The sequence below is a fragment of the Dendrobium catenatum genome, unplaced genomic scaffold (assembly GCF_001605985.2).
Source record: "Dendrobium catenatum unplaced genomic scaffold, ASM160598v2 fragScaff_scaffold_776, whole genome shotgun sequence".
In the NCBI taxonomy this organism is placed as follows: Eukaryota; Viridiplantae; Streptophyta; class Magnoliopsida; order Asparagales; family Orchidaceae; genus Dendrobium; species Dendrobium catenatum.
The window spans coordinates 38,805-110,893 of record NW_021319238.1 but is presented as its reverse complement, the minus strand read 5'-3'; the positions used below and the strand labels follow the sequence as shown (position 1 = coordinate 110,893).

Here is a 72,089-nt window from a genome sequence, read left to right as displayed (position 1 = left end):
AGATTTTGAGATGCTTGCCTTCGTCGTTTGATGCTAAAATCACTGCAATCACTGAATCTAAAGATTTGAATACGAATTCGATTGACAACTTACTTGGCTCACTCATTGCTTACGAGCAAGGAGTGAATCAAAGAAATCTTGATGCAGGTGAGAAAAGAAAGGAGAAAACAGTGGCACTGAAGGCACACAAATCGGATTCTAATTCTTCCAGGTCTGAGAGCGATGACATTGTCTTTATCACAAGGCAATTCGAAAGCTTTCTAAGCAAGAAGCAAAAGCATCATCAAAATTGGAGAAAAGGTAAAGATAATAAATATTATAAAAGATCTTCTGATGTTGTTTTCTTTGAATGTAGGAAGACTGGACATGTCACAGCGGATTGTCCTACACTTCAAGATCACTCAAGCAAAGAAAAGAGTGAAGAGAAACCTAAGTTCAGGAAGGACAAGAAAAAAGTTCAAAAGTCGTTTTGGGCAGAATCTGCTTCTAATTCATCAAAAACTGAACCTGAAAAAGAGACAACAAACTTGTGCCTAATGGGAGAAGACCATCTTGATCAAAGTGATGAAGAAGAGGTATGTAAACCAACCTATAATCAATTGTTTGAAATTTGTAAGAAAATTCATGCATCATACAAAAAATCAAGAAGACTCATGCTAGAATGAAATAGAACTTTTAAATTTACAAAAAGAATATGAAATTATTCTCAAAGATCATTCTACGATTGATTCAAATCACATGGTTCTACTTGATAAATTTGATGATTTAAATAAAAAGCATTCGGAATTAACTGATGAGCATGATGCATTAAAAGTTTCACATACCTCACTCAATCTGATTTGAAGAAATCTAAAGAAATAGAGCGCAACTTAAGGATTGATAATAATGCTTTGGAAGAAACTAACTTGAGGCTTAAAGATGAATTGGACTCAATTAAGAGAAATTGGATGACACCTACTTATGATCTAAAGCCAAGTCCTAGGAAGAGGCATTACAATCTAAAACATTTAAGAAATCCTTTTCCTAGTGTTAGATGCTTTTCATGTGGCTTGCTAGGACACATATCACACACTTGTACTTTTCACCGTAGTACGCATTAGGTGTGGAGACCAAAATTGCATAACTAAAAGCATAGCACACATACATTACATTCTACTTTTCATGAGAAGGGACCCAAACCTATTTGGGTTCCTAAATCTGATAGTTATTAATTCTTGTAAGATTGCTCTCACCAAAGACCTCATGAGAGCATAGGATACTTGGACAAACGGAGGCTCGCAACTCATAATTGCTTAAACTTGCTGCTTAATAAATTCTTAAATTGTATTTTGATTATTGTTATGTTTTGTTTTTGTGATAGTTATTGTTTAGTTGTTCTAGTCATTTTTACTGTTGTTTTCTTTATGATGATTTTTTCTTGTTCTTAAACTTTGGAGATTTATGGCCAATGATTAGCATTTATAAATTAGTTAATGGGAGAAAACACCGTTGATGATTTCCCTCCCTCTAACCTCTTTTGGTGATATAGTTTTCTTTTCTAAACAAAAAGTCTATCTCATTTTAACAAATGGTTTTTAAAATTAAGATCTTTTTTCCTTGCTATAATAATCTATCTTATATAGATGATCTAAAGTTCTTATATATCTTTCAAGTTAATTAAAATCTTATCGTTGAACTTATCATATGATTTTGATTTTTATTTTGTGGTTTGTTCTTTCCTATGTTAGAGAGAGAGCTCATCTTCTCTAAAATCTAGAAGATATAATCACAACTAAGAACTTTTTTAAGGGTTTGTTAAAGAGGTTTTAGCTTGCAAAAAAAAGAGGCCAATAACGGCAAATTGAAAAGAAAAGTATATACACGAAAGTGTATCAAAAATCAAAGATGCTCAAAGAGCCAATCAAAGTGAAAAGAGGCATAAAATGAGCCCACTAAATGCAAGTTATCCACTCTTTTCAAAACTTTTAAAACTTAGAAGGACTCATGGGTTATTTGATGTTTTCAAAGGCTTGATTTCAAATTCTATGATAGAGAGAAATTACTTTGGCATATTATTTTATAAGATATTTTATTTGTAACCAAGTTTTGAATAGATCTTCTTTTTATCCAATTTACTCTCAGTTAGACCTCTTATTTTCAAAAGACAATTTTTATCCTTAAAGAAGTCCGAGCTAGGGTAAAAAGGATTGGATTATCTACTATTTTTTGATTGTGACATTGTTAACTGATTGATCTTTCAAATCTTTAAAATTTAATTATTTGTGAAATTTGTCATATACTTGCTTTGCTAAAAACAAAAAAAAAGAGAAAAATTAAAAACCAAAAATTTATTTCCTTTTCTTATTTTTATATGTTTTTGTTATTTTTAGTATGTGTTTATTTTTGTTTAGGGTCTTCTCTGATCATCGCCATCTTTCCTTGATTTTCAAATTCTTATCACATCGTCCTGGCCGATACCTATATCATCCTGGACGATATGATAATTTCTCTTCAAAACTCCATCTGCTGAACTTCTTTGAGCCTTTTGTAACTCATTGTCCCGGCCAATACATTATTGTCCTGGATGATCTGATCGAACTCTGTTACAATCATCTTGATTGTCTTGGCCGATACAATTTTCATCCTGAACGATGCATTTATGGTCATCGTCATGGCCGATACACCTGATCGTCCTGGATGATCCACATGTCAGTATGTTTAAATCCTTAAAACTGGCCTCGGATGATCCATTATTGGACAATCGTCCTGGCCGATCCACTTTTCATCCTGGACGATACACTTGGCACAGATTTAAAACATTTTAAATTCGGACGGTATAATCAATTATTGTGCATCATTTTGGACGATACACCTAATCGGCCCGGACGATCTGCTTTTTCAACGGTCATCCGGCTTGACTCCCCGGGACGATCGCCTGTGTCTAATCGTCCTGGCCGATATCTGATCTGCCCGAAAGATCGGGCTGAATTTTTGACCAATCGGCTTGTACGTAATAATTGAACCAAATCATCCTTGATGATTCTGCGATCTTCCTGGACGATGTGGCCATTTCTTAAAATTCAGGCCATTCTAGCCATTGTTTCCACCTCAAAGTTTCATCTTATCTCGTTGTTACTTACTAATTTCTTGCTATGGCTGGTGGGAAGCAAGTCCGACAGGCTTCTGGAAGTTCCTCGAGGGCCACTCTGGACCCTCAATTCAGGGAAGTGGAGGATCAAGCAGCTTACTGTCATTACAAAGAATGTTGCATCACCCTTTCCAGAACCATCAATCATGTCCACCATTCATATCCAGTAATGGATATCTTATCTCACACTTCTCTCTATTTAATTCTTACCCTCGCTGTCCCTTTTTCCTCAGAACTTCTGTTAGAATTTATGCAAATATTTGTATAAATTTTACTTTCACAACCCTGACCTCCTATGTGAATCGACGCCCGGTCGAGATCATATATGAGGACTGTGCTGAACTATTGCAGCTTTCCTCCATCGGGGATAAGCTGCATATAATAATCTCAGATCCTGATTTTGACTGGTCCAAGGCAAACCATTTTCTTGGCCAGACCAACACACCCTTTCATGTTGGAGAGATTAGCTCTTTAGTCAAAGATGCTAGGATAATTTAGCATGTCTTTCGCACCTCCATCTGATGAACAGGATCCCTAATTTTTTTTTTAATTTTAGTTTTTATTTTAAGTGGATTGCTCTCTTTCTCTGTATTGTGTTTTTTAGTTGCTTTAGTTTTTGTTTTTTTTTGTTTCCTTCTCCTTTTTGAGATGTCAAAAGGGGGAGTAGTATGATTGTACTTGCTCTTGTAGTATGTTTGTACTTATTCTGTTTGAAAAATTGAAATCTTATTTAATTTAGCATTACTATTTTAGAATTGATTATCGATATATTTTCCATCATCAAAAAGGAAGAGATTGTATAAAAATGTTTTTGGATTATGATTTTGATGATATAAAACAATTTTTGTTTCACTACGACTGCCTACACGATACTTGTATTGACCAGGATGATATGCTTAATACAGAAAGAATTGGCCTCCATGATTAGTTTAGGTATTTTGTATTTTTGGAAATCGGCCAGGGCGATCATGAGATCGGCCTGGATGATATCACACAATTTTGCCTAAATTGATCCAGGAATCAAGGAAGTAATTAAGTATTAATGATACGATCACATCATCCTGGATGATCAATTTAAAAACCCTTAGTTGCTTCTGGACAATGAATATCAGCCAGATCAAATTCAAAGCGATGCTCTGGATAATTGAACTGATCGGCCAGGACGATCGTGAGATCGTTTGGGACGATCAAGAAAATTTTCAATCATCTAGTTTGCATTCAGGGTGATGCTTTGGTCGATCTTATAAGATTTGTACTGATCGGCCAGGATAATTTCTATATCGTCCTAGACGATAAAGTCGGCAACTTGCAATTAATGAGCTCCTTAGAAGCTCTTCTATTTAAGAGCTCTTGTTAAACAGTTTTGAACATCCTTGGCTACAGTCTTAACCTGAGAAAACCTAAAGAAGAGAGAGAGAGAGAGAGAGAGAGAGAGAGAGAGAGAGAGAGAGAGAGAGAGAGAGAGGATCTTGTGAGGGGGAGCTTGTGAGGGGATTCACAAGGATTGCTCCAAGCATTGTTCCACTTCTTCATCCCTAGAGTCTCTTATCCTTGAAAGGGTTAGGAGAGGTAAGTTTCAGCAAGTGATCATGGTTCTCTGCCTGCTTCAGGAGGAAACAAAAGGAGTTGGGTTCTCTGCCTTTCCCGGTGTGGAAAAAAGGAGGTGTTTTTATGAGGGCTTCTCCGCCTAGCTGTGGGGGCTAAAGGAGAGTCACGTTTATAGTGTAATACTTAGAGGGCGCTTCTAGGGAGTGGACGTAGGTTGAGTTGACCGAACCACTATAAACCCTTGTGTTCTTATTTTTACTACTTCCGCATTTATTTTCTTTCGCACTTATTTTTGTGGTGATTTGGTTTGTGATGATCGTTCTTTTTGGTTAAAGAAAATTTTAAATATTAATTCACCTCCCCCCCCCCCCTCTTGGTTAGCCTCGGGCCAGTTCTATAGGGCTTAACATCCCTAACGAACTTTTAGTTCTCTGCCGACACTTGGAAAGTGTGAACTTCTACGGGTTCTCTACCCACACTAGGAGAGTGTGAAAGGACGAAGGGTTCTTTGCCCACACTAGGAGAGTGTGAAAGGACAAAGGGTTCTCTACCCACACTAGGAGAGTGTGAAAAGATGAAGAGATCTCTGCCCACATTAGGAGCGTGTAAAAGGACAGATGGTTCTCTGCCAATACTGGGGATAAGTGTAAAAGGAAGACGGTTCTCTACCGTACCAGGTAGTGGTAGAAAGAGTTTTTGTAAAGGCTTCTCCGCCTTGCTGTGGGTGATAAAGGAGAGTCACTAGTGGTATTAGTGCAATACTCGGAGGGTGCGTCCGGGGAGTGGATGTAGGTCTAGTTTTGACAAAACCACTATAAATCTTGTGTTCTTTATTTTTCCACTTTTTATTTTGTTTATCATTTACAACTTGTGGTCGAAAAATCTTTTTCTAAAAAATTCACTAACAATTAAGTTTTAATTTCAAAAGTTTAAAAAGAGGGTTCAATTTTTTTAATTACTAATTCACCCCCCTCTTGGTTAGCCACTAGGACATAAGCTTAGGTTTAACAACCTAATTCATTGTGAACGAATCTCAACAAGTGGTATCAGAGCTTTATTTCGAAATCATAAGTTTAAACTACTTTTTGATTAATGTAGATTGCTACATTTGGAAACTGAAACACACCTGAGTGTTACTCTATTACTAGACCTCCATTATTTGATAATATACCTTTTGATTTTTGGAAAACATGCATGTCTACTTTCTTACAGTCACTTGATTATCGTATGTGGATCTTAGTCCAGGAAGGATATACAAAACCAACTAGATTGGTTGATGGAGTTAGAGTTGAAACACCTTTTGCAGACTGGATAGTAGAAGAATTTGACTTAGCACAACTAAATGCCAAATACTTGAATAGTTTCTTTTGTGCTTTAAAATCAGAAGACTACATGCGGGTTTTCACTTACAAAAGTGGAAAGGATATATGGGATAGACTTTTATAACATATGAAGGGACTAATGAGATTAAACAATCTAGACTCAATATCTTGTTGCATGATTATGAATTATTTCGCATCAAACCTAATGGATTCATTTCTGATATGTACACAAGATTCATACAAATTATCACCTCTTTGTATGCACTTGGTATGGAACTAACAAATGCTGAATGGTCAATAAGATTCTTCATTGTTTACCTACTACTTATAATGCTAAAATTACTGCAATTACAGAGTCTAAGGATTTAAACATTTACTCTATTGACAATCTTCTTGGTTCACTTATTGCTTACGAGCAAGAAATTAGCCAAAGAAAGGTTGATGCAGGTGAACCACGAAGGGAGAAAAATATAGCACTGAATGTGGAAGAGTTTGAGAGTGAACACTCACAACCTAAGGATGAAGGCGACATCGTATTGATGACTAGATAGTTCAGAAGCTTTTTGAAGAGGAAGCAAAAGAGACGCAAGTAATGGAATAGAGGTAAATTCAATAGAAATGCCAAGGTTTTTAATGAAATTATTTTCTATGAGTGCAAGAAACCTGGACATATAAAGACTGAATGCCCAAAACTCAAAGCCAATCCTAGAAAGGAGAAGGTAGAGGAGAAACCAGTTGTGAAGAAAGGCAAGAAGAAGTTTCAACGAGCTTTTTGGGCGGACTTAGCTTCTGACTCATCAGAAACAGAAAAGGAAGAGGAAGTCACTAATCTATGCTTAATGGCCGACAATCTTGATCAATCAGATCAAGAAGAGGTATGTGACAACTTATGACAAACTTTTTGAAGTTTCTGAACACATGCATGAATTATATAGGAAAATAAAGAAAATGCATGCTAGCCTTAGTTTAGAATTGGAAGAACTTCAAAAGGAACATGAAATCCTTAGGAAAGATCATGCCTTAATAGATGACAACCACATAAAACTACTCGATGAGTTTGATGACTTGAATAAAAATTATGAGAATTTAAAATCATCCTATGCTGATCTTGAAAAAGAATTTTAAAATTTTAAGGATGAATCGGAGAGCAAAACATATCGAATCAATTATACGAATCGAATCTTGGATGGTATGAATTCATTTTATAAGTAGAAAATAAAATCTCTCAACGATAATAGGATATCCCCCAGACTTGAAGATTTTACTAATCCTATTTTGCATCCTAAATTTATGCAATCCCTAAATAGACAGATAAGTTGTAGAAAACTTAAGAATTATTTTCCTAATGTTAAATGTAATAATTATGGATTGCTTGGATATATAGCTCACACCTATACTTTGAAGATGAAAACTAATTTGTTGTGAAGACCTAAGATACATAAACCTAGACATATCATACATGCATATGATTATAAATTACTAAAAGGTGAACCCAAACTTGTTTGGGTTCCTAGGTATAACATTTGATAATTTTGCAGGGTCGCTCTCACACAAGACCTCGTGAGAGCATATGGTACCTGGACAGTGGATGTTCAAAGCATATGACTGGAGATACTGCTCAATTCATAATGCTGGAAGTCAGGAGTGGTGGCAAGGCTACACTTGGAGATAACACCATAAGGAAGGTGGTTGGATCAAGTATGATTAGAAATTTTAATAATTTTTTCATAGACAATGTGTTATTGGTAGAAGGCTTAAAGCAAAATTTGTTAAGTAAATCCTATTATGTGATAAAGGTTATTGTGTAAAATTATTTCCTAATAGCTGCATATTAAGCCTAAATGATAAAGATGTTTTAAATGGTAAAAGGATAAATAATATTTACATGCAAGATTTAAATTACATTAATTCTCCTACTGCTTTTTGTTTGAAAACTACATCTGATCATTCATGGCTATGGCATAAGAGACTTTGTCATTCTAGCATGAAAAATCTTAGAAGGATTACCCAAAAGAACTTAGTGAGAGGTATACCAAAACTAGACTTTACTAAGGACCGCCTTTGTGATGCATGTCAATTAGGAAAGCAGGTGAAGTCCTCTTTTCAGTCCAATAAGGATCTTAGAACTAGTAAACAATTGGAGATTTTGTATATGGATCTTTTTGGACCAGTTGGAACTGTGAGTCTAGGAGGGAAGGTATACGGATTTGTGATTGTGGATGATTACTCAAGATTCACATGGGTCAGATTTCTATTTCATAAGAGTGAATCATTTGAAGAATTTAGAAATTTTTAAACTTGGATTCAAAGGAAATTAGGGTGTGAAATTATTTCTATTCAAAGTGATCATGGAGGAGAATTTGATAATGAGAGATTTAAAGAATTTTGTAAGGAGAAAGGAATTAATCACAACTTTTCTGTACCAAGAACCTCTCAGCAGAATGGGATAGTCGAAAGGAAATATAGAACATTAATAGAAGCCACCCGAGCAATGTTCGCAGAATATTCACTTCCTAAATATTTTTGGGATGAGTCGGTTAGCACTGCATGTTATATTCTTAATAGGGTGAATTTGAGATCTAAGTTAAATAAAACACCCTATGAGTTGCTAAAAGGAGGAACACCTAATTTGTCTCATTTGCATGTTTTTGGTTGCAAGGTGTTCATTCATAACAATGAAAAATCTGCCTTAGGAAAATTTGATCCAAAATCAGATGAAGGAATTTTTGTTGGATACTCAAGTGTTGGAAAATCTTATAGAGTATTCAATAGAAGAACTTTGGTAATTGAGGAGACCACACATGTTGTATTTTATGAATCTGGTAATATGGAAGATCCAAATGTTGTAGAAGATGAGATTAAGATTAACTCTCAAAAGATTGATAAATTAAATTTGAAAAAAAATGTGGAAGAAAATTTGGAGGTAGAAAACTCATTGCCTAGAGATTTGAGATTTTCTAAAAACCACACAAGGGAATTGATTATAGGTGAACCAAGTGAGGGTGTAAGGACTAGGCGTGGATTAAATAAGGAAGTCAATAGTTCAGCCTTCATTTCAACAATAGAACCCACTAATATTGATCAAGCACTTTCTGATGAATTTTGGATTTTGGCCATGCAAGAAGAGTTGAATCAATTTGTAAGAAATAAAGTTTGGGAATTAACTACAAGGCCTTTAGTTGGAACTAAGGGGGTATTCAAAAACAAAATGAATGACTCAGGAGTAGTCATTAGAAATAAGGCTAGATTAGTTGCTAAGGGGTATAATCAGATTGAAGGGATTAATTTTAAGGAAACTTTTGCCCCTGTAGCTAGACTTGAAGCAATTAGGGTTTTTCTAGCTTTTGCCTGTTTTAGAGGATTTAAATTATATCAAATGGATGTCAAAAGTATCTTTTTAAATGAGGTAATCCAATAGGATGTTTTTGTAGAACAGCCTCCAGATTTTGAAAATTCTAAATACCCAAATCATGTTTTCAAGTTGCAAAAGGCATTATATAGATTGAAACATGCACCTGGGGCTTGGTATGAGAGGTCTAGAACCTTCCTACTTGAAAGATCATTTGAAAAAGGAAGTGTGGATACAACTCTCTTTTTGAAAAGATGTAGAAAGGATATACTCATTGCTCAAATTTATATGGATTATATCATTTTTGGCTCTTTAAATAAAAATCTTTGTGATAATTTTTTTAAAATAATGAGTAGTGAATTTGAGATGAGTCTAATGGGAGACTTAAGATACTTTCTAGGCTTTAGCATTAAGCAAATTGAGGAAGGTACATTTTTAAGTAAGTCAAAAAATGTTAAGAACATCCTCAAAAAGTATGAAATGGATAATACTAAACCTGTTAGTACTCCAATGAGTTCCTCTATTCAGTTGAATAAGGACCCTAAAGGAAAATCTGTGATCAAAAGAAATTTAGAAGAATAATTGGATCCTTACTTTACTTAATTTCTAGCTGGCCCGATATCATGTTTAGTGTTTGCTTGTGTGCTAGATTTCAATCAAATCCAAAAGAATCACATTTGACAGCAGTGAAAAGGATTTTAAGACATCTGTTAGGAACTCAGAACTTAGGAATATGGTATCCTAAGTTTAGCTCATCATTTGAAATTATTGGTTATTCAGATTCTAACTTTGTAGATTGTAGGGTGGATAGAAAAAGCACTTCTAGAACATGTCAGTTCATTGGAAATTCATTAGTTTCATGGTTCAGTAGAAAACAAAATTTAGTAGCATTATCTACTGCTGAAGCTGAATACATTGCATTAAGAAGTTGCGTGACACAAGTACTTTGGTTGAAACAACAGTTGATTGATTTAGGATTGACTATAGGCACTATTCTAATTTATTGTGATAATACTAGTGTTATTTGTATTTCTAAAGATTCTATTCAACATTCAAGAACCAAACACATTGATATAAGGCATCATTTCATAAGGGATCATGTTTCCAAGGGAGAAATTGAACTCATTCATGTTACAACTGAAAATCAACTTGCAGACATTTTTACAAAACCTTTAGCCTTTAATACTTTCAATGAATTAAGAACAAGGCTTGGTGTGATTGATTTAAATGCTTAAATAAAAACTGTTCTTGCAACATTGATGTTTGTTTATTAATTAAATGTTTTTATGTGTTTATGATTTTGTTTGTGTGATTTTTTCCTTTAGATTTTATGTTTCATCGAAGTTTTTGATATTTATTTTATTTTGTTTTGTTTTTGAATTGTAGTTTTTTGTTTGAGTGCAAAATTTTTTTAAGTCATCATCGTCCAGGACGAAATTTTTTCGTACCGGACGATTTGTGTAATGTGTCAAAGTGTCATATTTTAAACCTTTTACATGTAGTTTTTCAGTGTTTAATGGTCACTTCATCTGGACGATTATTATGATCGTCCGGGACATTTGTTTTTTAATCGATGGGACGAATGAATTAAGCGGTTGAATGGATAAGGTATTTTTTAATACGAACATCGTACGTACGAAACTTTGGTTTGTCGGGACGAACACATGTCAGTTCAATGTAGGGGACAGTTTCAACTGCCATTAAAATGATATAAGTTCTGATCATCCCGAGACGAACACATGTTCGTCTGTATGATCAGACTGGTCAAAAGACTATACTAAAGGACATTTCGTAAGTCACATTGATTACAAATAGCCATTTCATTCTGGTCGTATTAGATCGTCTGCACAAATTATTTTCGTACGAGACGAACAAAAATGTCGTACGGGATGAAAATGTTTTGTCTGGTATGAACATGACATTTTTTAATAAATAGGCGGGCTTTTTAGATCAATAAGTCACACGCTAAACATGACTTTCAACTCATTTCTTACTCTAGATCATTTTCAAATGGTCAGTTCAAGTAAGCGTCAAAAGGTCTTAGCGAAGAAGCCACATAGGAATTTGTCCGAAAACTTTCTGTCCAAAGCAAATGAGGATTCTTTTCCTAGATTTGCTTCTGCCAAAATCACTCCTTCCCGAATTTTAATTTAAGAAGATATTTCCTTTCAGGTAATGTACTTATTTGCTTCGACTCAGTTTCACTTTATCCTTACTCTGGTCCACCTCTATAACAAAGAAACCTTCCACTACTTTCTAGCCAATATGTCCTTTAATTTTGACCACTCTGTGATTCGCTCTTTTATTTTTGAACAAAAAGTTGAAATTACTAAACACGGCTTAGGAGCTTTTCTAGATTTAAGGACTGTGGGGAGTAGAGCCCATACCTTAATCACCAATGATACATATAAATGGTATGAAATCAATAGGGTGATTAGAGGAAATGGTTTAACTGAGCATGTGGCTAAGGTATCCGGTCTTGTCCAGAATGCATGCATCATCCAGCATGTTCTTAGAACTTCAATCATTACAAAAGTTGGTGATAGAGTCAATATTATCCCCCTTCTCTCTATGGTAACCTTTCTAGTCATGTCAAATGAGCCTATAGATGAAGCCCAACTTATCCTTGATTATCTTTATGGGCTTTCTAAAATTAGCTATGCTGAACAGAAAAGAAAAAGGAATATTGCCTTAGGACACTTAGTTACCTTTATTCTGGAGAAGAAATATAACTTGGTTCATCAAGAAAAAGAATATGAAGAACCGCTCTACTACAATGACGGATCATTTAGAGTGATCTTTAAGGAGGAATCAGGTAAATCACATGTCATAAGTCATACAGAAGAAGAGCTTGAAGGTGCACCTGCTCCTGCAAATGAACCAAATTATCAGAATTTGGTTCAAAGATTTGATCAGCTAGAGACTCATTTTGATCAATGCTTTGATCAAATTGAGACTCATCTTCAACAGCAGGTTGCTCAATATCAACATGACATGGGTTATTTGAGGTGACAAATGAATGATATTAGTACCAATGTACTTATGTTGAATACATATTTTAATCTCTTTGGTACTGCTCCTCCTCCTCCTCCTCCAGATCAGGGACCGTCTGAGTGATTTTTGTACTTGATGTTTTGTGTTTGTATTGTTATTATTTATGTGTTAGTTGTTATTTGCTTTTAGTAATTTGATGTATTTCTTCTTTATTTTAGATGTTGTATTGATATCTTTAAGAATCCTTGTAATATTTAAAATGATATCAATATAAGTTCTTATGTTTTGATTTGAATTTACTTTTGAAATGTTTATTAGACTTTATGTAAATCATCAGATTTTTAATCTTAATTGTGCTACAACCTAAATTGTAAGAAAAATTAAATTCATTAGAAAATCTAATTATTCAAAGTTTAAGTTTTGCTTATAACTTGATATTATCAAAATTTTCAATTTCATGTCTCTCTTTTAGATTGCCTTATTGTTAATATTATTATTGCAAGTGCGATGTTTTCTTATTTTATATTTCACTTATCAATCATTATTTATGCACTTAGAAAGATTTGAAATTTTAGATTATTGTTTTTGGAAAGAATAAAAATACTCTTGCAGATTGTGTAAAAGTACAATAAAAAATTAAAAGGAATGCCCAAATGTTCGCAATGTGAAAAAGAGGCACAAAATAAGCCCAAAGTAAAAATGATGCACAAAAATGTGCCTCAAATGAGAAAATATGCGCAAAGCACCACATGTGGTAGTTATTTCTTTCCAAACTCTTTTAATCTCTTAATTCAAATTGATCTTATGTTCATTTATAATTGATATTGAAATTTGAAATATACAATTTTTTATTCATCCTTATTGCAATGATTTTCTCTATCTTAGTGTCTAAACTGACTCATGTCTTTGATAAATTCTTTTTATTATCTATGTTATATCACTTCTTAAATTATATGAATTTCTATGATTTGACTAATGTTTTAATTTTATTTGCATACTTATTTCAATCAAATGATTTTCATATCTCTGCTTACATTTCAAGTATTTTTTTCTTTTTTTCTTCACTTTTTACTGTTGTCAAAAAGGGGAAGAAATTGTTTGTTGAATTGTGTCATGTGAATCTTGCATCTTGTGTTAGTATTTGTGTTTATTTTGTTTTTGTGATTATGTTGTTGTTTTATTTTGTATAAAATATTTGAAAAACAAAAATAATTTTAAGAATCAATGCCTCCTTATTTTCATGCATTCATCAATTCAGGGGGAGTTTAGGAGAGCCTTAGAATTTGAAATCCTACAAACAATAATTGTTTTTTTGTCATAAAAAAGAGGAGATTATTAAGAGAGTTGCTACTAGCATGTTTTACATTCTTGCAACTTATATAGTTTTGATGATTTCAAATATTATTGTTTTATGTGTAGTTATCTCCTAACACTTTTTGAAAGATTTGTTTTTGCTCTTGTGTGTACTAACATTACAAGAAAATTGAACTCCAAACTATGAATACTTCAAATCGAATTCAACATACAATCTTTTGAAAATTGAAGCTTTAATTTTTTTTTTTAATTGAGAGGGAGTGATTATAATTGAGTGAATAAAAACACACACACTTAAGGAGATCTTACAAAATTTGTACTGATCGTACGGGACGAACCTAGTTCGTACAGGACGATCAGGTTAGTTATCTCCTCGTAGGAGCAATGGAATGAACAGGAGTTGAGGAAATTTTTCTAAGTCCTGATCGTCTAGGACGAAATTATTTTCGTCCCAGGATGAGTTAGGCTCTATAAAAATTTTGTTCAGATGAAATATATAATCGTGCCAGGATGACTTAGGCTCTGTAAAAATTTCGTCCAAACGAAATCCAAATCGTCTTAGGAGAAATTCTTCTCTGTAAAAATTTTGTTCATACAAAATTCATTATCGTGCCAGGACGAGTTGTCCTCTGTAAAAATTTCGTTTAGACGAAGTCCAGTTCGTCCAAGAACGATGTGAACTGACTTACCACAGATGGCTACGTTCTATAATTATTAGGGATCGACCTATGGTATAACTGATTGTACCGTACGAACCTAGTTAGTACGGGATGATGATTGTGTACGAACATAATTCGTACCAATATATGTAAGGATCATTTTTGACACTTTAAGTAAAATCGTCCAGGACGATCTACGATCCTACGGGACGATCCATTTTGTGTTGACTTGAATATTTGCAATTTTTTGACGATTTTTCTTGTCTCTCCTATATAAGGTCCAATTTTTACTGCCACCCAATCTTTTTGCCATTTGATCTTCGTGCCTATTGAAAGAAGAGTCAAGGAGAGAGTGTGAGAGAGAATTCAAAGGAGGATTCCTACCACTGGAGCGTGAAGGCTTCACTTGGTGTTCAAAGGTAAGAATCTCTACTTATAATTTGGGATTACTTCTCTCTTTTCTTTCTTCCTTCTAGAATTCTTGTAAGAAGATCTATTAAGGAGATCCAATTCTCTGCCAACACTTGGAGAGTGTGAACAGCCATGGGTTCTCTGCCCACACTAGGAGAGTGTGAAAGGACTAAGGGTTCTCTGCCCACACTAGGAGAGTGTGAAAGGTTCTCTGCCCACACTAGGAGAGTGTGAAAGGATGAAGGGTTCTCTGCCCACTTTAGAAGAGTGTAAAAGGAAGGATAGTTCTCTGCCAATACTGGGGATAAGTGTAAAAGGAAGACGGTTCTCTGCCGCACCGGGTAGTGGTGGAAAGAGTGGAAGGCTTCTCCGCCTTGCTGTGGGTGCTAAAGGAGAGTCACTAGTGGTATTAGTGCAATACTCGGAGGGTGCCTCCGAGGAGTAGATGTAGGTCTAGTTTTGACCGAACCACTATAAATCTTGTGTTCTTTACCTTTTCGCTTTTTATTTTATTTATCATTTACAAATTGTAGTTGAAAAATATTTTTCTAAAAAATTCACTAACAATTAAGTTTTAATTTCCAAAGTTTAAATAGAGGGTTCAAATTTTTTAATTACCAATTCCCCCCCCCCCCCTCTTGGTTAGCCACTGGGACATAAGCTTAGGTTTAACAACCTAATTCATTGTGAATGAATCTCAAAATGCTTAACTTAATTTGTTCCTTCATAAGTAGCACATGTTAAAACACACATATAATCTTCCAATTTCAAAGCATAAAAAAATAGTTTAAACATTTTGCATTCAGTTGTGCTAAATCTCTATCATCAAAAGTCCATTCAATAAAAGGAAAATCATGTTTTAAAGCCATTAATTTCATGAGATGGAGGTGAATAACCATCCTTAACAAGCATCCATATGTGGTAGTCAATTGATTGTAAAAATGTAGACATATAAGTTTTCCAAAAATCAAAAGGAATATTATCAAATAAAGGTGGTTCAGTAATAAAGTTCCCTTCCGCAATATTACAAATACCAAAGTTAGTCATTGATCAAAATTCAAAAGTTTTCAAAAATGCATTTTAATGAATCTCGCTTTGATACCACTTAAAAGTTCATCATGAATGTTAAGCCCTTATGAACTAGTCCCGAGACTAACTAAGAGGGGGGGGGGGGTGAATTGGTATTTAAAAAAATTTCTCCAAAAAAAAAAACATAAACACAATTAAACCAAGATTCACCATAAGAAATGAAGTGCATAAATTAAATGCGAAAGAATATTAAGAAAGAACACACCAAATTTTATAGTGGTTCGGTCAACTAGACCTATTTCCACTCCCCGGAGTCTCTCCTCCGAGTATTGCACTAAACAAAGTATCTCTACTTTTTTCCCCATAACAAGGCGGAGAAGCCCGTACAAAAACTCCTTTCCATTGACCCTGGTGAGAAAAAGAACCTAACTCCTTTTGCTTCCTACTGAAGCAAGCTGAGAACTCAACTCCTTTTGCTTCCTCTTGAAGTAGGCAGAGAACTTTGATCAGTTGTTAAAGTTGACCTCTCTAGAACCTCCAAGGAACTAGTGATGATGACTGGAGAAGATGACTCAGAATCTTTCTTAGAACAACCTTTTTGAAACACCTCACTAACTCCCTCTCATAAGATCCTCTCTCCCTCCCTTGCTCTCCCTCTCCTCTTAGATCTCTCAGGTCAAGACAACGACAAAAGATATCCTCTTGAGAAAATAAGAAATCTTTTAAACAAGGGATCCAAATTAGCCCTAATTCATAACTAATTATCAAATATCATCCAGGACGATCAGTTTAGTCAGCTAGGATGATTTGGAAGAGCTTGGACGATTAGGAGGTTATTTTATTTAGATCATCTAGGTATCATCCTATACGAATAGTTCAAGTCATTGAATATCGTCTTGACCATTTCCTTAAATTGATGTCTGGACATTAGAAAAATAACTTGATCGTTCTAGCCGATCTCATGATTGTCCTAGATGATTAGTTCAATTCAGTACATATCGTCCAGAACATTTCCTTAAATGGATGTCTGGATGATAAAAAATTAACTTGATCATCCAGGATGATCTAATGATCGTCCTAGAGAATTTGTTCAATTAAATACATATCGACTAGAGCATCGCCCTTAATGGATCCATGCCTATTATTGATTATCCAGAAATAACTAAGGTTTGTGAACTAATAGTCCCAGATGATCCTGCGATCGTCTAGGAAGATATGATCGAGTAATCAAACTTTAATTGCTTTCCTTAATTACTAGATTAATTTAGTTATATTTGACGTTAAAGATTATGTCTTAGATGATGTCAAAAAATAAAACATTACTAAATAGATCTGGTGGTTGATTCTTTCTGATTTAAGCCTATAGTCTTGGACATTGCTAATATCATCCAAGATGATTCGTTTAATTGCGGCTGCCTTAACTAGCATGCCCTAATTAGGGTTTTGTTTTTAATTGATTGTCAAGGATGATTTTGTGATCGTCCTAGATAATATGATCAAAGTAGAAAACACTAACAAGTAGACATAATGTTTTCTCCCAAGTGTGTGTGTGTGCAAGGTTACTTAGCATCAGGACTCACAATGTTATAAAGGACTCATGAAAAGGTAAAAAACACTTAACGTACATTACAAGTAGACTTAATAGTACTCTACCTAATCTTGAGTTGGTTCGATTTATAATTTGATCTTGTAGACCTAAAATGTTAGTAGGCAAGGCAGTCGTAGTAAAATAGAAATGTTTTCTATCATACAAATTATATTCACTAAAATCAGATTCGCAACAATGGAATTGATCTTTCTATAAACTTCACCTTCACTAAGCGTAGGTTTCTTTTACTATCTTTTTTCTATTTCTATCTGCGTACTTTTTCTAATAATATTCAGGGGTAAAAAAACAAGAAAAAATTAAATCGCACCATCTCTATAATAGGTAAATGCCATTTTTTAAAGTTGTCATAAATATACTTAATAAGATATTAGCTTCAATCAAAGAGGTCATATCAAAAAAATTTACATTTATTTGAGATCTAGGCATAATTAGCGATTTATTCTATAATTTTACTCATCCACCTTCGAGGAAAATGATCCCACAAAAGATGAAATGTGTAGTACAATATAACATAAAAACAAACTCATTGGAAAAAAATGTGGTGTCCCTTTTTTGGACAAAAATCAAAAGAAATAGTTGAATCATATTAGATTTAATTCAAGATTTATAGTATACAAATGACTTTTACTATTTCAATCTAAGTTGAATAAACAAGTTTATTATGGATTTTGATAACTTGTGAAGTTTTTATTTGGTTTTGATCCAAAGAAGGATGGAATAATCATTCCATGATAAAATCAAATTCAAATAAACATCATTATTGTTTGCAAAATGTGTATGTGACACACCATACAATTGAACTAGAAATAATCATCAGATGATTCATGAATTCCATGGGTTAGTAGATGAAAGAAGTAATTGTTGATAACTATGAAATTTGAATAGAAATTTATTATTATAGAATCATCGGGCTATTATACTTGTACTACAATTAAGATGAAACAAGATAATTTTTAATCAGAGTTTTCGATCTTTCTTTATCCTTCGTAGTAATAATATATAAAGGTTTCCAAGGAGAACCTGGTAAATCCACTCTACGACCATTAAGTAAAATGTGTCTATGGTTAACTAATTGTCTGGCTCTAGGAATGGTCATAGCCATACCTAATCAAAAAAGGATGTTATCAAAATGCAACTCAAATAGTTGTAGTAAAACCTGGCATGTTGACCCTTTAGCTTTTCTAGCAATATGCATATATTTAAGTAATTGTCTCATTGTCATACCATAATGAAAACACAATTTCTATTTCTCTTCTAAACGAAGACAATATTTTTATCTTTTTCCATAATGAAAAAATAATTTGTAAATCACTTATGGATCTGGGTCTTTTACTAATTAGTCCTGGTAAAGCCCCAAGATGATGTATTTTTTTATAATGAGGTCCTCGATAATGAGACAAATAAAGGCTCCTTTTTATTCACTTTTGTTTGACAAAAAGATATAAATTCAGACTAAACTAAGGGATTAGCAAAGCAAAACTAAATTTACTAAAGTCCTACAAAATAGAATCAAAGAAATCTTATCAATATTTGGATTTTTGTATATCTAGAAAATTCAAGCGAAGGATAAGTTTTACATATTCTTCTATAGAGTTCTAATTATTCTAGTCAACTTTTTTATTCACAGCTAAAGGTGCAAGTTACCATGTTATAAAAGATTTGTGACCCGACATTTAGAGAAAGAGAGTAGAGATTTTCAATCATGGAAATAAAAAATTTGATAAAGATAAATGGCCGGCTATTGGAATGGAATTGATGACCATTGCATTACAAATGAGATGCTCTATGCTCTGAGCTAAGTAGGCGGATATAATAGCAATAGTGTATATAAAAACATGAAACTATCAAATCTTAGTTATTACCTAGTGATTCTTCTTATTTTTTTTATTTCATTTATTGATTATTTCAATTTCTTTTATTTCTTAGTTATTTGTTATATATTTTCTATTCTCTTTATAAAATAGATCTATTTCTTAAATAGAAAAGAAAATAATTTAGATATAGATAAATTAGATATCTAAATAGAAATTAAATTCTATATTCATATATATATATATGGATATATCTATCCATATTTTATTATGGATTCATCAATGATAAAATCAATTTGTATTGAAACAAATAGGGTTCATCCAATAGAGTTGAAATGATAGAATAGAGGGTGGACAAAAAAAAAGAAAAGAATAGCATACGCTTTTTCGATATATAAATCATTACCTAATAAATTCAATAGTGTCAAGAAAAATGAAAGAGGTGTATGGTAAGGGGTATGTGGCAAAATTTGTAGATGCTACATAAATGAATGGATTGAGCCATGGTATGGAACCTTGCTAGGCGGTAACTTTAAAATTCAGAGAAACCCTGGAACTAAAAATGGGCAATCCTGAGCCAAATTTATGTTTTGAGAGAAAAAATGATGGAAAATGAGACGAAAAAGGGATATATGCAGAGACTCAATGGAAGCTGTTATAATGAATGAAATTTTACTACTAGGAAAATCTGTCAAATTTTAAATCGTGAGGGTTCAAGTCCCTCTATCCCCAATAAAAAGCCCATTTTACTTCCTCGCTCTTTATTTATCCTCATCCTCTTTCTTTCTTTTTTTTTTTTTCATCAGTGGCTCAGTTTAAACAAAATGAAATATATTTATCATTTCATTCACTCTTTTCTTTCTCAAATTGATCCGAATAGAAAGACTTGTATCTTCTTCCAATCCAATCACAATTGTTTTGTATAGTGTGATATGGACATATATGAAGGAATCTCCATTATGGAGTCATTCGTAGTCCAGATCTATCACCTAATATTGACAAAGAAAGTCTTCTTTTGGAAGATCTATGAAATTCATAGACTATGTCGATTTTGTTAAGATTTTTATTCAGTGTTTTTTACAAGTCAAAAATAAGGATGATGCGCAAAAAATGGTTGGGATAGCTCAGTTAGTAGAGCAGAGGACTACAAATCAATGTGTCACCAAATGGAGTACCATATGAGATGCGAGCATAACATCATTATAAAATATAAGTACTAGAGTTGGAGGGTCTCAGAATAAACTAGCCAACCTCACTCAGATTAAATATGTTAGCTTCCTAAAATTCTTGCCATGCAAATGCATTATCCTTATTTTGTTTCGGATTCTAATCCATAGTTATGAATTATGTTAGAAAGATCCATCCGTGAAGAAGTTTGCTTTTTTTAGTAGTTCCCACCCCTTGTGAGGTACCAAATACATTAAGTTACTACTTGAATCGAGCTTTTGAGCATAAAGCTTATTCTTAGTCATGAAAGAAAGCAAACTTATAATAACAAGGGAAAACTAGAAGCGGAAAGACTTTAAAGAACTAACATCGCAGTAAAGAGGAAATCCCCAATTTTTTTAAGAACCTTATCTGAGTTTGAGTGAATGAATTTATCCAAGCCCAAGGGCTTCAATTCCACTAGAGTAAGTTGACAAGCGAAAGAAAAGGTTAGGTGAGTGTTGAATGTAGTATAGTATAAGTATGAAGGATCTAGTGAGCGTACTTTCTAACATGTTCGCACAAGGCATTGCAAGCAAATGGTTTTTAAAAAGTGTTAGAAACTATGGTCGACATATTTATATTTCTTTAATGGGGTTTGAATTTTATTTGGTATACTGAAATTGATGTCGTATAGCCAAGTAAAAAAGTAGCGAAGCAAAAATTTCTCTTATCTCACTTCTTTTTATATTAGATTTTCCTTTCATCAAATCATTCAATCTTAACTCTTTGGTAGACATAGATATCATTCATTATTATAAATACTCTCTCCTTACACATCCAATTCTGGTTCATCTACTTCTTCTTCTTTGGATTCATGTGCTATATTATGAAAATAGGGAAGTATGATAATCCATTCCATTCACAGTCTAAGTAAAATGCTTCGCACCTTTATTTATTCTGGAGCTGAAATAGAAAGTGAGAAAAAGAGAAGGACGGAGAGAGGTTTGGTAAGCTTTGGTTTTGTTGTTAGCATAGTTTTTACAAAAAAGACCCAACATTCCTTAGGCCATATGCAAGAGTAGCAACAAGAGGGAATTACCAAGGAGTCTTATAGTTATTGTTAGTGTGTGTCGATGGATAATGATACAGTACAGGAAAATCAAGTATTACTAGCTGATTTTTCGGCGGACAATTTCTTCATTTACTGGCAGATTTGAATATTTTTAGATCGATTTCTGATGAATTTTTTTTTTTGCAGATTCAACAGGCATCAGAAAATTTTTCTCGCGGAAAACATTCTTTAGAAATTATTTTTCGATGGATTGTATTCGCCGAAAAAATTTAATGGCCAAATTTTCCAGCCTGAAAAAAAGTTCAAAAAAATTTAAAAGAAAAAAACTCTTAAAGCTGGCTGCCACCGCCCTGCCCGCAACCCCATACTCGAGCTGGAGATCTCTGCCCACCATCCTAGCTGGCCGGACTGGCCACGTTGCTGCCTCCCGCATGCCCGTGACCCAGGCGCGTAGAGCTAGGTTTGAACCCCGCACCTCCCACCTCCTTACGCGTGCATGCGTTACTATTAAGCCATCCTGCCAAAACTAAACTATTTGATGAATTTTATTATTTATCTAATAACTAACAAAATATTATAATTAATACTAATTATTTAAAATTTATTATTTTAATAATAATAATCAAAATAAGTTAATAACGTAAGAAGTTATTAAATTTATAATTAATTAAAATAAACTATAAAATTATTAATTAATTAAATTTCAAATAAATGATATTTTTAGAAATTTTTAAAATTCATCAAAAAAGTCATCAAAAAATCCACCAGTAAGAAATCTGCAGGAAAAATTGTCAGAAATTTTACTAAAAACACTATTGGAAATATTTTGAAGAAATCCGCCAGAAAGTCTGCCATAAATTCTGCCAGCAATGGGCTATTTTACTGTATTGACAGTTAGTTTACTATATCGAATAGACCCTAGTCAATCTGTAAGATAATCTTATTATAATAGGTTAGTGGTTAAGGGGTATAAAAGAAAGGGAAAGTCTCATGGAAAAACAAGATGGCCGGATCCAGCTACCTTCCCGTTACTAGCTCTAATAAAGATCTAACCTCCAAGGCTCACTTCACTCTGAAGTTAAGGTTTTGGTAGCTTAATTTTTTTTTAAGTACGGACCTAAGTTAGGCACTAATCACATTTTTAGGGCCTAAGAGGCATACAATTAAAGATGAGTTATTTTTGGCTCTACCTAGATCCCTTTCTGGAGTCGCACAACTTTCATTTCTTTTGAAAGATGAAATTCAGCAAATTTGAGGCGCTAGAGGTGCGTCAGCAAGAATTGTTTGAGATCTCAAATCTTGTCTCAAAACTCTCGATCGAGAGACGTTCTTTCCGTAGCAAAGATCTGCCCGTAGGCGAGTTCCGTGGTCTACACGTGCAGGAGGTTCTCACGAACTAAGTCGTGGAATCCTTTCGGCCCCTTAAGAAACTAGTTTTTTTTTTTCTTTGCATCTATTTATACCACCTATCATCTTCAATATTCTTAATCCTAAGAAGCAAAAATGAAGAAGTATTGAAGAGTGCATCTACAGGATTTGGTTGTGGTTTTCTGTCACATCAGGAATCAATAATACATTTTGGTAGTCTTCAATCTTGGCAGAAGACTCAATCCTCATCTTTCTTATCTTATCTTGAAAGCAGTTTTTGAATCTAAGAGTCATCATTTTTTTGAAAAGGACATCGAGGTATGTGTCAACCAAAAAAACCCAAATTTGCTGCTCTAAACTTTTGATTAGGGTTGAAGCCTTTTTTTTTCCTAATAGATTAGGTTCCAAGTGCCTCGGTGACTAGCATTGAAAATGCAGTAAAAAAACTTCAAGAAGTTGAAGATAAGGTTTGTGGGACAACAACACTGGTAAATCTATACAAAATAGAAGTTTGCAAAGACAAGGTGCATAATAAGTTGGCCTTCCTTATATGGCTAGAGATGCAAAAGCTCAAGAAGAAAGGGGCTGATCGAGAATCCGATTGATGTGTCTATTAGGTGATTACGTGATGGAGGTCATGAACCAATCACAAGATGGCATGGAGCACCAAGGAGGGAGAACGTTTTTTTGTATTTTGTGCAATCATCTCATATAATGAAGCATATAGCTAAATCATTTCTTTAGATATTATCTTTTCTGTTCTAAATAACTCTTGCTTTCAGATCATCACTCTTGCATTCAGCTTGAACATATCGTGATCTTTCTCTTTTATTTTTTTCTGCCTAAGAAAGTTAGTCTTTAAGTAAGCGTATATAAGCAGCTATTTAGTTTAGAATCAATTCTTTTGTGCTATACACCCATTAATGTAAATGGCGGTGGAGGTTGGTTGAATAAGATGATGTTACATGTGTTTCAGAACTAGCCGTCAAAGTGAATGAATTCGAAAGAATGAAGAAATAAGGTAAGGAAATGAGACAAATCTTTCTTTCACTATTTCATAAGCAGATCTTTTTCGGAACACCAATAATGAGTTTTTTTTATTCTTACCATATATCGTTGTCACACCCTTAATGGTAGGTTTTGAAAAAGACTTTTAATGTCATTCCCATTTAGGTCTGATTCGGATCCCTCTGTTGTTTCCCTTTTCTCCCTAACCTTTTTTTCAAAATGAGAAAGAAGATGGTGCACTCAAATTGTCTTTTTTAAGTGCTTATTGATTGCCAAAGATCTAACTTCTATAATTTATAGGTTACCAGGTTATTCAAATAAGTCATCTTTTATGTGGTTTTGCCAAGTTACAACTTTCAAACAAATTCTGTTGATCCAGAATAGATCGGTTAAACTTTTCACTAGGGAGCCCAGTCTTAAATCTTCTGTGTGGTATTCATTCTCGTTTTGCTCTTGGAATCACAATAAGTAGAACAACTTGAAAAATCCAACCACTTCACCTACTTCATTGCCAAACCATTTCCTGTACCTCTATTAAAAAAAATGGTTTTATGTTCTTTCATCGATTGGTTATTCCTCCCCATTCATTTCTTATTATTCCATTTTAGTCTCTACTAGTTTACAAGATTGAAGGGTCAGGTCATTGAAAAGCCTAGATTCAATTATTTTCAAAGAATATTGTTTGAGCCGGAACCGGGTATGTAAGTGAAGTTAAGCCATGTATATAGGAGAAACTTTTTAAAAGAACTTTCCGTTCTTTGGGCCCAATTTTGATGTAGTATCTATATTTCAATTCATCCTTTTTGTTTCATTATTAGACATTGAACGCATTTATTATTATGGTAGTTCTTGGATTCTTAGGCGCTGCTACTTCTTGTCAGGAAGAAGGCAAGAAGAGTGTATCCTTACCCACACTGAATAGATCTTGGGAAGGCATCTCTATATATTTAGTAGTTGAACTACCGAAGACCCAATGAAATCTTGATAGCTGGGGGTAGTTGGTTGATTCACCAAGATAGCAGGCTTCAATTTGCAGAGGATCATGAGAGATACAACGGAGCTGGACTTTTTTTTTTATGCCAAACCTACCCTACCATAGTCGGTTTTTAAATATGGAATAAGATGGTTTCAATGACATTTTCTAAAATTGAGGAATTCTCTCCTGGAATAAAGGTGGTATATCTTTGTGGGGCGAATAGGCTTAGTCATCTTCTTATTCGCTTGAATTCTGTGACAAAATAGCATGCTACATTTCATTAATCAAACCACAACACTTGATTTAGTCTTCTTGCACCGTTCAACTATGTTAACTCACTCCTTCGAGTTGGATTCTTTTATAAAGATTGAGGAGGTCAGAGCCCTATTAAACATACATTTTGCATACTAGTGAAAAATAGAATATAATCCTTACATTATCAACTACAAGTACAATAATGATGTAAAGGATTATATCCTCTTTTAATGCAATCCTTAAGGTCTTATTCTTAGAGTAATTCAACAAGAAGATAAATAGAGGAACCTAAAAGGCCTATCCAAGAGGCAAGGAATGGTATTCCCCTATCCTCCACTCTTGGATATCATCCAGGCTTCCTTAGTTAGCTATATCCCTCAGAGAGAAACATCTAGAAAGTCATACAGTTAAATAAAACTATCAACAAAGAAGCTTAGAAGTCCTTTTTCCTCTCCCAGTGCATGACTTAAAGGCTCGAGAGAATATATAAAGGGAAGACTTTCTAACTCTATCATCATCTCCTCTTCTATAAGCCACATTTAATCCTAGCTTATCTATTCTTTCTTCCTCTATTACTGCCCGCAATCCCTACTACAAAGAGAAAAAAGTTATCTACCCTAATTAATTAGTTCATATATATCCTAACAGTAAAAAACTCACTGCATCTAGCTTTTAGAGGATGCAATGACTTAGGTAGCTACCTATGTTGTGAATCTAAGATTATGGATTAGACTTTTGATGATAACAAACATTCATGTTTTTCAATGGCTGCCTTGCCTACTAACTTTTTAAGTCTACAAAATCGAATGCAACTCAAGACCAGCTCAAGATTTGGGAGATTTAGTTTGATTCAGTCTGTAATGTTTTTCTTTTTCTTAAGTCTATTATAAAAGTGGTTCATGAAGCTAAGTAATCTTGTACACACGCACACTTGAGGGATTTTTTGTGTTTTTCTATTTTGAGTACATCGGCTTGGACGATGTTCATATCAGCCAGGACGATCCGATTAAAAATAAAAACCCTAATTAGGGCATCCTGGTTAAGGCAGCTGTCATTAAGTATATCGTCCTGGATAATCCTTGTATTGGCCAGGATGATAGGCTCAAATTAAAAAGAATCAGCAACCATGATCAATTTAGGTATTCTTTATTTTAGGACATCGGTCAGGATGATCTCTACATCGGCCTAGACGATGCAACACAATTATGCCTAAATTAATTTGGTAATTATGGAAAGTAATTAATGTTGATTGATATAATCAAATTGGCTAGGCTGATCGAAGGATCGGTTGGGATGATGTCCTAGATGATTGACATCAGCTAAACTCTACTCAAGGCGATGTTCAGGACGATCGTACTCATATTTGAACTAATTGGCTAGGATAATATATTATCGGCCTGGTTGATGTAACTAATTTTTTTTTTATTATCCCAAATTGTCCCAACTGATTGAGCTTATTTTGTACTGATCGGTCGGGACGATATTCCTATCAGCCTGGATGATAATGTCGGTTCTTGAAATTCTATTTAAAGGACCCAAATTTTCTCATGCAAAAAGACATTTAACTGCTATCTTGACCTGAGAGATCCAAGAGGAGAGGGAGAGAGGGGGAGAGAGAGGGAGGAACTTGTGAGGGGGAGTTTGTGAGGGGGTTCACAAAGGTTGCTCTAATCAAGGTTCCAAGGCGTCTTCTCAAGTCTTCGTCCTTCGTCTTTGGGGTTCAAGGGAGGTAAGCTTTAGTAATTGGTCGAGGTCCTCTGCCTACTTCAGGAGGAAGTAAAAGGAGTTGGGTTCTCTGCCTGCTTCAAGAGGAAGCAAAAGGAGTTGGGTTCTCTGTCTGCTTCAGGAGGAAGCAAAAGGAGTTGAGTTCTCTGCCTCGTCGGGGTTGACTGAATAGAATTTTTGTGAGGGCTTCTCCACCTTACTATGGGAGAAAAAGGAGACTCACTTTTGTAGTGCATTACTCGAAGGATGCCTCTAGGGAGTGGACGTAGGTCGAGTTGACTGAACCACTATAAATCCAATGTGATCTTTCTTTGTTTTGATATCCGCTTTTATTTTTCTGCACTTTGATTTCTGTGGTGATTTTGGTTTGTGATTGTGCTTTAATTATAAGAAGATTTTTTTAAAATACCAATTCACCCCCCTCTTGGATATCCTCGGGCTAGTTCTTAAGGTCTTAACATCTCTAACGAACTTTTAAGTGATATCAGAGCGGGATTCAAAAAAATTAAGTTTGAAATTTTTTGGAATTTTTATCCATGGCTAACAACAGTAATTGTAATACAACGAAAAAATATTCTATAATATGACCACCTTTATTTGATAATGTTCTTTTATATTTTTGGAAAACTCGCATGTCTACTTTTTTATAATCGATTGACTATCATGTGTGGATGTTTATTAAAGAAGGATATTCTCCACCTTCTCGTGAACTTAATGGAATTAAAATTGAAGTAACTCTTACTGAATAGACTTTTGATGAAAGAGATTTAGCACAACTTAATGCAAAGTGTTTGAACTATTTTTTCTGTGCTTTAAAATATGAAGATTACATGTGTGTTTCTTCTTTCTCTACTGGAAAAGATATTTGGGATAAATTGTGTATCACTTATGAAGGCACAAATGAAGTTAAGCAACCTCGATTGAACATTCTTTTGCATGATTATGAACTTTTTCGTATGAAATCTCATGAATCAATTTTTGATATGTCTACGAGATTTACTCAGTTTGTTACTTCTTTGCATGCCTTAGGAAGAGAACTCACTAATTATGAAAAAGTCAACAAAATTTTGAGATGCTTGCCTTCCGCTTTTGATGCTAAAATCACTGCAATTTCTAAATCCAAATATTTAAATGCTTATTCAATTGATAACTTGCTTGGATCACTCATTTCTTATGAGTAAGGAGTGAATTAAAGAAATTTTGATGCAGATGAGAAAAACAAGGAGAAAACTATAACACTAAAGGCCAATGAAACAAATTCAAATTCTTCTGGGTTTTGAAAGCGATAAAGTTTCCTTCATTACTAGACAATTCAAAAACTTTCTAACAAAGAGTCACAAGCATCATCAGAATTGGAGAAAAGGTAAGGATAACAAAAATTTTAAAAGTTCTTCTGATGTTGTTTGTTTTGAATGTAGGAAGCCTGGACATGTCAGAGCTGATTGTCCTACACTTCAGGATCACTCAAGCAAAGAAAAGAATGAAGAGAAACCTAAGTTCAAAAAGGATAAGAAGCGAGCCCAAAAGGCTTTCTGGGCGGAGTCTACATCTAACACATCTGAGACTGAACCTGAAGAGGAGACAACAAACTTATGCTTAATGGCTGATGATTTTGAACAAACTGACCAAGAAGAGGTATTCCAACCAACCTATGACCAATTGCTTGAAATATGTGAGAAAATTCATGCATCATATAAAAAACTCAAGAAAACTCACGCTAGTTTGAAATTGGAGTTTTTGAACTTACAAAAAGATCATGAAATTCTGAGTAAAGATCACTTTCAAATTGATAGTACTACTTGATGAATTTGATGATTTAAATAAAAATCATTCTGAATTAATAATTGAGCATGATTCTTTGAAAGCTTCCTACACCTCGCTTGAAACTAATTTTAAAGCTTCTACTTAAGAATATGAGCATAAAACCCACTATTTGGAGATTGATTTAGAAAATTCTCACTTGAGGTTTAAAGGAAAATTTAATACACTTGAGAGAAATTGGAATACATCAATATCTGATTTAAAGCCAAAAACTAGGAAGAGGCATTATAACCCGAAACGATTAAGAAATTATTTTCCTGGAGTTAGATGTTTTTCATGTGGCATGTTAGGATACATAGCACATACTTGCACCATTCACCTTAGTACAAATTTGGTGTGGAGACCCAAATTGCAAAATTCACTGCATAACACTCATGCATCCCATTCTTCTTTTCATAAGAAGGAACCCAAACCTATTTGGGTTCCTAAATCTGACATTTAATGATTTTATAGGTGTGCTCTCACAAAGGCCTCGTGAGAGCATATGATACTTGGACTGCGGAGGCTCACGAATCTTAATTGCTTACTTCTACTGATTAATCAAATCTGAGTTACATGATTTTCTCATCAATTGCTTGTTGTTAATTTCTTTTCTTTTCTTTTTAATTAGATGGTTTCCTTCACTTTTTTGTCTTTTTAATTTTGTTGATTTAGCATGTTTCTTTTTGGATAATCGCTGAATTGATATCTTATGCCTTGTTTTTATTTTTTGAAAATTTGTAGTAAATGGTTTACATCTCTTCAATCTGTTAAAGTGTAAAAAACACCACTGATTGTGTCTCTTTCTCTAACCTATTTTGGTGTTGAAAATTTTCTTTTCTAAACAAAAGTCTACCTTAAATTAACAATTGGATTTTGCAATTGAGATCTTTTCTACCTTACTACAGTAATCTAGCTTATTTTTATAATAATCAAAGTTTTTATGTTACTTCAAGATATCCAATTATGTTGTCAATGTATCTCTCATATGATTTTTTATTCTATTTTGTGATTCGTTCTTCCCTATATTAGAGAGTGAGTTTTTCTTCTATAATATATGGAAGATATACTCATAACTAAGAATAGTTAAGAGTTTCTGGAAAAGAATCTTGCTTGCAAAAATAATAAAAAAAGTTGCCAATGATGTTAAAAGCAAAAGATGCGCAATGACGCCAATTTTTTTTTTAAAATAATAACACCCAAAGTGTATTAAAAATCAAAAGATGCACAAAGTGCGCCATTCAATGGACAAGAGGCATAAAATGAGCCCATCAAAAAGCAAGATATCTTCCTTTCTTCTAACTCTTAAAACTTAGAAGATTTCATGTATCACTTGAGATTTTCAAGGACTTGATTTCAAATTTAGCGAGTGTAATAAACTAATTTGATATACTATTCTATAAGATATTTTTCTGAAACCAAGTCTTGATCGGATCTCTTTTTCTTATCTAATTGATTTTTTCTAAGTTAGACCTTTTGATTTCAAAAGATGATTTTACCCTAAAAGAAGTCCGAACTTAGGGTTAACATGATCGAATATTTTACCATTTTTTGGATTTTTAATGTTGTTAACTCATTAACTTACAAATTTTTAAAATCAATCACATGGAAGACAATATCATGTTCATGCCTTGATTTAAAAAAGAAAAAAAAAACTTTGTTTCTTTGCTAGTTTTTATGTAGCTTGTTATTTTAGTTTCTATTCAATTTTTTATTTTTATTTTGTTTTTTTTTTCCTCCTTTTTTTTCTGATGTCAAAAGGGGGAGTAGTCTGATGTATCATGTAATTTGATTCTGGAACTTAAGTGAACTTTTTTTTTTCGTCACACTGTTTTAATTAAACTGCCAAAAACTACTTGAACTTTTTTAATTATGTTTGCCATCATCAAAAAGGGGGTGATTGTTGTGAATCTAAGAATATGGATTAGACTTTTGATGATAGCAAACATTCATGTTTTTGTACAAATGCCTTGCCTACTAAATTTTCAGGTCCACAAGATCGAACGCAATTCAAGACCAGTTCAAGTTTGGGTAGATTTAGTTTGAGTCAGTCTATAATGATTTTCTTTTTCTTGAGTTTATTATAAAAGTGTTTGCTGACACTATTTAACCTTGTATACACACACTTGAGGGATTTTCAGTGTTTTTCTATTTTGATTAAATCAGCCTGGACGATGTTCATATCGGCCAGAACAATCCTACTAAAAATAAAAATCTTAATTAGAGCATCCTGGTTAAGGCAGCCGTCATTAAGCACATCATCCTGGACGATTCTCATATCAGTCAGAACGATAGGCTCATATAAGAAAAAATCAACCGTTATGATCAATTTAAGTATTATTTTTTTAGGACATCAGCCAGGATGTTCTCTACATCGACTTGGATGATATGATCACATCGGTTAGGCCGATCGTAGGATCGGTCGGGATGATGTCCTGGATGATTTCCATCAACCAGATTCTATTTAGGGCGATGTTCTGGGCAATCATACTTGAATTTAACCTAATCGGCGAGGACAATAAGGTTATAGGTGTGCTCTCACAAAAGGCCTCGTGAGAGCATATAGTACTTGGACTGCGGAGGCTCACGACTCTTAATTGCTTATTTCTGCTACTTAATAAAATCCGAGTTACATGATTTCTGATCAATTGCTTGTTGTTAATTTCTTTTCTTTCCTTTTTAATTAGATGGTTTCTTTCACTTTTTTTTTTCATTTTTACTTTTGTTTATTTAGCCCGTTTCTTTTTGGATCATCGCTGAATTGATATCTTATGCCTTATTTTTTTATTTTTTGAAAATTTGTAGTCAATGGTTTATATCTCTTCAATCTGTTTTTTTTTTTTTTGGAGAACTTCATGGGTTTTGAAAGGGGATGAATTTTTTTAGTTCTTTCTTTGAGTTGCATTTATTGGATGTATTAAGTTTAAAGGTGAAAAAAGAACTTTGTAACATTTTCTTTAAATAAAATGGGTGTTTTTGAAAGGTTAAGTATTTTGAAAAGAGTGTATGTTGAGTAGTGAAATGTTTGGACTTTGAATAGTAAAAGTATATATTTAGGAAAGGTGATAGACTTTGAAAGATAAAATGTGTAAACTTTAGATGGTGAGTTGTCTATATTTTGGAAAAGTAAAGCATATATGTATTTTGAAAGTGTGTGTGTGTGTGTGTATTTGATGGATCATGATTGGTGGAAATTGGTATATATAGTCATGTTTCATCCTATACATGGACGTTTTCTTCTTATGATTTCGAAATATGAAATGTATGAAAAAGTTGAAAAGGTGAAAGTGTGCGAGTTTTAGAGAAGGGGTTGTGTAGATGTTTGGGAGTAAAAGGGTTTGAGTGATTTTTGGAAAGTAAAATTTTAAAGAAGGGTAAAAGTTCTCTTCCTTTTTCTACCCCTCTCTCTTTCCACTTTCTTATGCTTCGAAATAAATATGAAATATGTGTTCAAAAGTGAAAGGTTTCAAAAGCCAAGTCAACAAAACCAGTGATCAAGCACAAAGAAAGGTACGTCTTTATTTTCAGTAAATTTCAATTATTTTATTATTAATTATTAAATGTGCTTTCTAATTCCTTGTTTTCTTCTCTTTATTTTCATAAACTATGAGGAACGGTACTAATTTAGTGGACAAAAGTACAAGTAGCTAATGACGTCAGTCGCCTCTATCCAGCTGGGTAGAGGTGCTACGGGCGGAACCACCGGGTCGTAGCCCCCGGTGACTGTGAGTATTCTAAACTTAGAAAACCTTTAGGGGCATCTTGATGTGATTTATGCGAATCCTTATCAATTAGGTCCTTGTAGTAACTTCTTTTTTTTATTACATACAACAGTAGTGACATTTAAGGACAATAATTAAGGACCGAGTCTTAAAAAATCTAGACTTATGATGCATGCACACTTTAGGATAGAAATATATAATATAAAAAATTTAGTGACATCTCACATTAGATTAGTGAATATCTTTAAACTAAAATTCAATCAATTAGAACACTTTAGCCAATAATTGATCTAGGACATATCATAACCTCATAGCTTAGTACACACACTTTGATTTGTTTGCTAGGACAACCGACTTTAGCTTTAGGTTAGGCCGGTGTTTACTTTCTTGCTGCTGTGTGACAAACTCTTTCTCGATTTTCACTGCATGCTGGTTGTAAAATTGTTGGTGTGTTTGTTTATTTATTTTTACTGCACTCCGTGATATGATTTGATTGACGATTAGATTACCCATAGGTTAGGAGCGATCTGATTGTTAACAAAATTTTCTGCATGTGGCCACACTCGTGCAGGGCAGTAAAGGGGGCTAATTAATAAATAATCATATAAATGCTACAAGTGGTTCAGCTGCTTAGCCCCCAAATAAAAAGGAGTGTGTCCAAGTGTGGCTAGTGGATTTAATTCAAAATGCAAACATATAACTATTTGGGATGATTTTTATTATAAATTGCTTAGGATAACCCTGCAGGTGGTCTATATTTTTTTTTATATGAAATGTAATGTAAATGTAAATGTATTTGAAAAGTATTATAAATGTGAAAGTGATTTTGAAAATTGGATATTACATCCAATTTGGAATCTAAAGAAAGGAGAATATACCTTAAAGGATTATTCTCTTTTATTTAGAAAATCAAATTAGGATGATTTTAATTGAATGCATTTTGAGGAGAAAATGCATCAATGCATTAGAACAAGAAAAAATAAGAAAATTATTACAAACTATTTAAAATCATCCATCCTTCAAAATGTACAAGAATGAAGGAGGAATTTCAATACTAGAAAGATCATGCCAAATACAGCTTTTCCTCAAAGCAAAATTAGCGCAACAATCTGCTAACTTATTACCGTTTCTAGTAGTAAAACTAAAAGCAACTTGATTAAAATCACTTACAAAGGATAAGTCATCCTCAATAGGTTCTTTATTCTTGAATCTTTTCAAAGCTTGTTGAAGAAATTTGATGATGTTGAAGTTATCTCCTTCAATAATGACTCCTTGAGCTTCCACCATCCAATCTTGTAAGAAATTCTTTAACATATAAACCGCCTGTAATTCCAAATGGCCAATATCCCAATGAACATGTTGGGTACCAAATGCAAGTAACAGTCTACCTTTATCATCTCTACAAATTCCAGCAGTACCGGCCTTGTAGTTACTACTTAAGTCTGCATCTATATTGATCTTAAACCATCCGGGAGGAGGAGGACGCCAAGAAGAAAACATCTTGTACTGGTTGACATCCTAGTTTTCCTAATGGATGTTGATTGAAGGAACTATAACAACCATAGAGATAGATTTTGCTGCGATGAGAGTATCTGTATCTTCCCTCCCTTCATGAATTACAGGTTTCTACTCTTCCAAGTCAGAAAAACAAAATTGCAATAAATCTTTACAATGATTGGATTTCTATTAGACCAAATTTGCAAAGCTTCTTTACACTATTCAAAACTATAAAATTGAGGAACTTGAAATCCCCATTTAATAAGACAAGATATAGCCTTTTTTAACTTCCCACAACCTGCAGCAATATGATCGTTATTTTCTTCACTATCACAGCCTCTCGGGCATCCTGTAACCAGAGAAATTTTCCTATGAAAAAGGAAAGAGTTACTAGGAATTGTTTTAAGAAGTCTCCACCAAAATAATTCAACCTTTGGTCTTAGTTTAACTATCTTCATCCATCTCCAGAATTTACAGTCAGCATCATTCCTCTAGATTGATTCCTATGAGATAGTAGCAATAGACCGTCTCTAATACTTCCATTTAAGCTCAATCTGATCTTCTCCTTGATCCGCATATATTGATATATTTGAAATGACTCTAACGACCTCTTCACCAAAAAACATCATGAGACGTTCCTGTAACCAGTTGCCATCTGAAATGAAGAAGTAAGGCTATAGTTTTCAATCTCCTTATTACTTATAAACATTGGCCATTTAGAGATACTTTTGTCCAGCATCCAAGTATTATGCATCCAGTCAATAGAATTTTCATTACAGATTTTCCATCTTACTATATTAGTAAGATATTTAGCACCACTGCAAAGAATTTTCCATGTTGAAGAGCTCCCTACCTTCCTTTGATTCTTCCATAAATCATCTCCATATATATCTAGCTCTAAGAATACAATTAAGCAAGGAGTCTTGTTTAGTGTAGAATTCCAAAGAAAATTTGTCCCTTAGATGACCAACTTTAGCAGCAGTCGAAAAAATCCCTCTACCTCCTTTTTGTTTAGATTGGCAAAGCTTCTTATAAGAAACATAATGAATCCCCACATTGTCGTTCTTCTTATTCCACAAGAAAGTTCTACACAATATATCAAAATCTTTTAAGATACCCAAAGGCACCAAAGAAAGAGTAGAAAAGAAAATTGGAATAGATAAGAAGGCAGATTTGATCAATACCATTTAACCTTCCAATGAGATAAATTTCTTACCCCAAATGTTTAGCTTATTCAATGCAATTTACATCAAATTATTAAAATTTGATTTCACCAATCCTTTAAGAGTGAGCTTAATTCCAAGGTAGTTCATTTCCTTAACTGATTTGAACTTCAAAACATCTTCTATTTCAGCCTTCCTTCTTCTATTGACTGTTTTTCCAAACATCACCAAGGATTTATTGTGATTAACCTTTTGACCAGTCCAATTGTCATATTCTTTCAAAACATTCTTCACCTTTTTTTATCTTTTTCAAGTTTGCTTCAGAAAAGACTAGAATATCATCGGCATATTACAAATGTGATACTCTAGGAGCTTTGGAATCAATTTGAATACCAATCTTCTTACCACTTTGAAAAAAAGCATCGGAAAGAATTTGGGAATAGAAGATAAAAAGAAATGGAGATAGGGGACATCCTTGTCTAAACCCACTCCTAGCATCAATCCAATTTGATTTTTCCCCATTGATTAAAATACAAAATTTCGGATTTGATATACAACTCATGATCCAATCAAAAAATTTGATAGGGAAATTAAAGTGGATAAGAACTTGCCTCAAAGCTTGCCAACCCATGCTGTCATAAGCCTGCTTCATGTCTACTTTGATGGACAAAAACCCTTTCCTTGCTTTAGAATGTCGTATTTTATTTATAACCTCTTGAGCCAAGAGAACATGATCCGACAAAGATATCCCATTTAGAAAATCCACTTGATATCTAGAAATAACTTTGTGAATAACCATCTCCAATCTATTAAGCAACATTCGTGCTACAAATCTGTACGCGGTCAAACATAGGCTAATTGGACGAAAATTTGCTGGATAACGAGGATTCTATAATTTAGGAATTAAAACTATCAAAGTTTCCTTCCAATTTTGATTCATACATCCAGACTTGAAGAAATTTTCAATTGCATTCCATACATCTTGATGAATGATCTTCCAATAGTATTTATTAAATGAGAATGTAATCCCATCGAGGCCAGGGGAGACATTTAAACACAAGCTGTCCACAACCATCTGGAGTTCATCCTTTGTGAAATCCGCTTCCAGTTTTAATTGATCGCTTGCATCCAAAATAGCAAAAGGATTCGGCCACCTTTTCAACAGACATTATCTGTGTTTCCATTTAGAATTGAAAATTTTAGAGAAAACATTTTCCACCTCTGGCTAATCCGTCAGTATTCCATTAGCATTTGTAATATGTTTGATCCAGTTGGAACTTCTTATAGCATTAGCAAAAGAGTTAAGAAAAGTAGAATTTGAATCTCCCTCCTCCATCCACCTCTCCTTGGCTCTTCGTCTCCATTAAATATTAAGCCTAGCCAAAGTAAAATTCAGCTCACTGATTTTAGATCTAAGAATCAACAATTTAGTATCATTAAGCATATCTTCAGCCTCTTTCAATTGAAGATTAAAGATCAATTTTTTCAAAGAGTCTCTTAAAGTATTCAAACTTTTGAATTTAGCCTTGCTCCAATAAAAAAGAGCCTTCAAAGTTCTCTTAAACTTCAAATCCAAAGAGGAAGATGGATAACATCCTCCAATTTTCTTCCAAGATTTTTCTACAATGGCAGTAGCTCCATGATAAGAATCCCATAGATCTTCAAAACGAATGTCTTTGTGATTAACATTGATAGGTTTGAACACCTCCAAGATGATAGGGCAATGATCCGATGCAATTCGTGATAAATGCTTCACCAAAGCTAACTGGATAGAATCCATTGCATAAGAATTCATAAGACATCTATCAAGTCTTTCTAGAATGCACCCTCCTCCTGATTTGTTGTTGCACAATGTAAATTTGGGTCCAATAAACCCAATTTCATGAAAGTCATTATTGCTCATAAACATCTTCTTATCCTTGGCTCCTTGAGAAAAGAAAAATTTCTTTCCTCCTCTCTTTTCCTCCTGGGATAAAATACTGTTGAAGTCTCCCCCTATAATAGCTGGTTTATTGACAGCATCAATTTTCTCCAACTTCTCCCATAAAACTTTTCTGTCCACCATATTCCTGCTCCCATAAACAGTGGAGACCAACCAACCTTCCCTATTAAAATCCTCCAGATTTCCTGTAATAACTTGAGATAAAACATCCAAAATAGTAAACGTTGCCAAATCCTTCCTCCAAAGAACTAAGATACCTCCTGAAAGCCCTTCTGAAGGAACCATATAAGAGTCCCAATTCTCTCCCAGATAATGCAAAATCTGTACATTCTCCATAGAGCAAACTTTAGTTTCAACTAACCCCACAAAAAGAACATTATTATCTCTAACAAATTCCTTTAGATATAGAGCATCCTCTCTCTTCTTGGCTCCTCTACAATTCCAAAAAGCTAGAGAATTCATTGTTTGAACAAGGGGGGAAGTACCCCCACCATTTTTGATTTTGCCAATCTCCATCTTTCTATTGTGACTAAAAATGTTACCTGGTCCCAATGATTTCAATTCTTTAAGTAGTTTCACTTTCTTGCTAGAAGAAGAATTCACCTCACGGGAAGCAGGTTTAATTTTATCCTCAATGTTGTTCTGTAGCTTTTGAGCTATAAGAGTTTTGCTATCATTTCTCTCCAGCTCTATTATTTCACCATCTTCAACATCTCTACTAATATTATCATCCGCCAGCTCCTTCAGGATATCTTCTTCCAGCTCTGATAATATATCAAAACTGTTTAAAGTAGGAAAAGGTGCAATAGAAGCTTCAACCTGAGATAAAATAGGTTGATTTGTAAAAATTCCTTCACTGATCAAGTCATCACTATGATGTTCCTGCACTTCTTCACTTTGCAAAGCTCCTTCCATATTAGGAATCAACTCCTTATCTGATAATTTGACAGCTTCCTCAACCACCTTAGAGTTTTGTTTAGGAACAAAAACTATTTTAGTGATCTGCTTCTGCCTTTGAACAACATCAAATTTCTTCCCCTTCCTTTTATAATTCTCTTGAAGCCACGGCCCGTAACTCGCCTCTTCACCTGCCTGTTTTGTATTTTCTGCTGCCACTGAATTGTTCAAAATCTCAACCATTCCTGATGCAACAGAATCAATGTTGCTCTTCATATCTTTCTTCTTGGACTCTTTGCAAACAGCTACTGTATGACCCATCCTTCCACATTCATAACATAGTTTTACAATACCTTCATATTCAAATTTCTGTTAAAATTTTCCTGATATACCCTCCACCCAAACTCCCAAAGGAAGTTTCTCATTCAAGGGACTCGAACACAAACTCTAGCATATTCTCTCCTTCCCCATTGAAATAAATTCCCATCTAGTAAGTTAGGCTTACATACTATTGAAGCAATTCTACAGATGTTAATGTCATCCCAACGATGCAATGATAAATTTGGTAATCTTAACCATATTGGAGCTGAAATACCATTCAATGAGGTTGGGGAAAAGGATGTAGACCATTTATCCAAGCCCACCACATGGCCTCTAACATACCATAGTCCACCTGATATGACTTCTTCCATGGCTCCATGATTTTCAAAACAACAAAGCACCAAACCAGTTCCTAAACCAGTGATATGTAATTTGCCGATATTGCTCCACTGCCTTCTCAAATCATTGCAAATAGTTGAGAACATAATGTTGTCCTCAAAAACCTTCACCACTAAAGCACATTTTAGCTTCTTAGTAATATTAATTTCATTATCAAAATGTAATAGAACATAATTACCATCCTCAGTAAGAAAGGAATCGATATCCAATTTATCCACTTTGATGTTCTATTTTTTCTTCCATACAGAGGATTCATCCCTTTTTTCATCTAAGGGAATACCGAAAACATTAACATTATTCTTCTTATTTTCAACAATAGCCATGACCAGAAGGGGAAATTCTTCATTCACATTGTCAACGTGAAACTTATCTCTTTCAAAAATAACTTTCTTTACAGAATTGCAAACAATTGAAGATGATGGAAGAGAAATTGATTTCAACCCAATATTAGAGTTCTTCCATCCCGCTGACGATGAAGTTTCAAAGTTAAGAAAATTCTTCCCTTCATTCTGATAGAAGATGAAAAAATCGTTTTCGGGCTAAGAAATTCATCTTCCCTGAAAACTTCTTTACCTTTTCCCAAAACAACTAGTTTAACAATGTTGTTCAACAAGCCACCTTCCTTAATAACCAAAGGTTTATGCTTAGGATGGATATTAAAAACATATGTAGAAATCTGCCCTCCTATAAACACCTCAGATGAAGCTCTCACATGAGCATTAAAACCTCTTCTGATGTTCGCCCAGGCTTTAGAAGACTCCAGACGCCTTCCCTCCATTACCGTCTTCCCAGACCTTCGGCGAGACGGCAGAGAATTACCAAAACAAACCAGCCGAAAAAACAATTGAATAGAAAAATTTTGAAAAGATCTCTTCAATAGGTTAAAGTGTAAAAACATCATTGATTGTGTCTCTTTCTCTAACCTATTTTGGTGGTGAAATTCTTTTTTTCAAAACAAAAGTCTACCTTAAATTAACAACTGAATTTGGAAATTGAGATCTTTTCTACCTTGCTACAGTAATCTAGATTATATTTATAATAATCAAAGTTTTTATGTTACTTCAAGATTTCTCATTATCTTGTCAATATATCTCTCATATGATTTTTTATTCTATTTTGTGGTTTGTTCTTCCCTATATTAGAGAGTGAGTTTTTCTTCTCTAATATCTGGAAGATATACTCACAACTAAGAATACTTAAGAGTTTTTGGAAAAGAATATAGCTAGCAAAAATAATAAAAAAGTGGCCAATGATGTCAAAAGAAAAAGATGCACAATGATGCCAAATTTAAAAAAAAATACACAAAGTATATCAAAAATCAAAAGATGCATAAAGTGCTCCATTCAATGGAGAAGAGATATAAAATGAGCCCATAAAAAACAAGCTATCTTCCTTTCTTCCAACTCTTAAAACTTAGAGATTTCTTGTATAACTTGAGATTTTCAAGGACTAATTTCAAATTTCGTGAGTGTAGTAAACTACTTTGATATACTATTTTATAAGATATTTTTCTGAAACTAAGTCTTGATCGGATCTCTTTTTCTTATCCAATTGATTCTTTCTGTGTTAGGCCTTTTGATTTCAAAAGATGATTTTACCCTAAAAGAAGTCCGAGCTTAGTGTTAACATGATCGGATATTTTACCATTTTTTGGATTTTTGATTTTGTTAACTCATTAACTTACAAATTTTTAAAATCTATCACATGGAGACTATATCATGTTCATGCCTTGATTTTTAAAAAAAAACTTTGTTTCTTTGCTAGTTTTTCTGTAGCTTGTTATTTTAGTTTTTGTTATATTTTTTGTTTTTTTTTTCCTCCTCCTTTTTGTGATGTTAAAAGGGGGAGTAGTCTTATGTATCTTGTAATTTGATTCGGGAGCTTAAGTGAACTTTTTTGTTCATCACAATGTTTTATTAAACTGCCATAAACTGCTTGAACTTTTCGGATTATATTTGCCATCATAAAAAAGGGGGAGATTGTTACGAATCTAAGATTATGGATTAGACTTTTGATGATAGCAAACATTCATACTTTTCTACGACTGCCTTGCCTACTAACTTTTCAGATCCATAAGATCTAACGCAACTCAAGACCAGCTTAAGATTGGGTAGAATTAGTTTAAGTCAGTCTGTAATGTTTTTTGTTTTTCTTCAGTCTATTCCAAAAGTGGTTCCTGATGCTAAGTAACATTGCACACACACAGTTGATGGATTTTTTGTGTTTTTCTATTTTGAGTACATCGTCCTGGATGATGTTCATATCGGCTAGGACGATCCGACTAAAAAAAACCATAATTAGGGAATCCTGGTTAAGGTAGCCATCATTAAGCACATTGTCCTGGATGATCCTTGTATCGGCCAGGGCAATAGGCTCAAAAATAAAAAAGAATCAGCCTCTATGATCAATTTAGGTATTCATTATTTTAGGACATCAGCCAGGTTGATCTCTACATCGGCCTGGATGATGTAACATAATTATGCCTAAATTAATTCGTTAATTATGAAAAGTAATTAAGGCTGATTGATACAATCACATCAGCAGGGCTGATTGCAGGATCGGTCGGGATGATGTCCTGGATGATTAACATCGGATAGACTCTATTCAGGGAAATGTTCAGGATGACCTTACTCAGATTTAAACTAATCGATCATGATGATATGGTATCAGCCTGGACTATATAACTAATTTTCTTCTGATCGTCGCAAATTGTTCCGGCTGATTGAGCTTATTTTGTACTGATCGACTAGGATGATATTCCTATTGGCCTAGACGATAATGTCAGTTCTTGAAATTCTATTTAAAGGACCCAAATTTTCTCATGTAAAGAGACCTTTAGCTGTTGTCTTAACCTGAGAGAGTCAAGAGAAGAGGGAGAGAGAGGGAGAGAGAGGGAGAGAGTGGGAGGAACTTGTAAGGGGGAGTTTGTGAGGGGAATTTACAAAGGTTGCTCCAAGCAAGGTTCCAAGGCGTCTTCTCTAGTCTTCATCCCTCTTCTTTGGGGGTTCAAGGGAGGTATGCTTCAGCAATTGGTCGAGGCTCTCTGCCTGCTTCAGGAGGAAGCAAAAGGAGTTATTTTCTCTGCCTACTTCAGAAGGAAGCAAAGGGAGTTGGGTTCTCTTCCTGCTTTAGGAGGAAGCAAAAGGAGTTAGGTTTTCTTCCTTCTTTAGGATGAAGCAAAAGGAGTTGGGTTCTCTACCTCGCCGGGATTGGCGGAAAGGAGTTTTTGTGAGGGCTTCTCCGCCTTGCTGTGGGAGCAAAAGGAGAGTCACTTTTGTAGTGCAATACTCATAGGGCACCTGTGGGGAGTGGATTTAGGTCAAGTCGACTGAACCACTATAAATCCAGTGTGATCTTTCTTTGGTTTAATTTCCGCATTTATTTTTCCACACTTTGATTTCTGTGGTGATTTTGGTTTTTGATTGTAAGAAGATTTTTTTAAAATACCAATTCACCCTCCCTCCTTCTTGGTTAGCCTCGGGCTAGTTCTTAAGGGCTTAACATCCCTAATGAACTTTCAACCTACACCTTTCCTTTCTATATGATGGAGGAAGATAAGAGCAAGAAGGATACGCCTCAGCTTCTTCAACTATAAATAGTTGCATCTCTTAAGGCTTAATGCCAGTAGTGATAAAAATCTTTCTTATCTATCTTAAGAAAGAGGATAGATAACAAGATCAATGTCTTCATCTACTATCAGCTTCTTCAACTATAAATGGCCGTGTCTCTTAAGGCTTAATGCCAGTAGTGATAAAAATCTTTCTTATCTATCTTAAGAAAGAGGATAGATAACAAGATCAATGTCTTCATCTACTATAACTGAAGATAAGAGGAACATGCAAAAAAGCAAGACAGATAATAAGACGATGCATCTTTGCGCCTTCTCATCTTGATCTGTTTATAGGGGCACCTTAGAACTCCTTATACTTCTATCTAGCACTCTCATGCTGAGGTAACTCAAAGCTTTGAATGGCTTCTTCTTAGCTTCCTTCTTTCTCATGATGAAAATCTTCTCTTTGCAATTTTGAATCTTGGTATGAGTGACTTTTCCCTTCAAGCCATATAATTGTGCTATAAGGGAGGCACCCTTTCTTCTAATGCTTCCTACTTACTCTATCTCTTCTAGTGTTAATTTTAGGTCATATTTCACTCAATAATAATTCCTAGCACAAGTTTTCTTTTTCTTCCCTCTTACGGTTATATCCTCTTTAATATGTCGGTAAGGGGGAGTGAGAAGGTTTGAATTTTTTCCTTTCAATGGTTCATCCTTATCTCTTTTACTGTAATATGTGGGATAGATGTAAGAGGAAGAATTCTTATTCTAAGTCCTATTACAGATATAAGATAAATAGGGAGGTAAATTCATTCCTCTCCTCTGCTTTACTTAACATTGTTCTTCTTTCGCTACAGCTCTTGTTTCCTTTCCACTTTTTGAGTGAACTTTTTATTCTTAACCTCTCTCCCTACTCACCACTCTGATTCTTCTCTTTGATCCTTTCACCGCTTCTCAAGGAGGGGACTTTATCTCTGGGTAGAAGTAGGCGAACTACTACTTCCCCTTGCCCTTATCCGGGGTAGGCTCTATCAAAAGCTTCCTCATCCGCATAGTAATAATGCCTTTAACACATTCCTTTTTATTTATATGGGTTAACAATGATCAAGGAACCATTCCTTTTGCAGTAGTGATGTGTACGGGTTCACTACTTTCAATGGTACTCACCTTCTCTCATCTCCCATCGTATAAAGGGAAAAAATCCTAATTAAAAGTGGATAAGGGCATTAGGTTCCCCATCCGGGAGGTAATTTGTCCATGACATTGGTCATGCGGATCCATGGTTTATATGTAGTCAGTTGTGTCCTCCCTCATGGTCTATTCTTTGTACTAAGCATTAAAGGTGGGGAAGAAGGAAGAAAGAGCAAGGTGCAACTTCATAGAGCATTTGTGGAATCAGAGCTTATGGTAGAGTTCAAACCTGCTTTCCTTCTTGTTAATACTTACTAAGAGATTGGCGTAGAGGCATTTTTCACATTCCTTAGTGAAGAAGCTGTGATTCATGTGGTTTTTCCTTCTTTCCATGCTCCCCCAATAGGTCAGTGACCATGAGGTTATGTGTTGAATAAATACCTGATGTTATTTCAACTCTTGGGGGAATCACTATACTTGGTGTTTGAGTAGGGGCATTCAGTTTTTGTTTCGAATTTGAGTGAACAAGGAGCTAGCCTATCTTTTCTTAAGCATGATTCGCAAAGTTATAGATTTAAATAATAGATTCCTTCTTTCTTTGCAACATGGCCAAATTAGCCACACCTATGGATGGGTGAAAGCACACATTCGATTTAAGAGAAGAAACAGAGTCAACATTCTCCCTATCATTGGAGAAAGAAGCCCTTCTATTGAATCTCTTGGATGAAAGACTACTAATGGGTTATGGTGAGGTATCGCTTGTTAGTTCGTGTCAATGCCGGTAGATGTAAACTCTTCTTTCTTGATGGGAATAATAGACCTATCCTAGCCCAGTCCATTGACTTGGCTTTCTTGCGAGAAGAAACATTACAAACTTATTCTTTCTCATTGACTATTGGAAGAACTTTCCAATGGAGGGTGGGTGAAGAGGGAAAACCTTCTATGATAAAAAATAAAATGTATTGAATATAAATCAGAAAAGCAGTCGACTCATGCCCAGGCACAATAGAAGAAAAGGTGTGTAGCAATGGGTTGTTAAGAAAAAGAAAAGGTTATTCTACCATTGCATAAGACCAATACTAGCACCGAGTCTTTTTTCCTTTGGCTTTGTATTTGGGTTTGTATCAAGCTTCATTTGCATCCCGCTCAGCATAGCAATCCCCTACATTTTTCTTTTTTTCTAACTATGAACGGAATGGAAGAAAGAAATGATTGACTGTCAATTTGTCATTCTTATTATTTTACTAATTATTTCAAAGTTTCAATATGTTTGTTATCTGTGTCAGGGAGAGTCTAATTAAAAAGAAGTCAAAAAGGTCATGAAGATTCAATCAGAGATAATACAAAAAAGAATCATTCAGCACGTAGTGAACTTTAATATCCATAACAACACTTGAATAGATGCATCCCCAGTTCAATTCTCTTCATAGAAACACAAAAGGAATGACTGAGACCAAAGAACTTCATATAAAGAAAAAAAATAAGAAGAAAAGGTGTGTAGCATTACACTATTTATTTTTCTCACATCAATAATTATGTCGGTATAGTATTAGATTTGTTTTCCGAGCCTTTTCTCTGAGCTATCTAAAAACCGATCAAATTTCTTCTCTAGAGATCTAGTGCTTTCAACTTTTAGAGTCAGGTCAGGCTCCCACCTAATCTCATATGTAAGTTGAGTTCTACCTCTTTTCTTTTTCTTCTATCCTCTAAGTGTGTGGCGCCTATTTAAAAAAATGAGATGAAAGAAAACACACATCCCATAAAAAGTCCTAATTCTACAATTCTCCTTGTTGATTTTTCTTCTTCTATCTTGGTCCCACTCTAGTGTAAGAAAAAGAAAAGAATTCGATGAAAATCCTCGCCCAATTAAGAGCCAAAACATTTTTAAAAATCTCACATCATAAGTGAGATATTGTCGACAATAATTAATATATAGGCTTGAAAAGAGTAATAGCTTGATAATGTACTACTTAACAAATCTACTCGCCTAAGAGACTAAAGAAATCAAATGGGATATGTCATTCATAGCCCCCGCTTCAGATTAGCACGATTGGCCTTGCTTACTTCAAATTGTCCTGCTATAAAGGTTATCAAACTAACTAGAAGAAAAAAACAACTATACTACTCTATATCTACTAGGGAATAACCATCATTCACACGCATTTCTGACTTTATTGTGCTCTGAAACTCACTGAAAATTCTCTGAAATAAGCTAAAAAGCCAAGCTAAACTAAAAAAAATAAGCCACCTTCCCCTCGTACGGTTACCTTCTTTTGCCATCTAGATCGAATCACTACCCTTTGTTGCATTAGACTTTCAATCATTTTAAGAATATCTTTATAATTATAGCATAGGGCATCTATCGCATTATTATAGCGGCTCCTCCTTCCCTTTTTGATTGAGCAAGCTCATAATCTAGGCTAGCTTGTCTCTCAAGACACTTTTGTCCCCTCTCATTTCTTCTTGCATCTGAACCATCCATGATCCTTTCCTATGCAACATTTCTAGTATGAATGGAGTGGGTGGTAGATGGAGATATTGAGTATAGTCTATTTAGAGAGATTCAATCCTTGCTTCTTCTCCCACGGGGTGGTAATTTATTGCTTATTCAAAGAGTCCAAAGACTTATAAGATGAACTAGTGTCAAAACTTGTTTCAGGAGTGAGGATCCCTACCATTTCTCCATGGAAGATTTATAGAGGGGTACAGGCACATGGTTAGGAATGAGCACCAGAGTGAAGATTAATCAGTTGTTCGATATATATTGTAGCGTTAACAAAAGGTACTCTTTTTTTATAGGGGGTAGGCAAGCGGCTCCCCGTAAACAATGTAAAATGCTCATTTTTTTTTCCTTAAAGTCACACTATAAGTTTCACCCAAGATGTAATACCTTAAGAACCCCTCTTTGTAACAGACTATTACTCAATTTTCAGGAAGTAATAACAATAATTTTAAGGGGTAAGGTCATTTGCCACTAGGTTCATGATTAAGTAACAAATGTCTAAACCAATGATGGATATTTTGGACCCTAGACATGCTATAAAGCTCCCCTTCAGGTAATATAACTCGCATTGATGTCTCATGCCCAAATATTTAAGGAATTGAGAGCCTATAATATTCATAACTAATCGAATTACCTTTAGTGAGAGAGCTGCGTACTGATGGAAAGTTCCATCGGTGATCAATGGACTTAGAATTTCCATTAACAAATCATGGAAATGTCATAAAAGCACCTGCCAGATTGGGTTGCCTATGGAAAACACATGTACTTTCACACTACCCTATTGTTTGGTCACAGACCGACCACACTGTTGTCTTTTCAAACAACTATCTCACCAGATTTCATGAGCGGGAAGTATAAGATTATTGATTAACCAGACTAAGCCTAATGTTCCTCTTCTATTTGGGTTCTAATGGATCATCATAACCACTTTTCATAAAGATTGTGCAGTTAGAAAACCAAAGAATCCTAATATTAGACAATGTCTCAGGAGGAATTTTGGTCATTAATATAGTGACTTCCACTGATAAAGTGTGCCACACACTAAGTTTCTGTGACAACTCCGACAAGTCCACCCCTCAAGAGGATTCATGTAGGTGTTTAGAGTGGAGGTCCAAACCGATTGAAATTAAACTGAGTTGAAGCCTTAGTCATTAATTCAACATTGGTCTCCCTACATGCTTCACTAGGATTGTAACTTGGTATCAAGATCGTGGTTGGGTAGACTTTACTTTGCACATTTGTTCAGACTTTTCTAACCATAAATAAAGAGCACAAGCTCAGTATCAATTTGATAATTCTATGTTTAGTTATCTTTCTTAGGATCTTTTGATAATAAGGAGGAACTAACACGATATGCCATCTACTGTCAAAGAGATATAAGTTTTTTTCATTAGTTACTTTAAAGAGGAAAGCTTTAGCTTCCCAATACCAAATAATGTGCAGTCCTACATATTTCAGTTAGGTATTATCCCTTAAAAAGGGTTCATGAAGCCAAATGAATATGAAGAATATCTTGCACTATATGATGCACTACAAGGCAATGTATGTTAGACAACTTACCAAAGATTGAGTACCTTCTAAGGTACTCGTTCCATGTACCTAAACTCTCTTTAAGTTGAAATAGTTAATCATAGGTGTTCTTGTCTTCACTTTCATTAAAGATTGATAAATAGTGGAGCTCACCTGGACCCGAAGCTTTGAAAGAGCTTTAGCTTTTTGAAAAGGAGGAACCTGAGCTTGAATCAGGTAGTTCACTGACATGAAAGAGTCTATATTATGTAGACTCTAATGAAATTAATTAAAGTAAGGTGCATAGCAATAAGACATTTCTGCCTATTTAGCTGCCTCGTGGAACATTCCATTTTCACGATAGCTAATTTCTTAGCTTCAGACTCATATATGCTGGAGAGTGATGAACTCTCCATCTAGGGTAGCATGATATATTTGGATTATAAATGCTAACTTACAAATACACTACTAAGAGGGGGGTGAATTAGTATTTTAAAAAAAATCTTTTAATCAAAAACATAATCTTAAAACAAAAACCAAGATTCACCATAGAAATCAAAGTGCGAAAATTAAATACGGAAGCATTATTAAAGAAAGAACACACCAGATTTATAGTAATTTGGTCAAACCTTGACCTATGTCCATTCCTCGGAGTCACCCTCAAATAATTAAACCTAGTGTCTCTCCTTTAGCCCCCACTGCTAGGAGGAGAAGCCCTTACAAAATCACTTTCACCTTCCCCGGTGCGGCGGAGTAGTCGGGCCCTTTGACACCAAAGAGATCTTCTTCTTCCCAAAACTTCTCTCAAGACAAGCCTTGAATCCGATGGTACTAAGATGCAAGCTTGTCAGAGCAACCATGTGGAACCCCCTCCACACTGCCTTGAAACCCCCTCTAAGGATCTTCTCCCTCTCTTAAACTCCACCCTTTCCTCTCTCCCTTTTAAGATCTCTCTTTAAGTTTCCTTCAAAAGATCGAAGCTTCAATGGCTACCAAAGACACTTACAAAGTCCCTTATCAATGTTTAAATAGAAGAGCTCCAAAGTAGCTCTTAATTAAATTTAACCAACATTATCATCCATAATGATTTAAATATCATCCAGGATGATATAAATATTATCATGGATGATATAAATTTCATCATTTATGATCAGTACAATTTAAACTCAATAAGCTAGGACGATTTGGGACAATCAGAAGGTTTTTGTTCATATCATCCAGGATAATACAATATCATCCTGTACGATTCATACAAATCATTTGAATAAAGTCCAAAATATCGCCCTGAATAGGAGATGTTCGATGTTGATCGTCTATGAGCAATTAAGGTTTTTTGAACTGATCATCCTGGCCGATGTTGTGATTGTCAAGGACTAATTGATCGAGTAATTAAACCATAATTACTTTCCTTAATTACCAGATTAATTTAGGTACAATCGTATTTCAATATCCAGGATGATGTCCAAAAATAAATAATACCTAAATAGTTCTATCAGCTGATTCTTTCAGATTTAAGACTATCGTCCTGACCGATAAAAAAATCGTCTAGGACGATGTGCTTAATGAAGGCTACCTTAACCTGGATTCCCTAATTAGAGTTTCTATTTTAAACTGATCGTTCATGATAATTTGTGGATCGTTCCAGACGATGTGACCAAAAATAGAGAACTCTAAAATAGAAATAAGTGAGCAAGGTTACAAGCAAGCATACACCCTTACAGAACAAGGGAAAATTTAATGAAAATTATAAATAGAATATGTTCTGCCAAAACTTGAGCTTTGTAAGGTGCGCTGTAATCTTAAAATTTTAGTAAACACAGAAAAAAAAAATATATTACAAATACTTGTAGACAACAGAAAGTGAGCCACAATATTTATTAATATCAGAATCATAAACTCGTAGGCTCGAGTTGCAACAATCTCCCCCTTTTTTCTGATGACAAATATTACAGGTTGGATTTGCAAAAAAGGAAAAAATATTTTCTCCTAACCTCCCCCTTACTATAATAAAACTTAAAAAATAGGGGAAATCAAAATTTTTGTTGTTTTTATTTTTTGAAAAAAAAAGTTATAAAAAAACATGCAAATACAACTGTATGTTTTTCCCCCTTTGACATTATCAAAAAGACCAGGGGCAAAAAAAATGAAATCTGATGAAAAAGTTGTTAAAAATGAGAAAGTTACCTCTTAATTTTATTCAAAAACTTAATAAAGAATGGATAGACAACGCATAATCTAGAAAATGTTAAAAATTTAGAAATAATTACTCCAGGCTCAAGTTCTTTTAAAGGCTAAAAAAACTTTTTAATCCAATATCTAAATTAAGGAACAAATTAGAAAAAGAAACACTATTTTTTTTTCAAAATTTCTTTCATAAAATATATCTAATAGAAGATCAATGAAAAAATTGGTGAATAAGAAATCATGATTTTCAAGCTGAAGTATCAAAAATATCAAGGGTTTTTTTAAGCTTTAAGTAATACAACAAAAGTAAGCATTCTTTTTGTGGGCTTATTTTAAGCCTCTTGTTAGTTGTTTGGCGCACTTTGTGTATCTTTTAATATTTGATACACTTTGTGTATCTTTTTTAGTTTGGCGTCATTGCGCATCTTTTGATTTGGCTTCATTTGCCACTTTTTTTTATTTTCAACCAAAATATGCTTCTTTTTTATATTTTAAAAACATAAGCAAACCCATATTATTGACAAAACAAATTACTTGATTAAGAAAATTATGAGGTGGATTCAACAACTTGTAAAAGATTCTGATGTGATAGATAAAATATAGGGAGATGAAAAAGTTCAGTATCAAAATCCAATTTAAAATATGATGAAGATTTTGAATCAAAAGTAGAACAACCTCTTTTAGAAAATAGAGATTGAGAGTCAAAATCTTTAGTTTCCTTCCTTTGTCTATTTTTATAGAATTTAACCGCAACTTGCAAAAGAATTCAAGAAAAAAATAGGAGGTAGACTTTTCATTCATTTTTTTAAAAAATGAACTTTAAAAATGGTTTTGTTTTTTTTTTTAAATGATGTTATGTGTGTGTTGATCAGAGAAAACATCACAGAAAAAGAAAAAGTAAAGACAAAATTAAAATTTTTAAAAAGAAAAAGGAAAAAGAATAAAAAAGAATAAATCCAAAAATAATAGAAAATACACAAAAATTAACAAAACATGCATACACAAATAATGGTTTAAGCATCGTCTTTCTCCAGGTTTGATGATTCAGAAGCTAGGTCGGCAAAAGAGATTTTTTGCTTTTATTATTTACCCTTTTTATAATTTGCTTAGCTTTACCCTTTTCTTTTGCAGGAAAAGTTCTCAAATTAGGACACTAATTTTTCACGTGTCCAGGTTTCCGACGTTCAAAGCAAAAAACGTTAAAAGAAATCTTAACATTCTTATAATTTTTACCTTTATTCCACTTTTATTGGTGCTTATGATTTAGTGAGTTTTCCAATTTGCTTGATATATCATCGCTTTTGTCAAAAACTAAGCCACTTTTCAGTATTTAGTACTATCATTTCTCCTGCACCCAAAAGTTATTGGCCTAAGCATTGCTCATAGGCAATGAGTGAGCCAATCAGATTTTTAATAGAATGTTCATTCAAAATTTTCAATTCACAAATAGTAACTACTTTGGCATCAAACTTATCATCAAACTTATCAAGTAGACAACATAGAATTTTATTAACTTTTTTAAAGTTTGAAATTTTTTTACCTAAAGCATGTAATGATATCACAATTTGAATAAACATAGTATACATGTCTAAGATCATCTCATAAGGTTTCATGTAAAATAGTTCATATTCATGCATTAAAATATTCAATCTAGATTGCTTGATTTCACTAGTGCCTTCTATATAGTGTGAAATTTATCCCAAATTCCTTGCCAGTAGAGCATGTGGATACAAACATAAAATCATCAGATTTAAGGAATAGAAAAAACAGTTTAATGATTTAGAATTCAATTGAGCATTGATTTATTGTTCTCTACTACATTGATTAAAAGGAATATCAGTTTTAATTCCATCTAAAATATGTGATGGTAAAGATTAACAAGTTAAAATCATTCGCCACATTTGGAAATCAATTGTTTGCAAGAAAGTAGACATGCGAGTTTTAAAAATCAAAAGTAATATTTTCAAATAAAGATGGTCTGGTGATTGAATAACCTTCTGCAATATTACATTTACAAAAATTATCCATGGATCAAAATTCAAAAGTTTTCAAAAACTCAATTTTATGAATTTGGAACTTGAAAGTTCATTAAGGATGTTAAGCTCTTATGAACTAGTCCCAAGGCTAACTAAGAGGGGGTGAATTGGTATTTTTAAAAAAACTTTTGATCAAAAACACAATCTTAAAACCAAAACTAAGATTCACCAAAGAAAACAAAGTGCAAAAATAAAATGCGGAAGCAGTAATAAAGAAAGAACAAATCAAATTTATAGTGGTTCGGCCAAACCTTGACCTATGTCCACTCCTCGGAGGCACCCTTCGAGTATTGCATTAAAGTTAATGTCTCTCCTTTTTCCCCCAAAGCTAGGCGGAGAATCCCTTACAAAATCACTTCCAACTTCCTCAGTGCAGTGGGGTAGCCGTGCCCTTTGACATCAAAGAGATCTTCTTCTTTCCAAAACTTCCCTCAAGACATGCCTTTAATCCGATGGTACTTAGATGCAAGCTTTCCAGAGCAATCGTGTGGAACCCCCTGAACACTACATTGAAACCCCTTCTAAGGATCTTCTCCCTCTCAAAAACTCCACCTTTTCTTCTCTCCCTTTCAAGCTATCTCTTCGAGTTTTCTCCAAAAAATGAAGCTTCAATGGCTTCCAAAGACACTTACAAAGTCCCATATCAAAGATTAAATAGAAGAGCTCCAATCTATCTCTTAATTATAACAAATCGACATTATCATTCAGGATGATATAAATATCATCCTATACGATCAGTACAAATTAAGCTCAATCAGCCAGGATGATTTGGGATGATCACAAGATTTTTGTTCATATCATCCAAGGCGATAGAATATCATCATGTACGATTAGTACAAATCGTTTGAATATTGTCTAGAACATCGCCCTGAATAGGAAGTATCAGATGTTGATCGTCTAGGAGAAACTAAACTTTTTTGAACTGATCGTCCCGGCCAATCCTACGATCGTCCAGGACGAATTGATCGAGCAATCAATTCTTAATTTATTTTCTTAATTACTATATTAATGTAGGCATAATTATGTTTCATCATCCTGGATGATGTCCTGGATGATATCTAAAAATAAATAATACCTAAATAGTTCTGGCGGCTGATTCTTTCTGATTTAAGCATATCATCCATGCTGATACAAATATCAGCCAGGATGATGTGCTTAATGATGGTTTCCTTAACCAGGATGCCCTAATTATGGTTTATGTTTTAAACTGATCGCCTAGATTGATTTATGGATCATCCTGGACGATGTGACCAAAAATAGATAACTCTAAAATAGAATTAAGTGAGTAAGGTAACAAGAAAGCATACACCCTTACAGAACAAAAAAAAAAACATTAATTAAAATTACAAATAGAATATGTTCTACCAAAACTTGAGCCTTGTAAGTTGCACTGTAATCCAAAAATCTTAGTAAACACAGAAAGAAAAAATATACTGCAAATACAGGTAGATAATAGAATGTGACCCACAATATTTGTTATTATCAAAAACATGAACTCATAGGCTTGAGTTGCAAGAATAAGGATGCGACACTACCGTAACCAACTGAGTAGGATAATAACCACAGAAAATCATTGATACGGGAATCACAGCGGATTATGAGATGATGGAAATTTTTTTCTTTCATTAAAGCTTTGTACTAACAAATGAAGGAAACCAATGATGGGTCCACCCTTTTATTCATAATTAGCTTATTCAGACATATATCTAAAAAATAGGGATTAATAGCATCATTATAGGCTAAGGAAGGACTAGTTTTCTAGCTTAGTTTAAAGTCTTTCCCACAGACTTGCTTGACCAGACTCTTGTCAACTGAAGATACGGGACAAGCTAATAAGCTATATTGTATCATTTTTGAACACCTCTTGAATTCTCTTCTTCCTCCCTAAGATCAACTTTAGTATGAGACTAATCCTTAAAGATGTGAGAGAAGAGACAACAATGGAAAAGAATAGAGTTGAATGGTACCAACTACAAGGAGCTACCTTTTCTTTAGTAGTGAGTTATTGATTGGACAAAAAGAGTGTCCAACAAAGGACCTATCTGTTGCGACCCATGACCTTGAGTTTGAGATTTTGATGATGAAAAATAATGTCGCCTGAACTACTTTTCATTGAATATCATTTACTGTTTGCTATTGTCCGTGAGTACTAACATTTCAGGAAGATCACAAGCTACTCAGGACAACAGGAAGACTTAAGACTAGTTAGATTAGAGTATGAGTCTGACAATGTAATTTGTTATTTATTTTATTTTTTATTTTCTTGAGTCTGGCCACAAACTGCATGTAAGTCTGAGCAACCAAGCATACACACATGGGTAGAGGGTTTTAAAAGTAAAAAATATAGATTTTCTTTCTCTGGTGATCATATTGTATGACTTTATTTCGTACTCTACGATCTGAGCTTGTAAAATGATTTCTGTGAATAGATCGTACCATACGAATATAGTGTATAATTTATCCCAAATTTCCTTGCAAGTAGAGCATGTGGATACAAACATAAAATCATCAGATTTAAGGAATAGAAAAAATAGTTTAATGATTTAGCATTCAATTGAGCATTGATTTATTGTTCTCTACTACATTGATTAAAAGGAATATCAATTTTAATTCCATCTAAATTATGTGACGGTAACTAATAACAAGTTAAAATCATTTGCCACATTTAGAAATCAATTGTTTGCAAGAAAGTAGACATGCGAGTTCTAAAAATCAAAAGTAATATTTTCAAATAAAGATGGTCTAGTTATTGAATAACCTTCTGTAATATTATGTTTACAAAAATTATCCATGGATCAAAATTCAAAAGTTTTCAAAAACTCAATTTTTTGAATTTGGCTTTAATACTACTTGAAAGTTCATTAGGGATGTTAAGCTCTTATGAACTAATCCCAAGGCTAACTAAGAGGGGGTGAATTGGTATTTTTAAAAAAGCTTTTGATCAAAAACACATTCTTAAAACAAAAACCAAGATTCACCAAAGAAATTAAAGTGCAAGAATTAAATGCGAAAGAAGTAATAAAGAAAGAACAAATCAAATTTATAGTGGTTCGGCCAAACTTTGACCTATGTCCACTCCTCGGAAGCACCCTTCGAGTTTTCCATTAAAGTTAATGTCTCTCTTTTATCCCCCAAAGCTAGGTGAAGAATCCCATACAAAATCACTTCCAGCTTCCTCGGTGCAGTGGAGTAGCCGTGCCCTTTGACACCAAAGAGATCTTCTTCTTTCCAAAACTTCCCTCAAGACAAGCCTTGAATCCGATGGTACTTAGATGAAAGCTTTCCAGAGCAATCGTGTGGAACCCCCTGAACACTACTTTGAAACCCCTTCCAAGGATCTTCTCCCTCTCTAAAACTACACCCTTTCTTCTCTCCCCTTCAAGCTCTATCTTCGAGTTTTCTCCAAAAGAATGAAGCTTCAATGGCTGCCAAAGACACTTACAAAGTCCCATATCAAAGATTTAATAGAAGAGCTCCAATCTAGATCTTAATTACAACAAACTAACATTATCATTCAGGATAATATAAATATCATCCTATACGATCAGTACAAATTAAGCTCAATCAGTTAGGATGAATTGAGATGATCACAAGGTTTTTGTTCATATCATCCAAGGCGATAGAATATCATCATGTACGATTAGTACAAATCATTTGAATATTGTCTAGAACATCGCCCTAAATAGGAACTATCAGATGTTGATCGTCTAGGAGAAACTAAACATATTTGAACTGATCGTCCCGGCTGATCCTGTGATCGTCCAGTACGAATTGATGGAGCAATCAATCCTTAATTTCTTTTATTAATTACTAGATTAATATAGGCATAATTATGTTTCATCATCCTGGATGATGTCCTGGATGATATCCAAAAATAAATAATACCTAAATAGTTTTGGCGGCTGATTCTTTCTGATTTAAGCATATCATCCCTGTCGATACAAAGATCATCCAGGATGATGTACTTAATGATGGTTTCCTTAACCAGGATGCCCTAATTAGGGTTTAAGTTTTAAACTGATAACCTAGATTGATTTATGGATCGTCCTGGATGATGTGACCAAAAATAGATAACTCTAAAATAGAATTAAGTGAGCAAGGTTACAAGTAAGCATACACCCTTACAGAACAAAACAAACATTAATTAAAATTAAAAATATAATATGTTCTACCAAAACATGAGCCTTATAAGGTGCACTATAATCCAAAAAATTTAGTAAACACAAAAGAAAAAAAATATTGCAAATACAGGTAGACAACAGAACGTGAGCCACAATATTTGTTATTATCAAAAACATGAACTCATAGGCTTGAGTTGCAAGAATAAGGACGCGACACTACCGTAACCAACAGAGTAGGATAATAACCACAACAAATCATTGATACGGGAATCACAGCGGATTATGAGATGATGGAAATTTTTTTCTTTCATTAAAGCTTTGTACCAACAAATGAAGGAAACCAATGATGGGTCCCCCCTTTTATTCATAAGTAGCTTATTCAGACATATATCTAAAAAATAGGGATTAATAGCATCATTATAGGCTAAGGAAGGACTAGTTTTCTAGCTTAGTTTATAGTCTTTTCCACAAACTTGCTTGACCAGACTCTTGTCTACTGAAGATACGGGACAAGCTAATAAGCTATATTGTATCATTTTTGAACACCTATTGAATTCTCTTCTTCCTCCCTAAGATCAACTTTAGTATGTGACTGATCCTTAAAGATGTGAGAGAAGAGACAACAATGACAAAGAATAGAGTTGAATGGTACCAACTACAAGGAGCTACTTTTTCTTTAGTAGTGAGTTATTGATTGGACAAAAAGAGTGTCCAACAAAGGACCTATCTGTTGCGACCCATGACCTCGAGTTTGAGATTTTGATGATGACAAATAATGTTGCATGAACTAATTTTCATTGAATATCATTTACTGTTTGCTATTGTCCTTGAGTACTAACATTTCAGGAAGATCACAAGCTACTCAGGACAACAGGAAGACTCAAGACTAGTTAGATTAGAAGTATGAGTCTGACAATGTAATTTATTATTTATTTTATTTTTATTTTCTTGAGTCTGGCCACAAACTGCATGTAAGTCTGAGCAACCAAGCACACACACAGGGGGAGAGGGTTTTAAAAGTAAAAAATATAGATTTTCATTCTCTGGTGATCATATTGTACGACTTTATTTCGTACTCTACGATCTGAGCTTGTAAAATGATTTCTGTGAATAGATCGTACCATATGAATATTATCGTACTATATGATGTGTTCCAAATCCAAAATCCTAGCCGTCAAATTAACTTAAGTAAGTTTTTCTCATACTTTCATACTGTACGAAGGACTTCGTACTGTACGAGTTATTTTAAATTCATACATAAATTAATATGTGATTAGTGGAATAAATCAAGGCTTAATTACTAATTGAAAATTATACTGTATCAACACATTCGTACTATACGATGAATAGAGACAAATTCTGATCGTCCTGGAGATTATCCTGGACGATCTCTTATTTTTGTATCATCATACTGTAAGATGTATATCATACCATATGATGAATAGAGATGACATTTGATCATCCCAAAATTCATCCTAGATGATGCCTTGATTTTGACCATTCATACGGTGTGATGTTGATTGAACCATACGATGAATAGAGATGACATTTGCTCATCCCAGCTATCATCATGTACAAGCAGTAGTGTTGAGGATCATATCGTGCAATTTATTATCATACTGTACGATTAGATTTTGAACTATTCGTACACCTTTGTACCAGGATGAAGCCTGTTTATACATGTCATACTATACGATGTGAAATCGTATCGTACGATTGTAACGGCTACTTTGAAAATTTCAGGAAATTTGGAGCTTGCTTTATGTATCAAATTAGCAATCTTTCCGAGAGAGACAAGAAAGAGGGGAACATGATTTGAGAGGGAATCCTTATGAGAGAGATCTTGAGAAGTTTTTAAGGTTTGAGAGAGGAAGGACAAGGTGAGCTTTGCGAGGGAGAAGAGGTGTGAGGGAGATCACACGGTTGCTCCGTTCTTGCTGCATCTTGCTCCTCCAGTGGCCCAGAAAGAACTTGTAGGAGGCTCTCTAAGTAGGAGACTCTTCTACATCTATGACCTCGAAGGTACTCTGCCTTCTCCAGGAGAGAGAAAAATAAGAAGGTTCTCTTCCATCACCAGGAGGGTGAAAATAGCGCTTGGCACTTTGCCACGCCGGGTTAGTGAAAGGGAGTATTGTAAGGGATTCTCCGCCTTGCCGAGGGGGACAAAAGGAGAGCTATAGTTTCTTGTGAAATTCCTGTAGCAGAGGACTTTGGGGAGTGGACGTAGAACATAGTTTGACCGAACCACTACAAAATTCTGATGTGCTTTTTTCTTATCACTTTCTATTCTTGCGTGCATTTTTATTTTCATAATATTTGCTTAGTGAAAATTTATGAAAGAAAAAGGTTTTTATCGTTGCATGTTGAGTTCAAGTATTTTCCTTCAAAGTAGTTAAATTTTCTTGTTAAAAATTTAAAAACACCAAAATATTAGAACTCTTGCTTAAGTCTTTTATTATTACTACAAAGTTTTTGTAATTCACCCCCACCCCTCTTGTTAATCTAGTTATTTCAATTGGTATCAGAGCCTATTTTCAAAAATAGTGTTTTAGAAAACTTTTAAAACAAATGATCATGTCACATTTTGGAAATTGTAACATCGCGGAGGGTTATTCAATAACCCGTCCACCTCTTTTTGATAACATCCTGTTTGATTTCTGGAAAATTAGAATGTCTATTTTTTTGCAATATATTGATTACCTCATGTGGATGTTAGTCGATGGATATATTCCACCTTTTAAAACTGTGAATGGAGTAAAAACTCTAGTACCTTTTAATGAATGGAGCAATGAGGATAGGGATTTAACCCAATTGAATGCTAAGTGTTTATATTGCTTTTTCTGTGCATTAAAGTCTGAGGATTATATGCGAGTTTCTACCTGTTCTACTGGTAAGGAGATTTGGGATAGACTTTGCATTACATATGAAGGAACAAGTGAAGTAAAACAGTGTAGGCTTAAAATTTTATTGCATGATTATGAACTCTTCCGTATGAAAACTACCATAACAATATATGACATGTACACTAGGTTCATCCAAATCGTGACATCCTTGCATGTAATAGGTAGAGTGATTTCAAATTCTGAGAAAGTTAATAAGATTATAAGATGCTTACCTAGTTCCTATGAGGCTAAGATAACTGCTATCACTAAATCTAAAGACCTTAACATTTATTCTATTGATAATCTCCTTGGGTCACTCATTGTGTATGAGCAAGGAGTGAGTAAAAGACAAAGTGATGCAAATGAAAATAAGGAGCTAACAGTGGCATTAAAAGCAAACAATTCAGAAAGCAATAGCTCTATAGGGGAGGAAGAAAATGATATAGCCTTGATGACTCAACAGTTCAAGAACTTCTTAAAGAGAAAACAAAGGCATCATCAGAACAGCTAGAATATAGGTAAAAGCTCTAAGTTTGACAAAGTTTCATCTGACATAATCTATTTTGAGTGCAGGAAGCCAGGTCACCTTCAAGCAGATTGCCCCACCTTAAAGAGACAACCTGCTAAGGAAAAGAGCGAGGATAAAGCCAAGTATAAGAAAGGAAAAATAAAGACACAAAAAGCTTTTTGGGCCGACTTTGCCCTAGAATCGTCAGAAGAAGAAGCAGAGGAGGAGGTAACAAATCTCTGTCTAATGGCTAACGATAATATTGATCAATCAGATCAAGATGAGGTAGGTCAGCTTTCATATGAAGATTTATTTCTTATTTCTAAAAAAATCTATGACTCGTATAGGAAATTAAAAAAGATGCATGCTATTCTTAATATTGAATTTAGTGGTTTAAAAACTAAGCATGCTAACTTAATCAAAGAAAATTCTGATTTAGATAGAGATCATATGCTACTTCTTGATGAGTATGATGCATTACATAAGAATTATATGAAACTAACTAAAATGCATGAAATCTTGAAAGCCACTCATGTTGAACTAGAAGAGGCTTTTCATAGACTAGACAAACTTGCATTAGAAGTAGATCGCGATGAGCAATTATTAAATATAGAAGTTCATGGATTGACTTATCAAAATAACACTTTTAAAAAAAATTAAAGATCTAGAAAAAGATATTGCATCACTCACATTAGCCCAACCTAGTTAACCCCCAATACAACATGCATCACACAACTTTAGGAAGAGGCATCACCACCCACATAGGTTAGTGAATCCATTTCCTGGAGTTAGGTGCTTCTCTTATGGTATGCTAGGTCACCTAGCCTGCACTTGCACAATTCACCGTATGACACACATAGTATGAAGACCTAAAGTGCATCCATCACAGCATAGCATGCATACATTTCATTCATGCAAGCATAAGGAGGAACCCAAACCCACTTCGGTTTCCAAATCTAATCCTTGAATGAAATTGTAGGGATGCTTTCACAAAAGACCTAGTGAGAGCATGTGGTACCTGGATAGTGGCTGCTCGCAACACATGACTGGAGATATGAAGAAGTTCATCTTACTGGAGACCAAAACCGGAGGAAAAGTAACATTGGGAGACAACACTACCATGAAAGTGATAGGCTCTGGTATTGTTGGTAATGCTAAGAATTTTCTAATTAAAAATGTCTTCTTAGTTGATGGTTTAAAGCATAACTTACTTAGCATTAGTCAATTGTGTGACAAAGGTTTTGATATTAAATTTATGTCTGACAAATGCCTGATTAGTTTAAATGATAAACTAGTTTTAGAAGGAAAATAAATGAACAATGTTTACATGTTAGACCTTGATTTCATTGATAGTTCAAAGTCATTTTGTTTGAAAATAATAGTTGATGACTCGTGGCTATGTCATAAGAGACTATGCCATGTTAGGATGAAAATACATAGAAATATTACTCAAAAAAACCTAGTTAGAGGCGTACCTAAGTTAGACTTTACTAACGATCACTTATGTGATGCTTGTCAACTAGGAAAATAAGTAAAATCATCCTTTCATACAATTAGAGATGTGATCACCTCTAGGCCATTAGAAATCCTACATATGGACTTATTTGGACCCATTAGCATAGCTAGCCTAGGAGGGAAAAACTATGGATTTGTGATTATAGATGACTTCACTAGATTCACTTGGATAATATTCCTAGCACATAAGAATGAGTCTTTTAAGGAATTTAAGGTATTCTCCACTTGGATTCAATGAAAAATAGGATGTGAAATCTCAACAATCCATAGTGATCATGGTGGAGAGTTTCAAAATGAAAAGTTTGAATCATTCTGTCAAGAGATAGGAATAGAATATAATTTCTCATCCCCTAGAACACCTCAACAAAATGGTATAGTAGAAAGGAAGAATAGAACCTTAGTAGAAGCCGCTAGGGAAATATTAGCAGAGTATACACTTCCTAGATACTTTTGGGCCGAAGCAGTCAACACTGCGTGTTATGTTTTAAATAGGGTAAACATTAGATCTAAGCTGAATAAAACTCCTTATGAACTCCTTAAGGGTAGGAAATTGAATCTTTCACACTTACATGTCTTTAGGTGCAAGTGTTTCATATTGATTAATGACAAACTTCCCTTAGGAAAATTTGATCCCAAGTCTGATGAAGGTGTCTTCTTAGGTTATTCATCTGTAGGTAAGGCCTATAGAATTTTTAATAAGAGAACCCTAGTAGTAGAAGAGTCCACCCATATAGTATTCGATGAATCAGATAAGCCCTCTGAAAATAAAATTGAAGATTATAAAATAGAGGCAATTCAAGGAGTAGAGACTATAACCTTAGGAGAAAGGGTATAACCTTAGGATGATTTGCCTAGAGAATAGAGATATTCTTCTAGTCATCCTAAAGATTTAATTTTAGTAGACCGTTCATAAGGTGTAAGAACTAGGTATGGACTTAGGAAAGATGTTAGTCATTCAGCATTCATCTCTATGATAGAACCTACAAGTATAGATCAAGCTTTAGGAGATGAATTATGGATTCTAGCAATGCAAGAAGCACTGAACCAATTCACCAGAAATGATGTTTGGGAGTTACTTAAGAGTCCTAAAGATTAAAGTGTTATTGGAACAAAATGGGTCTTCAAAAATAAAGTGAATGATTCAGAAACAATAATAAGAAATAAATCCAGATTAGTAGCTAAAGGGTACAACTAAATAGAGGGAATAGATTTTGAAGAAACTTTTGCCCCTGTTTCTAGACTAGAAGCCATAAGAGTGCTCTTAGCTTTTGCTTGCTTCAAGAACTTCAAACTATATCAAAGGAATGTGAAGAGTGCTTTTCTGAACGGGGTAATTAAGGAAGATGTCTATGTTGAGCAACGCCCCGGATTTGAAAGTTCATAATTTCCAAACCATGTATTCAAATTAAAAAAGACACTTTATGGATTAAAGCAAGTACAAAGAGCATGGTACGAAAGACTTATCTCATTCCTATTAGATAGAGGATTTGAAAAGGGTAGTATAGATACTACACTCTTTTTACAAAAGATCAAAAATGAAATTTTCATTATTCAAATTTATGTGGATGATATCTTATTTGGATCTTCAGATAAAAACTTATATGATGAATTCTAAAAAACAATGAATAATGAGTTTGAAATGAGCATGATGGGAGAACTTAATTACTTTCTTGGCTTTAGTGTAAAACAAATGGATAAAAGAACTTTTCTTAGCCAAATATAGTATAATAAGGATATTTTGAAAAAATACGAAATGGATAGTGCTAAACCCATGAACACTCCAATGAGCTCGATAATTCAATTAGGCAAAAATCCTAGTGGAAAATCAGGAGATTAGAAAAATTATAGAGGAATGATTGGATCCCTTCTTTACCTAACTACCAGTAGACCAGACATAATGTTTAGTGTGTGCCTCTGTTCCCATTTTCAAGCTGATCCTAAAGAGTCTCACATAATTGTGGTCAAGAGAATCCTTAGATATCTACTAGGCACCCCAAAGTTAGGAATTTGTTATCCTAGGCACAACATTTCCTTTGAAATCTTAGGGTACTCAAACTCTGATTTTGCAGGATATAGGATAGATAGAAAAAGTACCTCTTGTACCTGCCAATTCATAGGACAATCTTTAGTTTCTAGGTCCAGTAGGAAGCAAAACTCTGTAGCCCTTTCCATGACCGAGGCAGAATATATTGCAGTAGGAAGTTGCGTTGCATAAGTATTATGGTTAAAATAATAAATTCTTGATCTTGGCCTACCTATAGGAACCATCTCAATCATGTGTAACAATACAAGTGCAATTTGCATCTCTAAGAACCCAATTCAGTACTCTCGAACGAAACACATAGACATTAGACACCATTTCATAAGAGATCATGTTGCTAAGGGAGATATAGAATTGCATCATATCGCTATAGGAGATCAATTGACAGACATATTCACATAGCTACTAGCATTCAACACCTTTAGCACCTTGAGGACTATATTAGGTTTCATAGACATTAATGCATAAAACACAAAAAAAAAAAAAATCTCTTCTAAGGTTGTTCCTGAACATCACACACTCACTACACAAAATCACAAAATTTGACATTTCATTATCGTACTGTACGATCCTCTATCGTACTGTATGATATATCTAAATATACACAAAACATAACCATAGGCAAATTTCACCTCTGTTGATCGTACGATATGATATAGATGGGTGGCATTCAATATGTCTGCTACGACATTATTGCTCATCGTACGATACAATATATCCTCTTCGTACTCTACATTCCATGTTACCAAATGGATTGGGATGAATTAACTCAGTTTGGTATGATATAATTGGTGTTCGTATTGTACGATGCCTTCACTTCTTAGTGTATGATCCACCTCAGCAAAACAGATGAGATTGAAGTAATGGTGTCTAGTATGACATAATTGTAGTTCATATGGTACGATACACCTATTCGTACAGTACGAAACTTTTCATCAAAGGTCGTACCGACGACCCTCGGGACGATTGAAATCTTTCTGATCGTTTTGGACGATACCCATCATACTGTACGATTTGACCACCTTTTCCCTAAATAACCCGTCAGAATATTTATTACCAATCGTACTGTACGAAACAAGATTGTACTGTATGATGTTGGAAAAATTCTATAAATTGCCTTGCATGGCAGATCTCTTCCCTCCAAACTCTTCACTCACATCTCTTCTACTTGCTTTCCTGATCATGTCGAGTTACAGCAAGAGGGGTCATTTGGCAGCTGGAAATTCATCTTCCTCTAGCCACCACAGTGCTTGCTTTTTAAATGCTAAGTGTGAAGAGGCCTATCATAAGTATAAAGCCTGCAAGATTATGCCATCCAAAATGCTAAATCAGGCTGCTCTGAATTCCGAGGTATTGAACCTCTTTGCTTCCACCACCTTTCAGTTCCTCCTCACCCTTGCCTTCCTCTACAACTCTGAACTTCTTTTGGAATTTCTTAAAAATCTAACCTACACTGTTGACAACCTAACTTTCCACTTCTTTGTCGATCGCCAATCAAAATTACGAAAGCCGACATCACCCAATACATTGGGCTATCTACTAAAGGGCCTAGGGTTCGTTCCTTTCTCATAAATGAATTTGACTGGAGTGATGTTAATCGTGTCCTTAGAAATGCCACCTTCTTTCAACACCAACCACTCGTCCATTCACTCAATTGAAATGCCAGAATTATTCAACATGTCCATAGAACCTCTATAATATCCAAAGTTGGCGACCGGATCTACATGACCTCGACTTTATCTGTCGCTACCTATCTTATCATGTCCAAAACCAAAATCAATGAGGAAAATTTGATTATTTACTACATTCATCATATGACTTTCGTTCGCCTCCCTACAACTCGCTGGAAACAAAATTTTGCTCTTGGTCACCTTATAGGATACATCCTCCAAAATAAATACCAACTAACCTATCCGGGTGAACCCAATAATCTTCCAATCTTTTATATGAATGCCTCTTTCTGTATTCTTTTCCATCGGGGACAAGAGCCAGAAGAACCCATCTTTGATGAAGAAGAAGGAGAAAATTCCCCCATAGCAGCTCTAGCTCGACTACAACGACATGCAGCAGTCCGAGCACCTGCAGCAGCTTATCCTCACGATGATTTAGTCTAACATTTTAACAAAATTTAGACTCATCTCAATACGCACATACAAGAGCAACATCAGCAACACGAGACTGACATACAATGGTTTGGAGAACACTTCACCGTGATTGATCAACAATTTGACACAATCCTTCACTATTTTCATCCAAACCCACCTCCACCTCCAAGTGATCAGGATCCTTCCCATTTGAAGTGTATGTGTTGTATTTTTCTTTCTTAGTGTTGTTTGCTCATCTTTTTAGTGATGTTAAAAGGGGGAGAAGGTTGTTGTAGTTTGCATATGTTGTAGTTTTCTTTTGTGTTTTAATAGAATGCATTTAATCTCTTTTCTTGTCTTATATATTTCGTATTTTCTTTTTCTATTAACAATATAAAATAAAATAAAAAATATATGCCTTTCAAACTTGCTACAACAAATATTATTTGACATCATCAAAAAGGGGGAGATTGTTGTGACCCATGAACCCGAGTTTGAAATTTTGATGATGATAAATAATGTCACCTGAATTACTATTCATTTAATATCATTTATTGTTTGCTATTGTCTGTGAGCATTAATATTTCAGGAAGATCTCAAGATACTTAGAACAACAAGAAGACTCAAAAGTGGTTAGATTAGGAGTATGAGTCTGACAATGTAATTTGTTATTTATTTTATTTTCTTGAGTCTGGCCACAAATTGTTTGTAAGTCTGAGCAACCATGCACACACACAGGGGGAGAGAGTTTCAAAAGTAAAAAATGTAGATTTTCTTTCTTTGTTAATCATACTGTATGACTTTATTTTTTACTGTACGATCTGAGCTTGTAAAAAGATTTCTGTGAATAGATTGTACCGTACGAATACTAGCATACTTTATGATGTGTTCCAAATCCAAAACCCTAGCCGTCAAATTAACTTAACTAAGTTTTTCTCAGTGGTTCGTACTGTACGAAGGACTTTGAACTGTATAAGTTATTTTAAATACTTACTTAAATTAACCCATGATTAGTGGAATAAATTAAGGCTTAATTACTAATTGAAAATCATATTATATGCACACATTCGTACTATACGATGAACAGAGACAAATTCTCACCGTCTCGAAGTTCGTCTTGGATGACCCTTATTTTTGTCTCATTGTACTGTACGATATCTATCGTACCATATGATGAACAGAGACGACATTTGATTATACCAAAATTCATCCTGGATGATACCTTTATTTTGACCATTCGTACGGTACGATGTTGATCTTACCATACGATGAATAGAGATAACATTTGTTCGTCCCACTATAGTCCTGTACGAGCAATAGTGTTAAGGATCATACTGTATGATTTATTATCGTACTGTATGATTAGATTTTGAACTGTTCGTACACCTTTGTACCAGGATGAAGCCTGTTTATACATGTCATACTATATAATGTGAAATCATACTATATGATTGTAACGACTACTTTGAAAATTTCAGGAAGTTTGGAGCCTACTTTAGGTATCAAATTAGTAATCTTTTTGAGAGAGATAAGAAAGAGCGGAATGTTATTAGAGAGGGAATCCTTGGGAGAGAGCTCTTGAGAAGTTTTTAGGGTTTGAGAGAGGAAGGAGAAGGTGAGCTTGGTGAGGGAGAAGTGGTGTGAGGGAGATCATACGGTTGCTCCGTTCCTGCTACATCTTGATCCTCCTGTGGCCCATGAAAATCTTATGGGAGGCTCTCTAAGGAGGAGACTCTTCTACATCCGTGACCTCGAAGGTACTCTACCTTCTCTAAGAGGGAGAAAAATGAGAAGGTTCTATTATAGTGAAAATAGTGCTTGGCACTCCGCTACGCCGGGTTGGTGAAAGGGATTTTTGTAAGGGCTTCTCCATCTTGCCTAAGGGGGGAAAAAGAGAGCTATAGTTTGTAGTGAAATTCCCTGAGTGGAGGCCTCCGGGGAGTGGACGTAGGTCATGATTTGACCGAACCATTATAAAATTTTGGTGTGCTTTTTCCTTATCAATTTTTATTCTTGCGTGCATTTTTATTCTCATAATATTTGCTTAGTGAAAAATTGTGAAAGAAAAAGGATTTTATCATTGCTTGTTGAGTTCAAAAATTTGCCTTCGTAGTAGTTAAATTTTCTCTTTAAAAATTAAAAAAAAAACAAAATATTAGAACTCTTGCTTTGGTCTTTTGTTATTGCTACAAAGTTTTCACAATTCACCGCTCTTGTCAATCTAGTTATTTCACTATCTATTTCCTTTCCAGTACAATAAACTATGGTATAATAGAACTGTTTTGCACCTTATCTCAATAAGGCTTTCATTCAAGAGCCAGTTGCTAGTCTTATTCATCAAGCAAGAACTCTAATTAACAATGAAAGGAAAAGGGATAGACTTCAAGACAAAAAACTAATTCATGAATGAAACTTTTTTTGGTATCGAGGCGACAAATATTGATTCATAAAAAAAACTCTCTAACAAGGGAAATCCTTGTTGACCCCACCATCTACAGATTTTCTAACAAATCTCAGCACTTTGAAATTGCCTCCTCTTCTAAATCTCAGGCACCAGCTACCTTCAGTAAGAGAGTATTGAAAGAAATTTGCAATGATGTAGCAACTATCTGAAGCTATATTGTCAATGAAGGGTAACATCTCCTTTAGCTTAACACCATAAAACCACCTATCAAACAAATTCTTCCTTATAACTCCAAGACTAAAATCTAACCCGACCGGATAATACTTATAGCATGTAAGATGCTTCTCTAGAAAAAAGAAATGTTAGAGCGGGTCCTTGGGGTAAAGTCGTATACTCTCTCTCTCTCCTATAGTACTTCTACTGGATAACATTTCTCTATAGTCCCTCCTGTTGAGCCGCAAGCATCTATAGACACTTACATTGTAAGGCCAAGTTGAAATCACTTTAGTTTTCATAAAGTAGGATGGAAAAAATAAACAAACTTAATCTTAAGAAAATATTGTACTTGCTTTGCATGAAAAAAACCATGAAGTCACATCTGAGTTAGGGATGAATATAGATATGATGGTTGATGATGTGGATCAAGCTTTGTTATTATTATGCTCTTTACCTCCCTCTTTTATGCACTTTCATGACACCACGTTGTATTGTAAGTATACCATTAGCTTTGAGCATTTTCAAAATTCACTTCTTTGATGTGATTGAAAAGCTTGAGGTTGTAGGAGATTATGAGCAGGCTGAGGGATTATTGGTTAGGTTGAGACCAATTATAAAGGTATCTAACTCTAAGCATGGAAGAAGAAAATCCAGGTATAAGGACGTTGCTTTCTTCTTTTGCAAGAAGAAAGGGGATAATTTGAAAGAAAAAGTAAAAGCTTCTAGGCCTAGTAACATGGTAGAAGTCCAATCCATGTGAGTATGAGTGCCAACCAGCTGCTTTTAAGATCTACAATGGTAGCAGAGCAGTAAGTGTTTGTTCATAGAGAATAAGTAGCAAAGTGGTACCAATCTTTTTGCCGATATCAGTCATTGCATTCCTAGCAAGCCAGTATGGTACCAATGCTTTAAACCAATTGCCCAGGAGGAATCTTTAAAAACCAAGCCTTCGACTGACTGAAGGCACACGCACTAATAGGAATGAATGGACTGGCATGACCTACTATCCCAATAGAGGAAGGAAATCCAAAGGCTCGCAACTATATGAAATGAAGAAACTAGTGCCCTTTTTTAAAGATATCTGACGCCTGTGAGGTTCTTTGATTTCATTTAAGTTCTTCTTCTCCCTTTTGAAACAAATAACATTTCCTATTTCTTTGTCCCCTTGACTAGACCTATTTTAATTCTGAATTATCTGTCACTATTATTGCGGATCTATTTTCTGGTTTATGATTTTGATGATAGCAAACACTTTTATTTCTCTTCGACTGCCTTATCTTCTGACAGTTCAGTTCCACACGATCAGACTACAATTTAGAACCAGCTCAAGATTGGGTAGACTAGGTCTGAGTCAGTTTGTACATTTTTTCTTTTCTTGAGTCTATTGTATTTGGTGTCTCCCGATGCTTTATAACTTGGAATATTTCTTACTGTTTTCTAGAGTTTACTGTTTTTGGTAACATCGTCCGGGATGATTTTATATTGGTCAGGATGATCGGTTCAAAAGTGAAAACACTAACTAAGGTGTCCTCATTAAAGCAGTCGTCATTATGCAAAAACATCATCCTGGACAATTTTTGTATCGGCCAGGATGATATGCTCAAAATAGAAAGAATCTGTCGCCAGATCTATTTAGGAATTACTTATTTTTAGACATCACGATCCAGCATAATTTTTCCTAAATTAATCATCATTTAAGGAAAGCAATTATGACTTGATTGCACGATCAAATTGTCCTGTACGATCAAAGGATATGTTGAAACTCGATCACTATGAATTAGGTTGTTAAACCTAAGCTTATGTCACAGCGGCTAAACAAGAGTGTGGGGGGGGTAAATTGGTAATTAAAAATTAATCCATCTTTTTAATTTTTTAAACCCAAAAATAAACTTTAATGAGTTTTGTAGAAATAGATTTTTCAACCACAAGTTACAAACAAAAATCAACAAAATAAAAAGCAACGAAAAATAAAAGACATAAGATTTATAGTGGTTCGGTCAAACTTGAGCTACATCTACTACACAGAGGTAACCTCCGAGTATTGCACTAATACCACTAGTGAACTCTCCTTTAGCACCCACAGTAAGGCGGAGAAGCCTTTACAAAAACTCTTTCCACCACTACCCGGTGCGGTAGAGAACTATCGTCCTTTTACACTAACCCCACTGTTGGCAGAGAAACGTCATCCTTTTACACTATCCCCAGTGTTGGCAGAGAACCATTTTCCTTTTACATTATCCCCAGTATTGGCAGAGAATCGTCATCCTTTTACTCTCTCCCGGTGTAGGCAGAGAAACCTTCAGCTGTTCACACTCTCCAAGTGTGAGCAGAGAACCCTTGGGCTGTTGACACTCTCCAAGTTTTGGTAGAGAACCGGATCTCTTTGACATATCTTCTCACAAGAAATCTTGATGGAAGAAAGAAAAGAGTGAAGTAATCCCAAATCACAAGTAGAGGTTCTTACCTTTGAATACAAGATGAAGCCTTCACGCTCTAGTAGTTGGAATCCTTCTTTGAATACTCTCTTGCACTCTCTCCTTGACTCTTCTTTCAATAGGCACGAAGATCAGTAGACAAAAAGATTAAGTGGCAGTTTAGTTTGGACTATTTATAGGAAAGACAAAAAAAACTGTCCAAAAACTACAAATTTTTTAAGTCAATACGCATTGGATCGTCCCGAACGATCTTGGATCATCCTGGACGATTTTACTTAAATGCGTTGGAAATAAACCTAATATATATGGGTACAAAATGACTTCATACACACACATCGACCCGTACAAACTCGGTTCGTCCTGTTCGAACGATGTTTCCATAGGTTGGTTCCCAAAATCTGCAGAACGTCACTAAAATTTTAAAGTCAGTTCACTTCGTCCTGGGATGAATTATGGGTTCATCCGGATGAAGTTTTTCTAGAGAGCAAATCATCCCGGGACAAATACACTTCGTCCTGGACGAATATAATCCAGAGAGCAAATCGTCCTAGAATGAATACACTTCGTTCTTGAACGAAAATTTTCCAGAGAATATTTCGTCCTCGGACGAATACACTTCATCCTTGACGATCAGGGCTTAAAAAAATTTTCTTCGACTCCTGCTCGTTCCATTGCTCTTACGAGGAGATAACTGACCTGATCGTCACGTACGAACTATGTTCCTCCCGTACGATAAGTAAAAATTTCTCAAGATATCCTTAAGTGTGTGAGTGTATTCACTCAATTACAATCACTCCCTTTCAAACTTAGTTCAATGAAAAATACAAGTTTTAAATACACAAAGTATAACATGTCGAATTTGATTTAAAGTCTTTGTAGTCTGGAGATTGATTTTCCTGAAGTGTTAGTACATAGAAGAGCAAAAATAACTCTTCCAAAAAATGTTAGGAGATAACTATACATAGAACAATAATATTTGAAATCATCAAAACTATACAAGTTGTAAGAATGTAAAATATGCAAATAGCAACTCTCTTAACAATCTCCCCCTTTTTGATAATGGCAAAACAATTATTGTTTCTATAATTTTCAAATTCAAAATAATCTCCTAAACTCTCCCTGAAATGATGAACACATGAAAATAAGGAGGTATTTGAAAAAAAAAATTTTGCTTTCAATATTTTTAGAGATACAAGACAAAAGAAATACACAAAACAAACACACACAAACAACCAATTTCTCCCCCTTTTTGACAACACCAAAAAGAGAAGAATAAAAAGACTTGAAATGTAAGCAAGCATATGAAAATTATTTGACAATTCAATCTTGAAAGTGATTGAAATAAGTTATGCAAATAAAATTAAAACATTAGGCAAATCATATTAATTCATTAAATGTAAGAAAAGATATAACATTGATAATAGAAAGAATATATAAAAAACATGAGTCAATTTAGACTATATGATAGAAAATATCATTGCAAAAAGGATGAATAAAAAATTTGTATATTTAAAATTTCAATATGAAATATGAATGTACAGTAGATCAATTTGAATTAAGAGATTAAAAGATAATGGAAAGAAATAATTATCATATGTGGCGCTTTGCGCATCTTTTTAAAATTATTGGCACATTTTTGTGCATCTTTTTACTTTTGGGCTTATTTTGTGCCTCTTTTTCAACTTGCAAACCATTGCACATTTCTTTTGATTTTTGTACATTTATACATTTTTTAAGAGTAATTTAGATCTTTCCAAAATCATTAATAAAAATTTCAAATTTTTCTAAGTGCATAAATATTTATTGATAAGTGAAATACAAAATAAGAAATCATCACTATTACAATAATAATATTAGACATTAATGTAGTCTAAATAAGAGACATGAAATTGACAATCTTAATAACATCAAGTTATAAGCAAAACTTAAATTTAGAAATAAAATTAGATTTTCTAATGAATTTAATTTTGACTTGCATTTCAAAGTATAACACTATTAAGATAAAAAAATTAATGATTGTCATAAAGGCTAACTAACATTTCAAAAACATTAAAGCCAAAACACGATAACATATATTTATATCACTATGAAGACATTACAATCTAATCCCTGGATATTAATACAAAAACAAAACATCTAAAGAAAATAAAAATACAACAAACTTACTTATAACATCAACTAACACACGGACTATAGAAAATATATAAAAACAAGTGCAACTATCACTAAGAAGGACCCTGATTTGGAGTAGGAGGGGGTGCAGCACCAAAGATGTTAAAGTAAGTACTCATCATAAGCACATTGGTACTGATATCATTCTTCTGTCCCTCATAAAATTCATGTCATGCTGATACTATGCGGCCTGCTGCTGAAGATGAGTCTCAATTTGATCAAAATGTTGATTAAAATGAGTCTCTATATGATCAATTCTTTGAACCAAATCATGATAATTTGGTTCATTAGAGGGTACATCTTGCTCTGTATCACTCATGACATGTGT

The 72,089-nt window shown here is 34.2% G+C and overlaps 1 protein-coding gene and 1 pseudogene across 1 annotated transcript; one reads left to right on the top strand and one right to left on the bottom strand.

Annotated features, from left to right (window-relative positions):
* Window positions 1-23,791: 23,791 nt before the first annotated feature.
* Window positions 23,792-24,401, top strand: LOC110113365 (annotated as a pseudogene).
* Window positions 24,402-33,256: 8,855 nt separating this feature from the next.
* On the bottom strand, window positions 33,257-33,748 carry LOC110113361. Its single transcript, XM_020845907.1, has one exon. The coding sequence runs from the start codon at window positions 33,746-33,748 to the stop codon at window positions 33,257-33,259; it is 492 nt and encodes a 163-aa protein (XP_020701566.1).
* Between the last annotated feature and the right edge of the window lie 38,341 nt (window positions 33,749-72,089).

Bases quoted from the DNA above. Each gene is read 5' to 3' on its own strand.
- LOC110113361 (XM_020845907.1), bottom strand. From the start codon at position 33,748: ATGTTTTCTTCTTGGCGTCCTCCTCCTCCCGGATGGTTTAAGATCAAT.